The 70,539-nt window shown below is 51.8% G+C and overlaps 3 protein-coding genes across 3 annotated transcripts; 1 reads left to right on the top strand and 2 right to left on the bottom strand.

Moving 5' to 3' along the window:
- Window positions 1-9,008: 9,008 nt before the first annotated feature.
- On the top strand, window positions 9,009-16,176 carry LOC136996046 (olfactory receptor 14A16-like; the record flags this gene model as incomplete). The annotated part of the gene is made up of 2 exons (XM_067317042.1): window positions 9,009-9,536; window positions 16,099-16,176. Coding segments are annotated over 2 exons (606 nt in total), but the record flags the coding sequence as incomplete, so codon positions are not given.
- A 13,925-nt stretch (window positions 16,177-30,101) lies between these two features.
- On the bottom strand, window positions 30,102-50,901 carry LOC136996045 (olfactory receptor 14J1-like; the record flags this gene model as incomplete). Its single annotated transcript, XM_067317041.1, has 3 exons — window positions 30,102-30,226; window positions 36,468-36,606; window positions 50,374-50,901. Coding segments are annotated over 3 exons (792 nt in total), but the record flags the coding sequence as incomplete, so codon positions are not given.
- Window positions 50,902-62,949: 12,048 nt separating this feature from the next.
- On the bottom strand, window positions 62,950-63,909 carry LOC136996044 (olfactory receptor 14A16-like). The gene has a single exon (XM_067317040.1). The coding sequence runs from the start codon at window positions 63,907-63,909 to the stop codon at window positions 62,950-62,952; it is 960 nt and encodes a 319-aa protein (XP_067173141.1).
- Between the last annotated feature and the right edge of the window lie 6,630 nt (window positions 63,910-70,539).

Here is a 70,539-nt window from a genome sequence, read left to right as displayed (position 1 = left end):
GCAGGTCGCTCAGACACATGGGGGCCTCTCCAAGTGCCCCTGGGTGCTTGTGGTTGGACACGTGATCTCTGCCTGGAAAGGTGAAGAGCTGTTTTCAACGTTTCAAAAATATGAGCACACTTTCCTCAGCTCCAATGATTGGCTAATTTTAATGTCAATGTTTTGCTATGATGAAAGAGTGGAAATCTCCAGGAAGGGTATTAATCTCGAGAGAAGAAATATTGATCTGCCCTTGACCTTGTGTTTCCACTGCTCTATTAGGCTATGGATGCAATCTCAGTAACCTTTCAAGCATTTCCACATGTCCTGATTAAATTAATCATTTCTAAAGTCATCTTTGCATCAGACTCTGTGGACATTTGCATTTTTCCCATAGTCTCCCAGTCTTCCTCCTCCCCTTACTCTTTATCATTCAGGTACATCTCAGCTCTCCAGTTGCTGCTCTGAGGTGCTGGCAGTCTGAAGCTTGCCTCGTCTTTCAGCAGTCTCCTTGTCTCTTTAGCCAGCTCCTTTGTTCTGTTTCTTGTCTATCCTTTCCTATCTATCTGTCAAGAACATTGCAAGGAAGGTTACGTCTTGTGGGCAGTGGACCTCACTGGAGGCAGCTTGGACTAAACATACAGTTGAGGAGTGTCTTGTATCTTTTATTCAACTGTTCCAAATTTTATTGTTGATTGTTTGCAATTAAAACAAGATCTTCTGTGTCTGTTTGCAGCTAGTTCTCAAAGGAAAACAGGTGGGAATTGGTGCACATGAGCTGTAACATTCAGCTCCAGCCCTGAGTGGCAGAAGGTTAGATTTGAACAAGAGTGATCTAAGTCCCCAGTGGCTGATGAGAGAAGTGGCAGGGCTGGGGAGCTGGGGAGGAAGGTTGTCCATACATGTCTCCTATCAAAAATACTGCTTTTCTGACATGTCCAGACTTCATTAGGAGACACTGTGGGTCAGTATGAATTGGAGAATGCGGGTATCACATATCCTGAAAACTGAAGAATCAAGAAAGCTTAAGAAGCAGACATCTTTCTTTTTCAGGTGCTCATAGAAGTCTTCCTAATGTAAATACACTCCTGCAAACTTTCCAATTAACCACAGAAAAACTGATGAACTGAAGAAAATTATGGGGAGAGGCATGGCTCCTTAGGGGCTTTTGCATTTTAATGTCCCCTCGGTTGTATTTGGTGCTGAGTCCATGAACCTCCCCACCTCTCCTGATGTCTTCCTGTCCTCACTTGCTTTTCCTTGAAACACCAAGCCAAGGGCTGAACGCAGACTCCCTCTGGGTGGCCTCTGGCACCACAGCACTACCCTGCAAGTGACATTTGCTTTCCCTAATGTCACAGCTAAGGCCAACAAGCTGCTCTTTGTGGCTTTTCCTCCTTCTCATGCTCTTTCCCACTACCAAGAGAAGCTCCATCATCTCTGAAACCCCCCTTCAAGCAGTCACAGGCTCCTTCCCTACTGCCCTTTGTCTCCACTTCAGCAGCATAAAGAAGCCCGGGTCCATCAACCTCTCCTCATGGACGGGATTATTGGCACCTAGGCACAGGACTCGACACGTCTCTTGTGAATCTTCATAAGGTATCTGTTGTGTGAATCACCCGAGTTTCTCAAGATCCTTCTGGACCAAAGCTCCTCTGTGTCAAAACAAGACAAGAGAAAAAAAGAAAAACAGCACCAATGGGTTAAGAGTTGGCAGTGGTGGGCTGTATAAGAAGGGATCAGGATGGTAAAAGAGACAGACTTAAAAGGGGAGAAAGAAAAAAGAAAAAAGTGATTAAAAGCGAAGCAAAGGATTAATCAGGGCTGTTTGGGGGATTCCTGCCAAGAAGGCCTGCATCTGAATAATTCTGGCTGGAGGAGGACAAGAAAGCTGGCCTGTTTCCACTGTCACAGGGCACCTGCGTGCTTTCCCTGACATCCACAAGAGAAGATTGAGAGTGGGAAGAATCACGGACTCCTTCAGGGTGGAAGGGACCTCAGGAGGTCTCTAGCCCAATCTGCTTGCTCACAGCAGGGTCAGCTCTGGGGTCAGAGCAGGTTGCTCTGGGCCTCTTCCAGTGTGGTCTTGGATACCTCCAAGGGAGGAGACTGCACAGCCTCTCTGGGCAACCACTTCCAATGCTTGACCATCCTCATAGTGGAAAAGCTTTTCCTTATGTCTCCTGCACGAACATCTCTTCTTCCACCTTATGCCCATTGTCTCTTGTCCTCCCACCATGCACCCTGGTGGAGAGCCTCGCTCCATCTTCTTGATGACCTCCTTGTAGCCATTGGAAGGCTGCTATGAGATCCCTCCAAAGCCATCTCTTCCACAACTTGAACAAGCCCCATTTCCTCACAGAGCAAGTGTTCCAGCTCCCCAACTGTTGTGAGGACCCTTGGCCAAATTTGCTCCCAGTTATCAACCCCTGTCTTGTTCTGGGAACCCAAACCTGGATGCAGCGTTCTAGGTGTGGTCTAATGAATACTGACTAGAAGGTGAACACCATTTCCCTTGACCTCCTGGCTGTGCTCCTGCTCATACAGCCCACGAGGTTTCTGGCCTTCTTTGCTGCCAGGGAACGCTGCTGGCTCATGGTTTGCCTCCTGTTCACCAGGACCCTCAGGTCCTTTTCAGGAGAGCCGCTGCCCAGGCACTCAGGCCCCAGCGTGCAGCACAGTGGAGTGTTGGTTTATCGCAGGTGCAAGACCTGGCATTTGTCCTTGTTGCATTTCATGAGGTTCCTGACAGCCCATTCCTCCTGCCTGTCTAGGTCCCTCTCAATGGCAGCCCTCAAGCATAGGACTGGGCCCCCCTGCAGTTTTGGGTCCTCAACAAGCATCTTGAGCATTACCCTTTCCATGTCACCAATAAAGCTGTTGAACAGGACAGGTTCCTGGAGAGTGCCGTGGTGTTCTACTTCTCTCTGGCCTCCAAGAAGAATACGATGCCTTCACCACTGTCCTCTGAACCTGATCATCCAACAAGTTCTTTGGCCATATCGTTGTCTACCCATCTAGGCGGTACATTTCTAAATTGTATTCCACAAGAATATTGTGGGAGACAGTGTCAAACACCTTGCTCAAATCAAGTTGAAGGACATCTTCTGCTCTCCAACCACAAATAGAGCTATTTAATCATGGGAGGCAATCAGGTGGGTGAGGCACAATTTACCCTGGGTAAATCCATGCTGCCTCTTCCCTATAACCTTCTTCTCCCTCATGTGCCCAGAAGTGAGTGGACTCACTCCATGACACACTCCTCAACAAAATTGAGGCTGAATGGCCTGTAGTTCCCTGGGTTGCCCTCTGGGCCTTTTTTGGAAGATGGATGTAACGTTTGCCTTTCTGCAGTTATTGGGACCTCACTCCATCTCCACGACCTTTGGAAGATGACAGAGGGCGGCCCTGCTATGACAGCGGCCAGCTCTCTCAATGTCCTTGCATGCAGCTGTTCCAATCCCACTGACTTGTAGGGGTTGAGTTCTTGCAAGTCATCCTTCACTCAACCCTCATCCCCTGCTGGCTCTTTTTCTCCTCTGGAGCCCTGACTCTACACAGAACAGCCCAGGAGATCATGCTGGTGAAGAATGAAGCCAAGAAGAAGGCCCTGAGCTCCTCAGACCTATCTGCATCTGCCATTACTAGAGCCCCTGCCCCCTTCAGCAGCGAGCCCAGGTGTTCCTTGCTTATTCTTTCTCTGTTAGAAGAGTAGTAGCAGCTCTTCCTTGTGCCCTTGACATCCCCTGCAAGCGTCTACCCTCTGGGAGCTTTGGTTTCACCATCCCTACTTTGGTGGACAAGAGTGTCCTGTTTAGCCAAGCCCATCTCCCCAGATGTCTCCTAGTTTTAATGAGTATCAGTATGGACCATCCTTGTGCTTGGTGGCTGCTGCCCTTAAAGACCTGCTGGCTTTCCTAAGCTCCATTGCCCTTCAGAGCTGCCTCCAATGGGATCCCCCGCCAGTCCCCTGAGGAGGACAAAGTTTCCTCCTTTGAAGGCTGAAGTCTGTACACTACCATTGTCCTTCCTCACTGCCCTCACGATCTAGGACTCCACTGTTCCATAGTCACTGCAGCCAAGGTTTCCACAGATGATCACAGCCCTCATCAGAGCTTCCTGGTGTGTGAGTATCAGATCCAGGTGAGCGTCACCCTTACTGGCCCATCAGGGAGCTGTGCTTAGAAGCTGTCCCTGACAGCCTCCAGAGATCTCCCGGACTGCTTGCACCCTGCTGTCTGCCCTTCCAATGAATATCGGAGAGATTAAATCCCCCCATCAGAAAGAGGCCCTGTGACCCACTGACTTCCTCAGGTTGCTTCAAGGAGACTGCATCCACCTCCTCACCCTCATTGGGTGCTTTAAAACTCCCATCACAACGTCACCTTTACTCTGATGTCCACACACAAGCTCTCACCCAAACCCTGGTCCATCCCCTGCAAGAGCTCCATACATCTGAGCTGTCCCTTCACACAAAGGGCATCCCCCCTGCCCATCTTCCCTAATGGTCTTGCCTGCAGAGCTTGTACTCTGCCATCACAGCCCTCCAGTCATGCTAACAGTCCCACCGCATGTCAGTTATTCCAACCATGTTTCAGTCCTGTGACAGCTTGTGCATCTCCATCTGCTCCTCTCTGTGCCCCAGGCTGCAGGCACTTGTGTATATTGGGGTTGCAGAGCCTCAGCTGTGGCATAGAGAACAGATTTGCAGTGATGCAACCTGTTACCAAGGGCCAAGGACACTGTGTGTGCTTTGGCCCCACTTCAGAGCAGAGCCATGCTGGCATAGATAGCAGGTGGCAATGTAATGGTGAAAGGAGGTTCCCACTAAGAGAGCAAAGCCTGCAGTGCCCAAGGCCAGGGAGAAACAGAGCTGGGCTGCGCCAAAATGGCAGGAGAGGGGCTGGCTGCCCGAGCTGATTTGTTGCACCTTGGGGCCTGTGACAGAGGTGAATTGATCTCCAGGCAGGACAAGTGCCACTGAAGAAGTGCCTGGCCCTGACTAGCCTGTGATTTGGCAGCCTGAGGTCATCATTAGCCCAGTTCCTGTTCATATCACGTGGGGGTGAAAAGAGGTTCAGGAGGAGGAAAGCTAGAAGGTTTTAAGGGTGCAGAGACTAGAGCAGAGACCTTGCTGTGATGTGCCTCTCCCATTTGTGAAGCATGCTTGGCTGTAGATCGGAAGGGCTTGGCCTAAAGGCAGTGGTGGGATCCAGTTGTTTGGGCACTGGTAGGAAACCTGAGTTGTCCTAGGGCACTTGCCCAGCAACCACTCCAAAGGGGCATGGTTTTCCTAGAGGTCCCATGGTGTATCTGCTAGAGACATGTGCTTGTGCTGGGCAACCCAGGCATCCGACATGGCCCTGCAGGCCTATTTCTATGTCACTGAATCAAGTGCCTGCACTGGATGACATCAACTGTTTGCAATGTCAGGATCTGCATGTGTCTCAGCTTCCTGGTGAGTGGAGCTCTGGTAGCAGTGGGCATCTAGTATCCTTTCAGGTGGCCAAGGCAATTCCCTGCCTGGCCCCCATCTCATGCTCTAGAAGGACGTAGGTGTCACACTTGCTCCATCAGAGCAAACACACACTGGCACATGCCTTTGAGCACCTCTGTCTCTTCAACTGTCACCAGGTCTTTGTGTGTGACCAGCTGACTCCCACCCTCCATCTCCAGTGATTGCAATGGGAACACAGACCTCGATCGTGCATGCAGACATCCATGCTGTGCTCACTTCTGCCTGGGCAAGGGGACTCCCAACCCCTTCATGTTTTTTATGAAGCTCACGATAAGGATCTGAATCCCAGTCTTGCCCAGGACCTTCTAAACCAGCCTGAGAAGCCAGAACTGACTCATCTGAAGCAATATTTGAACCATGTGTCCATGAACTCCCTTCTTGTTCCTGTCTAGGTGTCCTGTCTAGTTAAGAGATGCCAATCGGGGCTTCCAGAGTGGCACATTTCCACCTATCATAGATAGCCATCCTCTGATGAAATAAATTGTAATTTTGGAATCAGTCTCTCTGCACTCTTTAGAAAAGGACAAGAGGTGATTATTTTAGTCTACTTCAGGGAACATTTCCCAGGAGGAGGGAGCGCAAGGGACATAGAAATTCATGCCTTCAGCTGGGTTTCTGCTCCTGAGAGGGTCCAGGCTTCAGGAGAGTGGAAGCTCATGGCAACCACCTAACACCACTGCCCAGAAGAAGCTGTGTGCAGGAGCAGCTCCTCTGCAAAGAACAGCAGAGCTCTGGGCACTGCCTGCAATTGCTGCCAGAAGATGAGAGACGACAGCGAGAAGTGAAAGGCAGTGTGGAGTGGGAGGAGAGAGGAGAGCTCACTGTGGGAGAAATCTTCACAGCCCTTGACATGGTAAGTCTCTGGCTGCAGGGCAATGCTACTGAGGTTCCTGCAGGGGTCTTCTAAACCCATCCAGTCACACTATTGGATTTTTAAGGATCTCTCTCCTGGCTTCTCCTTTGCAGAGGAGGGGGAGATGCTTCAGAGCAGGGATTCCCTGCCACACCACCACGGGGACAGGGCATGCTGCTACCCTCTCCCAGGGACCCTGCAAGGGTGTGAATCTGGGATGTGCACACAGGTGGGTCCAGGGCTGTAATTCAGAGCAGTGTCCCTGCACCCCAGGGTGCTGTGTGCCCAGGGCAGTGACTCTGCCGCCTGTGAGGGTCAGCACTCAGCCTGCCCTGGGAACTTACTAAGGCACTGCAGGGAGAAGCTCTGGGTGAGAGGAGTGACCCCTGGCTGGGCAGGTTCGTTATCCTGCTGAGAGGGTGCTGCATGGGTCAAGGCTGCTCACAGGAGCTGTCCAAACAGCCTTTCAAGAGGAATATCAAGAGAAGGGCTACTTGCAAGATAAGGAGCTGTCCTTCTGCTATCTGTGCTTTCGGTTCCCTAATTTTGGCAGGGAGAAAAAAGGAAAGAGTTTCGTGGTTTGGCAAGGAACTGGGACTCCAAAACCTTCACTCTGAGAGATTAACAGGTCTGTGAGGACCCTCAGCAAGCTGCTTCATCCTCACCTTAGCCTACTGACAGCATTAGCATCACCTTTGGGACCTCATACAAAGTTATCTGACCTGCAGGACCTGCATGAACAGAGATGGCCCTGGACAGTGCCCCGTCCCGGGAGGTTTCCTCGGGGTAGAACTGAGCACACACAGGGTGGGATGGGGGCTGTGAACACTGACTGGGAAAAGATGTTGTGACAGAGAAAGAGCTCCCAGCAAGGATAGCTCCAGGCAGCAGAGATGGGCAGGGAATGAGAGGGAAATCCAGAGTATGAGCCTCCTCCTCCGCAGCCAGAACTCCGGCAGAGGAGAGAGGCCTCTCTCCTGCCACGGACCCATTTCATGCTGCCTGACAAAGGGGCTGAGAGTGACTACCCTGCAATGTCACCGTCTGCGAGGTGGCATGCCCAGCTGGGTAAGGGGAAGGCTTTGCAAAATGCCTCTCTGTCTCTCTCCTTGCCTCCCTTGGCAGCAGGATCATGGTGTTGCTCCTTCTTTCCCCTCCTCTTCATGCTGCTCCTGTTCTTCTCTCGGGCTCCCTGGGGTTGGGGGATTTTCAGCTTCAGTTCAGACATGGATGCTGCAAGTTGTGCAACAGAGGGGTCTGCACAGGGATGAGGTTGCCCCAGCCCCCTCTAACATGTGGAGCTCCAGAAAACGCAGTCTGTGCAGCTGGGAAATGAGCTGACTCTCCCTTAGGGAGAGCCCATCTTCAGTCCTAACTGTCCTTTGACTGTTTCCCAGTGGTGTCCTGCCAGGCTGTGAGCTGCCCTCCAGAAATGCGCTGCTGTCTCATAGCACCTCTGTGATATCTGAGAGACAAATGAGGAAGGTGCAGAGATGCTGAGAGTATGGAGCTGGTGGTGGGAGGCTGTATATGGGCAGCTGAAAAGAGCCCTGTGTGTCCTTGGCTAGAAGGGGAGTGTGGAGACCTCCCTCAGGTGCCTGGAGAAAGGGTGAGAAGTTTGGAGATGTGCACTTTGAGCTGGAGGATGATTGCACTCATATGTTGCCCTAAAAAGAAACCAACCCCTGCTGAGAGCAGACGGGTCCAGTTTCAAAGAGTTGCAAGCACAGGACAGCAAGGAACAAGGCTAATAGACAAACTAGCTGTCCTCACTCTGCAACAAGGGACAGTGAATCCATTTTTCTCAGGATTCACAGCAGAAATGCTGAGAATTGCTGCCTTTGAGGAACATTCCCCAGTGGTGACAGGGGCATCTCAAAGAAAATTAAAAAATCCCCCAAACTCTGTTCCTCAAACCTCATTCTTTAGAATTGGGAGTGAAGATGCTGGAAAGCCCTTCCAAAAGGCGAGTGGATTTCACCTGACAGAAATTGAGAATGTCAGAGCTAGTCACCCCCATTCCCCTGTGCCCACTGCTTTACAGCAGGACTGACTCCTCTGGAGGTCATGGGTGGAGGTCCCTGCTCCTCACAGCACACTCAGCCAGTGCAAAGATGAGCTCAAGCAAGGGAGCTGCACAAAGATCCTCTCCGTAAAGAGAGAGGCAGTGTGGGGGGTTGCATGAGAACTGCAACATATGGGGGATTTTTGCTTGAAAAGTCTCTCCTAACTTCTCAATGTCTTTTCTTCTTTCGACAGTTCCCCATGCCTGGAGATAGCAAAATGTCCAACAGCAGCTCCCTCAACGAGTTTCTCCTCCTGGCATTTTCAGATACACGGGAGCTGCAGCTCTTGCACTTCTCGCTCTTCCTGGGCATCTACCTGGCTGCCCTCCTGGGCAACGGCCTCATCATCACAGCTGTAGCCTGTGACCACCACCTCCACACCCCCATGTACTTCTTCCTCCTCAACCTCTCCCTCCTCGACCTTGGAGCCATCTCCACCACTCTCCCCAAATCCATGGCCAATTCTCTGTGGAACACCAGGGCCATTTCCTACTCAGGATGTGCTGTGCAAATGTTTCTGGCTTTCTTCTTGTTTGGAGGAGAGTATTCTCTTCTCACTGTTATGTCCTATGACCGCTACGTGGCCATCTGCAGACCCCTGCACTATGGCATGCTCATGGGCAGCAGAGCTTGTGTCAAAATGGCAGCAGCTGCCTGGGCCAGTGGTTTTCTCAATGCTCTCCTGCACACTGCTAACACATTTTCAATACCACTCTGCAAAGGCAACACGGTGGACCAGTTCTTCTGTGAAATCCCCCAGATCCTCAAGCTCTCCTGCTCGGACTCCTACCTCAGGGAAGCTGGGCTTATTGTGGTTAGCGCCTGTTTATCTTTGGGGTGTTTCATTTTTATTGTGCTGTCCTATGTGCAGATCTTCACTGCTGTGCTGAGGATCCCTTCTGAGCAGGGCCGGCACAAAGCCTTTTCCATGTGCCTGCCTCACCTGGCCGTGGTCTCCCTGTTTGTCACCACTGCAATGTTTGCCTACCTGAAGCCCCCCTCCATCTCCTCCCCAGCTCTGGATCTGGTGGTGACTGTTTTGTACGCAGTGATGCCTCCAACAGTGAACCCTCTCATCTACAGCATGAGGAACAAGGAGCTCAAAGATGCACTGAGGAAAGTGATCTCATGGACATTTTACAGCAGTGGGAACATTGCCTTTGCTCTCCACAATTGAATTCCAGTGTATCCCAACCAGTCCTGAGCTTTGTTTGTTCACTTTATTTTTAGTTTTATTATTATTACAATTATTAAGATTATTATTATTATTATTTGTTATCATGTTCCTACACAAATGCTTGGATTCCATCCACTTTTACTGAGACTGCTCTGTCTCACCTGATACCCACGTAAAATTGTCTCTAACGCTGTGTCATAGCTGACTCCCTCACAGTATCTCTGTAATAAAGTAGCTTCTACCCAGTGCAGTGCCTGAAAGCTGGGCTTTTCTTCCCAAGCTGGTGTCAAGAAGAGGCCTAAGGAATTGCATGTCAAAAGGGCCTGCTGGGCAGAGCTGTCCATGGGTTTAGAAGCAAAAAGCTCATAATCATGTCATGATCTCTTAGAGACCAACGGCTGGATTTCGGACTTGCCCATCAGTGTCAAGTGACAATGGAGATGAATTGTCAATGATGATGTACACACCCAGGGCCGTTCCACATGTTAAAGCACAGTGTCAGATGCCCATCCTCCTGGAGGGGAAGCTGGGGGTGCCAGGAGAGCTCCGGGAATCTCCTGGGACAGTGTGTGCCTGGGGTGGGTAGTGAGTGGAGCCTCACAAAGGAAGAGGTCCTCCAAGGTGCAGTCACCTAGGGGTAAAGTGCTAAACCCAGGTATCCGTGGGCAAAGGAGGACTCTGCCATCCCAGCAGAGGCAGTGGGGACCCATCTGGCATGGGGAAGGGAGACTGGAGAGCGATTCATGTCATCAGTGTGATACCAGGGGCAAGATGTAGAGACGCACCTGGACTCAACTAGTACCCTTGGAAATGCTCCCTAGTCCCTCCAAGCACCTGCCACATCCACAGTCCCTGGAGGGATTAGAGGCCGTGATCCCCATTTGGCTGGGTCTGCTTTCCACCCTGACCAGCATGGCCAGTGCAGAGTGACCCCGTGGCCCTGTGGCCCCACAGCCCACTCCCTCTTCAAAGCAGCACCATCAGCTCGTGGAACTGGGCTGAAATTGCCGACCTTTAATGCAAGACAATGTTCCGAGTGTGGGCACACTGAAGTGAGCTCCCAGTGCAGAGCCAGAAGTCCTTGCTCTGCTGGACCTCCACATGGCCTGGGAAGTGCCTGAAGAAGGATTAACGCTCCCCACCCTCCCAGCTCCTTGTGCCATCATCCCTCCTGACGGGTGGCACCAAAAAGAAGGCTGGGAGCCCTTGTGGGAGCTTGCACTGAAGGAAGCAGCACCCAGGAGCCATATGAGTTTGCTGCTGTCCCTCAGGCCCTGTCCCCAGCACATCTCCTTCAGACAAAATGTGTGTCTTCCAACACCCTGTGTGCTGGTCCATACCCCAAATGTCACCCCCAGACAAGGCTCCATGCCCAGCTGGAGGACTGGGCATCGAACTGTGAGTCCTGACAGGATGAGCCATCTCCTGGTCCTCTGCAGGGCTGGCAGGGAGCATGCAGAGGAGGTCCTGGGGCTGTCTACTGCGACTGTAGACTATCCTCCTCCCATGGGTCCCCTCAAGCAGGGTCTGTCAGAATAAAGATGCAACCCAGCTTGTTGCATGAACAGAGAGGAGAAACTGCCCCACGAAACTCCTCCCAGACACAACCCCTCATACCAGCCATTTCCAGCACTGGCCATTATCCCTGGTCCTGGTTAGGGATGATCTTGGAATGTGACCAGCTCCGTCTGCCTGCTGGGCTCAGCACCTGTATGGGGAGATGGCCATCCTGCCTGGCCTCTCTCCCTGGGCCCAGACCCCAGCAGACCCCAGAGCATGGCCTTCTGCTAACCCCGGGGGGGCAGGATGAGGGCTGGACAGCGCTGGGGACTGGTGGGAGGCTGCTGAACAGGAGGGCCATAGTGGCCAGGGCACCAAGGGCTGGGCCAGCACAGGGATGAGGTGCAGATGGGAGCCACGACACTCCAGAAGCTCCCAACAGTCATGGAGGGGACTCACTGCTGCTAGCAGGGCTGGGGGTCTCTCGGGGGCTGCAGCCATCAGCACCACCTGCCAGGACTCCCAGACCCAGCACAGATGCTCAGTGCTCAGTACCATAGTTTACGGTGCTCCCTGTCTCTTGTGTCACCATCCTCTCTCAGGAGCACTGCTGGGTGCATCACTCCCTGCCCGCGTGTGGAAAGGAGGTGCTGGAGCTTCTCTTCTCAGCCCTGCTGACTCCAGCTCTGCCTTGGTGTCAGCCCACAGGCTCTGCCCTGGGTCATGCTTGGTCTCCATACGCTCTCCTCTCAGACCATGTGGGGACCTGCAGCATGTATGTCTGCTTAGAGCTGGCCACCACGGCCCACCTGCATGGTCCCAGGAGATCCCAGCAAGGCTGTGCTTGGAGGTGAGGCTGTGATTGTCCTCGGTCAACGTAGATGGGATGGTGTGGCTGGGGGCCAAGGGGAGGAAAGCACAAGAGACAAATTTAAGAAAAAAAAAATAGTCACCATGATAGTGGAGCAGCAGTGGGTCAGGGGTCAGGAGATCTTTAAAAACCCTCCTGGAGAAAGCACTTTCCAACCTCATCTAACTGTAAAGTTAGACCATCTCAAAGCAGATCATGGTGCTGGAGATCTTCAGCAGGAATCTCCAGGGCTGGAATTCAGAGCAGTATCCCTGCACCCTGGGGTGCTGTGTGCCCGGGGCAGTGACTCTGCCACCTGCAAGGGTCAGCACTCAGCCTGCCCACGGAGCTCCCCACAGCACTGCAGGGCGAAGCTCTGGGTGGAAGGAGTCACCCCTGGCAAGGCAGGTTCATTCTCCTGCTGAGATGGTGCTGCGTGGGTCAGGGCTGCTCTCAGCTCCAGCTCAGCCCCACGATATTTCCAACAGGCCTTTTCTAGAGGACAGTCAAGGCAGGGACAGGGGTTACCTTAAACAGAAGGGCTCTCCTGAGTCGGTGCTTTCATTTTCCTCCTGTTTGCAGAGTGCTGGCAGGGAAAAGCCATGGGAGAGAGAAACAGCTCCCAGGAGGAAAAGCTCCGAGCAGTGGAGAAATGATCCGTGAATGAGAGGAAACTAGAACCATAAATGCTGTGGGAGGGGGAATTTGGATACCTCCCGGTCATCCCCTTCAATGCCATGCTGTGCTACACACTGGGAAGACATTTTCAATACTATTCTGCCAAGGCAACACAGTGGACCAGTTCTTCTGTGAAATCCCCCAGATCCTCAAGCTCTCCTGCTCAAACTCCTTCCTCGGGGTGGTTTGGGCAGTTGTGTTTAATGTTTGTTTAGGCTTGGGGTGTTTTGTTTTCATTGTGCTGTCCTATGTGCAGATCTTCACTGCTGTGCTGAGGATCCCCTCTGAGCAGGGACGACACAAATCCTTTTCCATGTGCCTGCCTCACCTGGCCGTGGTCTCCCTGTTTATCTGCACTGTCATGTTTGCCTACCTGAAGCCCCCCTCCCTCTCCTCCCCAGCTCTGGATCTGGTGGTGCCTGTTCTGTATGCAGTGGTGCCTCCAACACTGAACCCCCTCATCTACAGCATGAGGAACAAGGACCTCAAAGATGCACTGAAGAAACTGATTCAGCTGGTACTAGTTCAGCAGAAATAACCTGCCCATCCCTCTTCACAAGGGATTTCTAATTTCTCTCAGACAACTCTTGTGTTTTGGGCATTCTCTCTGTGATAATCATGTTAGTCCATAAAGGTCTGAATTCCTTCCACTTCTCTAGGAGCACAAACCCAGTCTCTCTGATCCGGAGGCCTTCTGTGAACTTGTCTATCACTGTGGCAGACGTGGTCTCTTTAATAAAAGAGGATTTCCTCAATTCAGTGCTTGAAGGCTGGGCTCTTCTTCCAAAGCTGGAGTCAAAAATGTACTCAGGGACTTTTACCCTGAGAGGGCCTGTTGCTTTTCAGGGGATCTCCTGGGCTCGAGGCGATGAACTCAAGGGGTGATTTGTCAGGGAAGGAAGGCTGGATTCAGTTGTCACTTGTGGATGCCCAGTGCTCCTGGAGGTGGTGAATGGTCAAACAGTATCTCGCATATGACAGGGCTGGAGACTGATGCCTGTCCTACTCAAAGGGAGTATGGATTTCCCCAGGAGAGCACAGGGCATCTCCAAGGGCACCATGTGCCTCAGGGTGGGCAGTGAATGGAGTGTCTCAAGATCAAGTGGAGTCACCCAAAGGTAAAGCGATAAACCATTGAATGTCCGGGCTAGTGAGAGCTCTGCAATCCCACGGGAGGCAATGTGGACCCTGCAGGCACAGGGAAGGGAGCCTGGAGAGTTGTTCATGCCTCCTTCAATCAGAAACCATGAGCTATATGAAATGACACCCCTGAACACAGCCTGAGACCTTTGAAATGCCCTGTGATTGCTCAGAGCATCGTCCATGGCCATAGACCCTTTGGTAGGGGTTGTCAGGTGCAATGATGCCCATCCGGCTGAATCTGCTTCCCACCCTGACCACCATGGCCAGTATGGAGTCGCCCCAAATCCCATTGCCCAATAGCCACTCGCTCTGCAGAGCAGCACCACCAGCTCGGTGCCTCATGGGGAGCACAGGGGAGTGTTCAGGACTGGCCGAGCAGGCCAGCACTGATGCACAAACACACTGACCTGGGGAAATGCTCTCCGGAGAGCAGGGATATGGCAGAGCGCCCTCCTCGCATGTCCCTGTCCTGCTGGGAGGGTGGAAGGGTCGCCTGGGAAATGGCCTGTTTCTGCCTGGGGTCAGTGCAGGACTTTTGCATGTGAGATGAATGTGAGAGCTGCTGCACTGCAGAAATACCAGCCTTGCTGCAGCCCCCACTGCCCCCTGCCCTGCTGACCTGCTGCCACCCCTGTGCTGCCCCGTCTCCCATCCCCTTTCCTGGCACCACAGGGACCAGCGGTGCAGCAGGAGCTGACACAGCCCCGCAGCCACTGCCTGGCCCCCAGCCCTCCCCAACTTTCCCCCCAAACATGACATCCATCTTCAAGAAGGACAAGAAAGAGGATCTGGGGAAGGACCTGGGGGTTGTGGTGGGCAACAAGTTGACAGGATGTCAGCAGGGTGCTCTTGTAGCAAAGACAGCCACCCTTACCCTGGGTTGCATTAGCAAGAGTGCGGGCAGCAGGGTGAGTGCAGTGGGACACACTAAATATGCTGGCAGTCTCAACTAAAGAGGAGCAAAATAAAGGGCAGAATTGGAAGATTACTAGTCTTGGAGAGAGCGGTATGGTCAACAGAGTGCCCGGGTCCTGGAAACATTTTAAAACAGCCCCCCCCAAAAAAAGCATTTCTGCCATTGGCCAAGTGGCTGGAGGCAGATGTGCCCAGGCTTGCTCATGTGGCAGAGCACCAGGGGGACTTCTCCTTGACTCTACTTCTAATAGCATGTCCAGGATTATGATTTTAGAACATGTCTTTGCTAATCTAACTTAACCCAAGATTAAAGCAGTAGGACTCATGCTCAAGCACACCAATGGGGGGGAAAGAAGCCAAAACACCCCTTTCCATCGCCTTCAGTGGCTGCGGGATGAAGCCTGAGTTTGGTCTGAAAGAGAAAAGATTAGGACTGAATGTCCTGAGGGTGATTCTAAACTGCTTGATGCCTTCTATGCTTTTCAGCAATACTTCCTCTGGTCACACCTCAGTCTACACTGTACTGTATTTTTCCCCTTGTGTAATAGGTCAGGACTGTGAAGCTAGAGCTGAGTCCAGGGCAATGCCACGCTGACAATCTGGGCAGCCTGGGGGGGGGGGGGGACACTGAAAAAGCAAGTGTATGCATGAGACCTCACAGCAAAGGCCTGGGAAAACCAAGTGACCGTGACCCTCCCGAGGTGCCAAGGATCCCAAGCCCTGAGCCATGGGGCAGGATACAGCCTCCTCTGATCGCTCAGGCCATGGGCTCATGACACACCTCACAGTCAGAGGGGTGGAGGAAGAAAGTAGAAATGAGTGAAAAGAGGGAGAATTCAGGCCTGGATTCCCACCAGTAAACATCTCCAAATACGGGTGGATTTACCCCCTCTCTGGCAAGGCTGTTTCTCCCATGACCAGCAGTACCTGGGGGAAGGAGGGTTTTTTTCCTGACACCCCTTGTGGGATGGAGGGCAGCAGGATTTGGGAGACCCCTTCCATCCAAGGGGGATTTTCTGGGCACTCAAAGAAAGATTTCAGCCTGGGACCTTCAAGTCCAGGGTGGCTGAAGACTACGGGGTGCCTCCAATGTGTGGCTCACAAAGGACCTGAGTCACATCACAGCCACCCTTGAAACAAGCTCAGAAGCAGATCCCGTAACATCTGGCCTCAACGAGACCTGCAGTATTTCTCTGCTTTTCTCCCTAAACCTGAAACTTTCTTTTTAGCTCCTCAGCACTGGGGAGTGCACCTAGGTGTAGGAGCACCCTACACCCAGACTTTCATTGTGTTGAACTAAACCAAGTCCCCAAGGTACTCGCTGCAGCTGTCTGGATGGGCACAGGTGGGGCCTGGCCATTCCTGTTCCTCCCAAGTATGTTGCTGTGATAACACCCCTGCACACACTTCCTGGGCCAGGCACTTGGGGACAAGCAGCCAGAAGTGCTTATGGGAGTCCATCAGGACCATGCCTTCAGGATCGGCAAGGAGACCTGAGGCTCTTGTCACCCTGTTGGAAAGCAGCTGGCTGGTCAGAGGGCTGGAGGGAGGAGGGACAGGTCCCATGAATCTCAAGGGGAAGGTGCTGACGGTGCCTGGGGCCAGGGCACTGTTACCTCCTCGGCCCTCCCCCAGCTCCTGGGATGCCACTGCAGAAGCAAGCAAATCTTGGGGAAAAACCCTTCCCCACCTTCCAGAGAGTCAATGACAGGGTCACTTCTGCGTGAGACCATGACAGGCCAGCAGCAGGGACATGGCTGGGGATTGTGCTTGTGGGGTCACATTTGCCTGAGGAAATGATAGGCCCAGGCACATGACTCAGATGTGGGCCTGTAAGGTCAGTGCTACTTCAGTACCTGATAGACAAGAACCAGGCACATGGCTTCGATGCTGACTGTGAGGTCACTTCTTTCTCTGCAGCTGATGATAGGCCATCAGCAGGCTCTTGGCTGGGGTAGGTTCCTGTGAAGTCACCCCTGCCTGTGCTGCTGTTAGGCCAGAAGCAGTTAATGGCTTCACTGTTGTCTGTGAGGTCACTGATGCCTGAAGAAATGACAGGCCACTGGCAGGCACAGGGTCAGCAAAGTGGCTGTGATGTCATTCCAATGTGAGAAGCTTATAGACCAACAGCAGGAAGATGGCTGTGAAATGTATTGTGAGGCCACTTCTGCCTGAGCACCTGATAGGCAAGTAGCAGGAAGGTGCTTGGGACGTTGACTGTGAGGTCACTGCTGCCTCAGTACCTGATCTGCCAAAAGTGGGACATGGTTGTGATGCTGAGAGTGAGCTCACGTCCTTCTCTATAGATCGTATGCCATCAGCAGGCCCTTGCTGTCGGTTCATGTGAAGTCACCTCTGTCTGCTGCTGGTAGGCCAGAAGCAGGTTCATGGCTTGAGTGTAGGCTGTGAGGTCACTTCTGCCTGAGTCCCGGACAGGCCAGCAGCAGGAAGGGCATCAGCAAAGCAGCTGTGAGGTCACGTCAGCCTGAGCAGCTGAGCAGCAGCAACAGGGCTGTGAAAAGGCTGGTGAGGCCACTTCTGTCTCTGGAGACGACAGGCCAGAAATGCTCTGGCCTTGCAGGGCTGTTCCCTGCTGGGCTGGGGCTCTCCAGGGAGGCCTGAGCTGCCCCCAGGCTGTGCTTGCCAGGGGGGCTTGTGCTGGGATCCCACTGCCATGGATCCAGCAGGGTGCCTGGAGTGCGTTGAACAGACTCATCACTGAGTTCATGCAAGCAGGGATTTGGTTGGCTTCTTTGGGACTTTTTGGACACTGGAAGAAAGAGTCTGCTGTTGCATTTAGAAAGAAACACTTATCAGCTGGTAGAAATGAAGCGCACACAGCACAGAGCTATGAAACCACAGTTCCTGTGGTTGTGTGGGGAGTCTGTCGTTCTACGCAAGTGCTCTGTCATGAAATATATATATATACACATATAAGCAATACACACACTTAAATTTGGATATACGTACATACATTCTAGATATCGTTTAGGTGTCTAGGAACTACAGAAGGCATTCTTGATCATCATCTTTTTTTTTTTTTTTTTTCCTTGGGAGAATAGGTGTTTTCACCACTGGAGAAAGACATTTAGCCAAACCTGGGTATTCAGAAAAGCTTTGCAGAGACTTGTACAGTCTCCTGTGCTGTGTGGTAGGAGGCAGACTTAAGAATATAGCGTGTTCCCATTAAATCAAAAAATACAAATGAATATATTTCAGCTCTAATTTGGAAGCTGGACTAGTGCAGGTGAGGCATATGGACTATTCAGGGAAGTTAACCAACATCTCTTGTCTTTCAGGTGGTATTAATCACATTTTAAAAGAAGGTGCAATTTACAGTGATAAGGAATCACCTTCAGGGTTCTGAAGACTAATTGTCTCATCAAATGCCTACTAGACAAGAGGAAACATTTCTTAACTGTAACAGGTAAATGTCTGTGTCCCTTGGATTCAAACTGTTGGGTCCTTGTAAACAATCTTGGCTGTTTTAAGAGTGAGGGGTGGGAGAATAAAGAGTAGAGAAAAGCTGGCCGGGAAGGGAAGGTTATATCAATACATGGAAGAAGTAAGCATGAAGCTGAAACTCAGTACTGGAGTTTCAATAAAGTACGTTGTTATTACTGACCAAAAGGAAGGGCCGAGCCTCCACCAGAAAGATCCACAGACTCTTAGTCATGTTGACTTAAAACACAGTATTCCTTAAGTGACTCAAAATCAAGGAAATATGTTGTCCATCCTTTTAGGTAATACGTAAATAAATAAATAAATAATGGGTTTGTGTAGCCAAAGAGCTGGAGAGCCAGGCTACAGGCAAAGGTCTCCCCTGGAGCCTGCAGGAATAGGTGCTCTGGAGAAGTTGGCAGCTCCTATCCTGGACCTGTCCACTCTGTTTGCTAGCACCACCTCCCCTGAAGAAAGATGCACACAGGCACCTTTTCACTTCTTTAATCGCCTAGGATTCATTGATTCAAGTGTGTGTGTGTGGAGGGGGACCAGAACTGCCTGAGCGTTGCTCATCTGATCAGACTCACAGAGAAATGCATCCTGGGAAAGGATGCTTGGAACTCCTGGTAAGCAGGTGGCCTGGTTTTAATGTGCTTCCTGTTCTTTCTGCCTGAAAATCCACATTTCTTTTAGATTGAAGGACTTCTAATGAAGATGTTGTGCATGACCATGGTTTCCATTCCAAATTGAACAGTCAGGAGGTTGTTGGCAGCTCAGGGAGCTGGAAGATGCTGCTCCTAATCCTCTCTCCATGGCAAGAGCTCCTGCTGGTCTCATTCAGACAGTGGTTTTCGTCTCCTCGTAAGACTCTGTAGCTCCCAGGAGATGGCTCTGCATCAGCCTGACTGCAGCTCATGCTCTCCTTCTAGCCTCCTTTTTTTGTGACGCAGCCAATTTTTTTATTTTTGTTTGTTTTTTGGTGGAAAGAAATGTGTTTCCTTTCCTTCATTGTACTTAAGAGGAACAGTTATTGTACACTTGTTGATTCATATAAACATTTCCTTTATTTGGGTACAGTTACCAAATATAAAAAAATGCAACAGCCTGCAATGCCCCATTGGAGGCACTAAAAGCATTTCAACACTTCTATTTGTACATCTGTGCCTTTTTCTTAAGGAGAAAGTTAAAGCATGAATAGACTTGATGCTGTTCTGTTCCTTCTTACTTTTAGGCAGGAAATCTGTTCTGTTGTTTGGCATCGCTCTATTACAGCATCATTATACCTTTAGGAGAAGCACCTGAGAGCCATTAAAGCATGGACAGACATGTTAGGTGGTTGGATGCTCATCTGCTACATAAGACAATTATCTCCCTTTGGGTTATGTGATGGCTGCCTCTGTGGTCATCTACCAGTAATGTCCAGTCAGTGCCCACATCTACTGGTAGCACTTTCCCCCTGGGGACCAGAACTGCCTGAGCGTTGCTCATCTGATCAGACTCACAGAGAAATGCATCCTGGGAAAGGATGCTTGGAACTCCTGGTAAGCAGGTGGCCTGGTTTTAATGTGCTTCCTGTTCTTTCTGCCTGAAAACCCACATTTCTTTTAGATTGAAGGACATCTAATGAAGATGTTGTGCATGACCATGGTTTCCATTCCAAATTCAACAGGCAGGAGGTTGCTGTCAGCTCAGGGAGCTGGAAGAAGCTGCTCCTAATCCTCTCTCCATGGCAAGAGTTCCTGCTGACCTCAGTGGGATTCAGACTGCGTTTTTCATCTCCTCGTAAGACTCTTTAGCTTCCAGGACATGGCTCCGCATCAGCCTGACTGCAGCTCATGCTCTTCTTCTAACCTCCTTTTTTTTCGATAATAGTGTAATGAAGCCCTTTTTTTTTTTTTTTGTAGAAAGAAATGGGTTTCCTTTCTTTCATTGTACTTAAGAGGAATGGTTATAGTACACTTGATTATTATAAACATTTTCTTTAGTTGGATACATTTACCAAATATAAACAATGCCACAGCCACAGCCTGTAATGCCGCACTGCAGGCACTAAAAGCATTTCAACACTTCTATTTGTACATCTGTGCCTTTTTCTTAAGAAGAAAGTTACAGCATAAATAGACTTGGTGCTGTTCTGTTCCTTCTTAATTTTAGGCAGGAAATGTATTCTGTTGTTTGGCATGCCTCTATTACAGCATCTGGACCTTTAGGAGAAGCACTTGAGAGCCGTTAAAGTATGGAGAGACATGTTACATGGTTGGATGCTCATCTGCCACATAAGACGATTATCTCCCTTTGGGTTATGTGATGGCTGCCTCTGTGGTCATCTACCAGTAACGTCTAGTCAGTGCCCACATCTACTGTTAGCACTTTCCTCCTGGGGACCAGAACTGCCTGAGTGTTGGTCATCTGATCAGACGCCAAGTGAAATGCATCCTGGGAAAGGATGCTTGCTGCTTTGGTCATGGGGTAGAGGCTTGTCTGCTTGTGTGCTTGAGGTACCACCTGCAGGCAATGGCCTTTGATCTTCCTGAGCAAGGAACCTGGTCAGAAGGAGCTTCTGGAAATGAGACAGCAGGCTGTGAGCTGTGGAGCTCTTCAGACAGGCGGAAGGTTATCACCTCTTATAAAATGAACTTGGAAATTATGACTCATAGCCAGGCTCCTTTGACAGTGCCTGCCCTCAGCTTTCCTGCCTGCGCTGTGCTGCTTGTGCTCGACGCTGACTTGGACACCAGCATCCCGGAAGCCCAAAGGACAGCACCAACTATCATTTACATTCCACATGTCCATGTACAGTGGGAGGCTCTTGGACTCTCATTGAAAGCTACATGTACTACACTGTTACAGAAGGGTCCAGCATAGGCACCAGTTTGGTAGCTTGCAACACCAGCTGGATGCCACGCAAATGTCCCCAAAGATCTATTCCTATCAGTAGCTTTCCTTTTTCAGTTTCCTGTTCAGTTATGTACCCTTGAAGCACCTGAATGAGGTGCTTTCCCAAGCAAATGGATACCATCATCACGAGGGCACCCTACCTGAATCTTCTAGAATTTGCTGTGGCAGAAAACAGCACTGAAAACATTTGTCCAAAAGTGTTTTCTGAGTGAAGAGATTCACTCAGACCCAGCCTTCCCCCCATTCCCACACACACAGGCTTCTTAGACAGATGTTTAATTTTGCCTGGGAGAATAATTATGGCAATTTCAAGATAGTTATTTATATCCTGAATCAAATGTATGCAATGTTTGCACAGTGCAGGCAATCAAGATCTGTTGACCAATAGCATGTCTTCTGACAGTCTGCCATTGCAAAAGATAGGTGTCACAGTGTTCGTAGTAGAAATGGCTTTAGCATTTGAATGCCTTAACTACAATATCGGTTCTTTCTTCATAAGGGCCAAATCTTTACAAATTAGGAATCTGAATTACATCTTGTGTTTCAGCAGCTTTGGGAAGACAACCATACTGATTTCCATCAGCAGACTTCAGAAGGAGTACATCCTCCACTTTCTAGACATCTGGGAGTTGCCATTAACAGGTTACACTTCTGGTGATGATGTTTTCCTGAATACAGAAACACAAATCTTAACCGGATGTGTTTATTCTGCATCCTTTTCTGCAGAGATGCTGCCCAGCCAGGCACTGCCTGGCCTGTATCACTGCAGGGTGTTGGTCTGCCCCAGGGGCAGGCCCTGCTGTTTGTTTAGTTTTGAATTACACAAAGGTACTGGCCACCCATTCCTCCCACCTGCTGAGGTCCATCTGGATGGCAGCCCTTGAGTTTATGACTGTTTTTCTGATGAGGTGCCATCTGCAAATGTGATGAGAGTTGTGTTCTCCAGGTCACTGATGAACGTGTTAGTCAGGACAGGTCCCAGTATAGACCCCTGCGTACTCCACCTGTCACTGGCTTCCAGGTAAAGCACCACTCATTCACAAAAGCCCTCTGAGCTCGATCATCCAATCTGCTTTTAACCCACCCGGTTGTCTGCCCAGCCTATCATAATGCCCTATTTGTATAAAAGAATATTCTTGGAGACAGTGTCAAACTCCTTGCTAAAATCATCGTAAATGCAACCCACTACTCTCCTCTCCTCACCAAGTACAGATCTTTTATCACAGAAGGCAATCAGGTGGGTCAGGAATCATTTCTCTGCAGTAAATCCATGCTGGCAGTTCCCAGGCACCTTCTTCTCCTTCAGGTGCCCAGAAATGTGATGCAAGACGATTCACTCCATGAAACTGAACAGCCTGCAGCCCCCTGGGTTGTCCTTGTGGCCTTTTCTGATGATGGGCACAACATACTCCTTCTCCTGGTCATTGGGGCCTCCCCTGATCTCCACAACCTTTCCAAGAGGATAGAGACTGGCCTTGTTGTGAGAGCGGCCAGCCCTCTCAATGTCCTCAGGTGCAGCCCATCCAGTCCCAGAGACTTGTATGGGTTGAGTTCTTGCAAGTCATCCCTCACTCAGTCATCACCCAGCATTGGTTGCTTCTTTTTTCCCCCTCTGGACTCCTGACCAGGAACAACAGCCTAGGAGACCTTCTTGGTGAAGACTGAAGCCAAGAAGGCCTTGAGCTCCTCACACCTGTTTGTATCTGCTGTTAATAGATTCCTTGCCGGATCCAGCAGTGAGCCAACATTTTCCTTTTTACTCTTTTCCTGAAACTGAAGCTGTAGCAGTTCTTCTTCCTGCTCTTGATGTTCCCTGCAATGGGCAATCCTAGGGGAGCTTTGGCTTCCCTAACACCATCCCTTCTCACTGGACAATATTTCTAGATACCATCTTGCAGCCCCTCCTTCCTTCTGCTTCCTTATTGCCCTGGAGCTCAGTCCTGAGTTCCCAGTGTAGCCAAGGCGATCTCCCAAGATGTCTACTAGTTTTACTGAGTACCACTATGGACTATTTCTGTGCTTGCTGGGTGCTGTCCTTAAAGACCTGCTGGCTTTCCTGAGCTGCTGGGCCCTTCAGAACTGCCTCCCATGGGATCCTCCACCAGTCCCCTCAACAGGCCCAAGTCTGCCCCTCTGAAGTCCAGGGTCTGTGCTCCTCTACTATCCTTCCTCACTCCACTCAGGATCTGGAACTCTACTTTTTCTTCGTCACTGGAGGCAAGGCAGACACTGACTGTACCATCCCTGATCAGTTCCTCCCTGTTTGAAATTTTCAGATACAAAGAAGCATCACAAATCGTGCATTTGTGCTAAGAAGCTGTCCCTGATGTCCTCCAGAAACCTCCTGGCCTGCTTGCACTCTGCTGTTTGGCCTTCCAGTTCATGTCAGGGGGATTAAAGGCCCCCCGATAAGAACCAGGGTCTGTTATCCACAGACTTATTCACACTGCTTAAAAGAAACTGCATCCACCTCCTCTGTACCTCCCATTGCGATGTCACCTTTGTCACCCACAAGCTCTCACCCAAATCCTTGCCTTAATGTGTTAGGAGCTCCACATGTCTGAGCTGTCCCTTCACACAAAGAGCATCCCCTTTCCTCATCTTCCCCGTTGGTCTCTCCTGAAGAGTTTGTACCCTACCATGAGAGCTCTCCTATCGTGCAAGTGATCCACCACATCTCAGTACTCTAGCAATGTTTCAGTCAGATTGGTCATGGTGCAACCTGTTACCAGGAGCCAAGGACACTGTGCGTGTGATGGCCCCACTTCAGAGCAGAGCCATGCTGGCATAGATAGCAGGTGGCAATGTCATGGTGAAGGGAGGTTGCCACTAGGAGAGCAAAGCCTGCAGTGCCCAAGGCCAGGCAGAAACACAGCTGGGCTGTGCAGGAATGGTAGGAGAGGGGTTTGCTGCCTGAGTTGACTCTGCAGCACCTTGGGGCCTGTGACAGAGGTGAACCAATGTCCCGGCAGGATGGGGTGCCAGTGAAGAAGTCCCTGGCCTGGACAGCCTGCGATCCAGTGACCCTGTGGACCTCATTAGCACAGTCCCTGTTTATGTCATCTGGGGGTGAGAAGAGGTTCAGGGGGAGGAGAGCAAGAAGGATTTCAGAGTGCAGGGACATGAGTGGAGACCTTGGTGTGATGTGCCTCCTGTTTATGCAGCACGCTTGGATGTGGGCAGTACAGACTGTGCCCGAAGGCAGAGGTAGGATTCATTTGTTTTGGCACAGGGAGGAAACGCAAGATGCCCTGGGGCACTTGCCCAGCACCACTCCAAACAGGCAGGGCTTTCCTGTAGGGGCCATACTGTATCTGCAAGAAACATGCAGTTGTGCTGGACACCCCAGACATCTGACATGGCCCTGCCAGTCTATTTTTATGCCATTACATGCAGTGTCTGCACTGGATTACATCAGGATTTTGCACTGTAGGGATCTGCTTGTATCACAGCTTCTTAGTGAGTGGGGCTCTAGCAGTATTAGGCATCTGGGGTCATTTGAGATGGCCAAGGAAATTGCCCACCTGGCCCCCACCTCATGCTCCAGAAGGATGTGGGTCTCGTAGTTGCTCCATAAGAGCAAGCAGACACTGACACATGACTTGGACCACCTCTCTCTCCTCAACTGTCACCAGGTGTTTGTGTGTGAGCAACTGAATCCCACCCTCCATCTCAGGTGATTATAACGTGAGCTTAGACAGGGATCTCACACGCAGACATCTATTTTGTGCACACTTTGACTTAGGCAAGGAGAATCCCACCTCCTGCTCTTTTTTGTGGAATTCGTGGGAGAGAGCTGAATCCCACTGCATGCCAGGGGCTTCTAAATGGGCATGAGATGCCCAGATTGACTCATCTGAATTAAAACCTGAACCATGGGTCGGGTAGCTTCCTGCCTAGTTAGGAGTGAGACATTTCCACTTCTTGCAGCTAACCATCCTGTGATGAGACTAATTGTAATGCTGGAATCAGTTTCCCTTCAGTGTTGAGAAAGAGACCAATGGTGATGATTTTAGTCTACTTCAGGGAACATTTCCCAGGAGGAGGGAGCACAAGGGACAGAGGAAGTCAGGACTTCAGCTGGGCCCCTGCTCCTGGGCAGGGCCAGGCTCCTGCAATGGAAGGAGCTGATGGCAACCTGACAGCACTGCTGAGAGACAGCTGTGTCCAGAGGCAGCTCCTCTGCAAAGAGCAGCAGGGCTGCAGGCACTGCCTGCTGCTGCTGCCATGAGATGAGACAAGGCAGCGAGAAGTGAAAGGCAGTGTGGAGTGGGAGGAGAGAGGAGAGCTCATTGTGGGAGGAATCTTCACAGCTCCTGACACAGTAAGTCTCTGGCTGCAGGGCAATGCTATTGAGGTTCCTGGAGGGATCTTCTAAACCCATCCCATCCTATGACTGATAGATTCAGTCATGAATTCAGTGACCTCTGGTCTGTGAGAATCTTCATCAAACCCCTTCAACCCCACCTCAGCCTACAAACAGCACCAGCAGCACCTTGACTGCTTTATAAGAGTTTTCCTGACCTGCTCCTTAGGACCTGTGAGAACAGAGACACCTGTGCCCAGTGCCCTGTCCTGGGTGGTTTCTGTAGGGCAGAATGGAGCCCACAGAGGGTGGGAGAGGGTCTGTGAGCAGCGGCAAGGAAAAGATGTTGGGAGAGAGAAAGAGCTGGCAGCAGGGACAGTGGCAGGCAGGAGAGGTGGGCAGGGAATGAGAGGGAACTGCGAACAGAATCGTCCTGGGAGAATGGATCTGAGCAAGTCTTACTCAGTCTCTCCAATGCAGAAAGCTTCTTCCGAGCAAGCCCCCCATGTCTCCTCTCTGTCCCAGCAGAGCCTCTGCCTTGACAGCCATGGAGTCCAGGGGCTGAGAGCAACTTCCCTGTGTTGTCACCGTCTGTGAGGCAGCATGCCCATGTGGGTGAGGTGAGGGCTTTCCTGAGTGCCCATCTGCCCCTCTCTCCTTGCCTCCCTTGGCAGCAGGATCATGGGGTTGCTCCTTGTTTCCCCTCCTCTCCATGCTGCTCCTGGTCTTCTCTCGGGCTCCCTTGGATTGGGGGGTTTTCAGCTGCAGTTCAGACACCTGCCCTGTGAGTTGTGCAAGAGAGGGGTCTGCTTGGGAATGAGGTGTCTGCAGCCCCCTTCTAGCCTCGGTGGCTGCAGGAAATGCAGTCTGTGGTGTTGGGAATTGAGCTGACTCTGCCTTAAGGAGAGGCCATCTTCAGTCCTTAATGTCCTTTGACCATTTCCCTGTCATGTCCTGCCAGACTTTGAGCTGCCCTCCAGAAGGGCACCGCTGCCTCATAGCATCTCTGTGATGTCCAAGAGACCTGTGAAGAATCTGCAGAGATGCTGAGAGTATGGAAATGGTGTTGGGAAATTGTATATGGGCATCTGAAAAGAGCCCTGTGTGTCCTTGGCTAGAAGGGGAGTGTGGAGACCTCCCTCTGGTGCCCTGAGAAAGGGAGAGATGGTTGGAGATCTGCGGTTTTGAAACTGGACTCGTCTGCTCTCAGCAGGGGCTGGTTTCTTTTTAGGGCAACATATGGGAGTGATCATCCCCCAGCTCCAAGAGGTGCGAGCAAAGGACAGCTGGGAACAAGGCTAATAGACAGACAAGCTGTCCTCACTCTGCACCAAGCGACAGGGAATCCATTTTTCTCAGGATTCACCACAGAAATGCTGAGAATTGCTGCCTTTGAGGATCACTCCGCAGGGGTGACAGGGGCATCTCAAGGAAAATGAACACTTTTAAAAAATCCCATGAACTCTGTTCCTCAACCCTCATTCTTTAGAAGTGGTGGTGCAGATTCTGAAAAGCCCTTCCACATGCCCAGTGGATTTCACCTGACAGGAACTGTGACTGTCAGAGCTAGTCACCGCCATTCCTATGTATCCCACACTGTACAGCTGGACTGACTCCTCTGGAGCTCATGGGCAGAAGTCCCTGCTCCTCATAAAACACTCTGCCAGTGCAAAGTGGAGCTCAAAGAAGGGAGCTGCGCACAGATCCTCCCCATAAAGACAGAGGCAAAGTGGGGGGGTTGCATGAGAACTGGAACATTTTGGGGATTTTTTACTTGAAAAGTCTCTTCTAACCTCTCAATGTCTTTTCTTCTTTGGACAGCCCCCCATGCCTGGAGAGAGCGAAATGTCCAACGGCAGCTCCCTCAACGAGTTCCTCCTCCTGGCATTTGCAGACACATGGGATCTGCAGCTCTTGCATTTCTCGCTCTTCCTGGGCATCTACCTGGCTGCCCTCATGGGCAACGGCCTCATCATCACAGCCGTAGCCTGCGACCACCACCTCCACACCCCCATGTACTTCTTCCTCCTCAACCTCTCCCTCCTCGACCTTGGCTCCATCTCCACCACTGTCCCCAAATCTATGGCCAATTCCCTGTGGGACACTAGGGCCATTTCCTATCTGGGGTGTGCCACCCAGTTCTTTTTCTTCCTTTTTTTATTAGCAGCAGAGTTTTATCTCCTCACTGTCATGTCGTATGACCGCTACGTTGCCATCTGCAGACCCCTGCACTATGGGACCCTCACGGGCAGCAGAGCTTGTGTCAAAATGGCAGCAGCTGCCTGGGCCAGTGGTTTTTTCATTGCTCTTTTGCACACTGCTAACACATTTTCAATACCACTCTGCCAAGGCAACACAGTGGACCAGTTCTTCTGTGAGATTCCCCAGATCCTCAAGCTCTCCTGTGCAGACTCCTACCTCAGGGAAGTTTGGGCACTTGTGCTTAGTGTCTGTTTAGGCTTTGGGTGTTTTGTTTTCATTCTGCTGTCCTATGTGCAGATCTTCACAGCTGTGCTGAGGATCCCCTCTGAGCAGGGACGACACAAAGCCTTTTCCACGTGCCTCCCTCACCTGGCCGTGGTCTCCCTGTGTGTCAGCACTGGCATGTTTTCCTACGTGAAGCCCCCCTCCATCTCCTCCCCAGCTCTGAATCTGGTAGTGGCTGTTCTATACTCAGTGGTGCCTCCAGCAGTGAACCCTCTCATCTACAGCATGAGGAACAAGGAGCTCCAGGACGCACTGAGGAAACTGGTTCAGTTGGTACTGTTTCAGCAGCAATAAGCTGCCCATCTCTCCTCACAAGTGATTTCCAAGCGATCTCAGGCAACATTTGTGGTTTGGACATTCTGTCTGTGATAAGCATGTTTGTACACAATATCTGAATTCATCTCCCTTCTCCAGAGGCACAAAACCCATCTCTCTGACTCAGAGGCTTTCTGTAAATCTGCTGAGCATTGTGTCAGAGCTGGCCTCCCTTGCAGCACCTCTGTAATAAAAGGGGATTTCCTCAGTACACTGCCTGAGGACTGGGCTCTTCTTCCAAAGCTGGAGCCAAGAATGCACTCAGGGAATTGCACCCGAAAGGGCCCTGTTGCCATGCCTGGGTTTTCCATGGGCTAAGGGGGATGTGCTCATAGGGTGATGTGTGAGGGAATGAGGGCTGGATTCAGCCCTCACTTGTGGGTGTCCAGTGCACCTGGAGAGGGTGAGTGCTCAAGAGGTATCTGCTGTTGGCTGTCTCAAATATTAGAGGCCTGGTGAAAGATGCCCATCCTTCTGGAAGGGAATATGGAGCCACCCAGAGAGCACAGGGGATCTGCAGGGATAGCATTTGCCTGGGATGGGCACTGAGTGGAGACTCCCAAAACCAAGTGGAGCCACCCACAGTAAAGGGCTAAACTGAAGAATGCACTGAATGAGAGCTCAGCAATCTCAGGAGAGGCAGTGGGGACTCATCAGGCACAGGGAAGGCAGCCTCAAGAGCGGTTCATGTCACCTACAGTGAAAAGAATGACTGAATCTAATGACACACCTGACCCCATCCTGAGCCTTTGGAAATGCCTTCTGATTGCTCTGAGCGTCTTCCACAGCCACAGACGCCTGGGGAGGGCGTTGTCAGGTGCAGTGATGCTGCGCCAGCCGGGTCTACCCTGACCAGCACGGCCAGTGTGGAGTCACCCCGGGGCCCCACAGCCTGCTGGCCCTGCAGAGCAGCACCACAAATCCAGGGAGTACAGCAGAGGGGTGCAGGAGAGGCTGGGCAGGCCAGCATGGACACACTGACTGGGGAAAGGCTCTCTGGGGAGCAGGGACGCCTCTGGAGAAGAGCAAAGGAACAATTGTGTGCCTGAAGGGAGGAATAAAAGAAAACCTGTTTCTCTGTGTGTCAACTCAGGGCAGGCTGCTCTGTTGCTGGACACTTTCACCAACTGAATCCATTCATTGTATTATATATCATCGTTCCTTCCCTTTCCTCTAAGCGTTTTCCAGTTTCCAACCAATGTTGAGGAACCTCGGTGTTCTGTTGAGAAAGCTGTCGAGCTGATGGAAGGTTACTCCAAGTGTTACTGATGGATTAAATGGTGCAAAAAAAGGCATTGTTTGTTCAGTTATATGAGAAGTTAACCAGAAGTCTGTGTGGTGATTTGGTCAAAAACATAGGTCACGTTACAATGGTTGTTGCCTTCCATGTCTGGAGTACCCATCTCACTCTATTGTCAGAACCATGTGCAGCTTCCCAGCCAGCGTGTTCTTCCATATAGCGACATTTAGACTAACTCTAGATCTTAGGATTAGTGTAACATTATTGCCTACTGTCAGTCCTTGACCTCATGCTATTACAGATGATATTTCTCTTGTAACTATAGTTTTGAAGATGGGTTGTGACTGATCTTCAATACCCGAGTTGTCCCATGGGCAACGTGAAAAGGCAGAACCTGTTAGAGACACGTTTCAGGTGGTTTTTTTTTTCCAGTTACCAGTGTTCCCACAGTTAGTAGGTAACAACCCATCTCCCTGCAAGAGAAGACACCTAGGTCTTGGACATAATCCAAGCCTCACTTATGGTTAACTTACTCCTTTCAGTGTCTACAACATCCCATACTCCTTTTCCATGGTGAAAGAGCAGAGTCACCCAGATTGATCCCTGAGCTGATGCTTAACCACAGCCTCACCTCCAGGACTTTGATAGGGTTTTATTTCTGTTTTAACAGGAATTCATGCAGCTAGGGACACAAACCCCTTATCTATGGGACTTCCCATGGGAGTTTGTCGTTTATTTAGCCGCCTTACAACTTCCCACAAATGGGATCCCCACTTCGAAGTATTCTATGAGAGAAGAGTCACTCTTGTGCAGCTGTTGATTCTGTCGTCCACTCCATCCTTCTACTATCCCATTACCTGGAGGGTGATACCATAGGTGAAAAGTCTGCTGACCTCTGTTTGAAGCACATTGCGTTTGCAGTTCTTTATTCTTCAGATGTGTTCCATTATCAGATTGCATCTCTCTGGGAAAGGGGAAAGTAGCAAACCAGTGGTTCAAACCAGCAAGGCTTGCTAGTCCAGTTGCAGCTCAGGTGGGGTGCACGTTCCCTCTACTGATAATTATTTCTGCTCCGGCAAGGATTTATTTCCAGCCTTCAGGTGTTTGCATGAGTCTGGAGGGTGGCCTAAAACAAAGGCCACCCTCTGGTTCCCTTTGTGCTGAGACAAATTCTGCTTGCTTTGCAGCAGCTGTGGTCCATCACACCCTACGTTCTTCCCTGAACCTTCTTCCAAGGTAGGAATTGATTGCTTGGTCACAACACAAGATGCAAGTATAGTTCAATTTCTTGGAAGATGTTCTAGGCTACCAGACTAGAATGCACATAGGTGCCTTTGTCAAAATAAACACCTGTAGGTATGAAAAGAGGCTTCTTGCCTTAAATAGGGTCAAGTATGAAATTCAAAGAACACAGAACTCAAGGGTTTGAAAAAGAATGATTGGTTTTATCCTCAGAAGAAATTCTCTCCAGAGGGAGAGGGAGACAGAGCCCAGGGAAGCTTGCCCTGCTGTTGCCGACAGCCCTCATTCTTCAGGCTGCCTCCACAGAGGCTTGTACCCCAGCTCTGACCTCCGGCCAGGGTGGGGGACAGTTGCGCCTGGAGAGGGTGAGGCCTCACAGTGGCAAACCCTCCTCTCATGTCCAGGCTGCCTCTGCCTTCAGTGAGGGACAGACCCAAGCTGCATCTTCCCATTCTGGGCTGGGAAAGGCTTGGAGCCTTGCCAAGATGAGGGGGACACAGGGTGTCCTGCCCCAGATCTGGTGGCATCTCCCAATCTATCTCTGCTGTTCTGCAGGCCTCTCAGGAAACCCACAGTCTGTCCTCTGCTCCCTCTGAACCTCGGTACCACATAGCTTCTAGCTGGGAGTCATGAACAGGAAGGAAGAGGAGGCCGGTCCTGTGAGGAGGGACAGGCCTGGCCTTCTGGGGAGGCTCAGTAGCAACCCCCTGGCCTTGTGCTGTCTCCAGCTGGCTGAGAAAGAGGAGCAGAGTGGAGCAGTACCTGCACCAGAGCCTGCTGCACTTGGAGAACCTTGAGGCATCCTTGCAGGAGGCAGCTGTGAGGTTCATTGATGAGCCACAAACCCAGTCCCATCCCTGCCCACACAGACTGGCTGACAGGAGGTTCTTCAGTCCCTCACACCATCTCTGGATCCTGCACCCTGGGGACTGTGCTTGGCCTCATAGGCAAGCTCAGGTAGTGCGGGATAGATGAGTGGACAGGGAGGTGGATTGAGAACTGGCTGAATGGCAGAGCTCAGAGCATTGTGATCACTGGCGCAAAGTCTCGTTGGAGGCCTGTAGCTAGCGGTGTCCCCCAGGGGTCAGGACTGGGCCCAGCCCTGTTCAACTTCTTCATCAAAGACCTGGATGAAGGCACAGAGTGCACCCTCAGCAAGTTGGCTGATGACACAAAACTGGGAGGAGTGGCGGATACGCCAGAGGGCTGTGCTGCCATTGAGAGAGACCTGGAGAGGCTGGAGAGGTGGGCAGAGAGGAACCTCATGAAGTTCAACAAAGGCAAGTGCAGGGTCCTGCACCTGGGGAGGAATAACCCCATGCAGCAGTACAGGTTGGGGGTTGACCTGCTGGAAAGCAGCTCTGCGGAGAAGGACCTGGGAGTGTTGGTGGACACCAAGTTAAGCATGAGCCAGCAATGTCCCCTGTGAGAGCTGCCAGGCCCAGGCAGGTACCTCAGAGACACAGGGACCTCTCCAAGTGCCGCTGGATGTTTATGCTTCACACAGCTGTGTGTCAATCCCTGGGACAGCCAGCGAGGCCATCCAGAGCCAGGATGTCCACGCACAGCTCTCAGTTTGGCATTCTACAGAGGCCAGGGAGGTGCTGCTGCACATAATGCCACAGCAGATGAGTTGAGACTCATGTCACTGTTGCTCTGGAGGTGCCTGGGCAGCTAACCAGCCTGGGTAGAAACCCCACGTGGGTGCAGGGCACTGTCAGAGGAAGCTCCCAGCAGTGGGTGGGGGTAGGACACTTTTGGGGGAAGCTCAAAGTGGGCAGGGGGAGCAGGGCACTCTCAGGGATGGTCACAACAGTGGCGGGTATCCAGGGCTGTTCTTCAGAGGGAACTTGACAGGACACTGGACGAGGGGCTCAGAGTCGTAGGGTATCCATCCTTGGAGACAGACACACCTTGACGGCACCAGGCCCAGGGAAACCTGCTCTGTCAGCTCCACTTGCAGCAGGGGCTGGAGCAGAGACCTCCAGAAGCCCCTTGCCACCCCAGCGGCTCTGTGACTCTGGGAACGGTTGAACGGGTTTCTCTGCGGCTCTCTCTGGCTTCACTGGCATTGCCCGCACTAGTCTTTCTCTTGAGATGGACCTGACCCAGTGAAACCCTGGGGGGAAAAGCTGTCCACACCCACCATGCTCACCCCAGACAGAGCTCACATGTCCAGCTCCCTTTGATGGTCAGTCCCACCCTGCACTCCTTGCTCACCCAGTTTGGAAGGCCCCTGGCCAAGGGAGAAGCTGCTGGTTTTGCTGGGCGAGCAGGGCTCATTCTGGTGCCATGTGTGTGTCTGGGGCAACGTTCAGGAGGCTGGTCTGACCCAGCTCGTGTGGATGGAGGTGTCTTTCTCCAACTCCTCCCATTGTAAAAGGTCTTGGTCAGCATCCTCCTGCCCCTCTTCCTTTCTGGTCAAGTCCACTTGCTCATCCTGCAGCGCTCCCAGGACGCTGCCCTGCTCCCACCTCCAACTCCTTCTCGGGGCAGGGCTTGAGAGCTCTGCAGCATGTCCTCACGTACTTGAAGAGCTCCACTTGCATGAGCTCAGGTTTCCACCAGTTGGGGAACTGGTGTCTGCTGAAGACCTGAAAGGACTGTGGGAGATTGGTGATGGGAGCTTTGCTTCCAGCTGGGAAACACCTCCTGGGAAGCTGATGTGGTGGCCCTGCTGTCAGAACTGTGTCCCCACGAGTGTGGGGATCAGGTCCTGGCTGAGCTGCGGGGACTGTGTTTTTGCCCCGCTCTGTGGTCTGGTCTCCCATGGTGGGGAGAGGCAGAAAGTCTGGCCGATGTCTCTGTCTCTGCTCTTCTACAAGTCTGACCGAGAAGTGTCTCCCTGTGCTTAATGCAGGGCAGGGTCAGGGCACTGCTGGGGGAAGCTCACAGCATTTGGGGGTCAGGGCATTGCTAAGGGAAGATCACAGCTATGGGGTGGTGTTGAGGTGTCCTTGGGCTTGCAGGGTTTCTGGGGGACACCAAGGGCATGAAGGTGCCAGGGAGTTTAGTGGTGTCACTGAAGTCCATGGGGAGGAGGCAGGCAGGTGTGTGGGTTTGTTAGGACCTGCAGTAAACAACAAAGCCCAGCCAGGAGTAGTGAGAGCCTGGATGGATGAAAGAGGGCGTGGAGGTCAAGGCGACTTGTCTGAGATCGTGATTGTGAGAGCATTTCTGTCACAGTGGGAAGGCCTGTCAGTGAAGAGGAACGAGGTTTGTCTGCCCTTTACCCTATCATCCTGTGCTGCTCATCCATGTGGGCACCAAAGGCACTGCCCGGGGAGACCTGCAAAGCATCAAGCACAACTGCCTGGCTCTGGGGGCGATGACTGGTGGATCTGGGAACCAGGTGGTTTTCTTTTCAATCTTGCTGGTGAGGGCAAAGGGCTTGAGGAGGTCGGGACAGATCCTGTGGGTGAACAACTAGTTGCACAGCTGGTGTCAGCAAAAGGGTTTTGGTTTTATGACCATGGAGCCCTCTTTGCTTGGAAGACATTGGGTCAGGCTGACCAAGCAGGGCAAGAGCATCTTTGCTGACAGCTTGGCAAACCTGGTAAGGGGAGCGTTACACTGGGAACGAGAGGAGGAAGAGGATGACCAAGAGTCAAGCGAGGAAGTGGTGGAGCAGGTTGGCAAGGAAAGGGTGCAGGTCAGTGTGTCCGTGCTGGCCTGGCCATTCCTGCACCCCTGCCCTCTGCTCCCCACAGGACCCTGGGCTGGCGGTGCTGCTCTGCAAAGTAAGTGGCTGTGGGGTCATGAGGCCATGGGGTGATTCCTGACTCAACTCTGGCCATGCTGGTCAGGAAGGGAAGCAGGCCCAGCCAGACAGGGATCACCACCACTAATACTGCTGGGACATGTCTGTGCTCATGGACAGTTCTCAGCGTGACCCCAGGGCATTTGCAATGGCAGGAGATGTGTTTGGGTGGGTGTCGTAGCATGACAGTGGGGACTAGCTCCAGCCTGTGGTGTTTCACTGAGGGTGCAGGAATCACTCTCCAGTGCCCCTTCCCTGCACCTCCTGGGTCCCCACTGCCTCTCTGGGGATTGCAGAGCCCTCATTTTCCCATGAATACCTGCATTTAGTGCTCTACCTTCTGGTCACTCCTCTGTGGACCATCCCTCACTTTGTGAGGCTTCACTCACTGATTCACCACAAAATCCCCCTTTATTATGGAAAGGTTATTCTGGAGGCCAGGTCTCTCATAAATGCGCCCAATGCCTGGTCCTGCCTGAGCTCACAGGAACGCACAGGGAAGCACAAACCTACCACCACCACGTTACAAGAGCACTGGGTCCATATACACATATCAGACCACAGAGGACAGTGTGGAAATGAGGAGAAAATCCCTGGAAAAAAAAGTCCTGCTGCTGTTGGTGGATGTGTCTCCAAGAAAGCTGCAGTCCCCAAGTGAAGGCTGCAGTGAGGAAATGCCTGCTGTGGCAGTGGGGAAACGGTCCTGAGGAGCAGAGGGTCTGTCCCCACAGACTTCGTACAGACTCTCCTCCTTTCCACTCCCACTCTGCTTTGACTGTTGGAGCTCTGTAGAGGGAAGGGACCAGCCCATGGTGACAGCCAGCTGCCATCCTCACAGGAGAGGGGTGTGAGATCATGCCTTGACTGTGGCCACAGGAGCTGAGCTCTCCTAACAGACACAGGACCCATGGTCTCACGCCACCTGTGCTCGTCTGAGCCTGACTCTGTGCCCCTGAGCTCCCTTGGTGTCAGCACCAAAAGACACACTGCAAAGGGAAACTCTCCTCATTGCACTGAAGACATCCAAGGAGCTCAGACTAGTGGGCTCGGAGGTTCCTCCGACTGCTGATGAAGGGAGAAGCCTGGCTTCCTGCTTCAACACAGTCTCTCAATCAATTCAAATGAGAAATTCCTGAGGACAAGTGGCACAAAGCAAAATATGTTTTCTTTCAGGAGAATGTAAGAGTGAAAAGTAAGTGAGAAAAAAAGACATGAGCAACACCTAGCTATGTTGCCAAATACCCTGGGAATGAGGAGCAGATGCGCATGGGAGAGTTATTGGTGCTGACATTGTACCTACTGAACCAGTTTCCTCAGTGCGTCTTTGAGCTCCTTGTTCCTCATGCTGTAGATGAGGGGATTCAGAGTTGGAGGCACCACTGCGTACAGAACAGCCAGAACCAGATCCAGAGCTGGGGAGGAGAGGGAGGGGGGCTTCATTCAGGCAAATATTACAGTGCTGACAAACAGGGAGACCACAGCCAGGTGAGGCAGGCACATGGAAAAGGCTTTGTGTTGTCCCTGCTCAGAGGGGATCCTCAGCACGGCAGTGAAGATCTGCACATAGGACAGCACAATGAAAATGAAACACCCAAAGCCTAAACAAACACTAATCACAACTGCCCAAACCAACCTGAAGTAGGAGTCTGAGCAGGAGAGCTTTAGCATCTGGGGAACTTCACAGAAGAACTGGTCCACTGTGTTGCCTTGGCAGAATGGTATTGAAAATGTTTTAGCAGTGTGCATCACAGCATTGAGAAAACCACTGGCCCAGGAAGCTGCTGCCATTTTGACACAAGCTCTGCTGCCCATGATGGTCCCGTAGTGCAGGGGTTTGCAGATGGCAATGTAGCGGTCATAGGCCATGACAGTGAGAAGAGAATACTCAGCCAAAAGGAAAAAGACATAGAAAAAGACCTGGGCAGCACATCCTGAGTAGGAAATGGCCCTGGTGTCCCACAGGGAATTGGCCATGGATTTGGGAACTGTGGCGGAGATGGTGCCAAGGTCGAGGAGGGAGAGGTTGAGGAGGAAGAAGTACATGGGGGTGTGGAGGTGGTGGTCGCAGGCTATGGCTGTGATGATGAGGCCGTTGCCCAGGAGGGCAGCCAGGTAGATGCCCAGGAAGAGTGAGAAGTGCAAGATCTGCAGATCCCGTCTATCCACGAATGCCAGGAGGAGGAACTCGTTGAGGGAGCTGCCGTTGGACATTTGCTCCTTTCGGGCACAGAGCAACTGTCCAAGGAAGAAGAGACATTGACAAGTTAGGGCAGACTTCGCTGAGCAAAAATTTCTCATAACCTCCCACAAACACACACACATTACTTCTCCCGATCTCAGCAGCACTGTCATGGAGCTCCGTTGCTTGAGCTCTGGTTTGTGCTGGCTGAGTTTGCCATGAGGAGCTGGGATTTCTGCCCACGGGGCTCCAGAGGAGTCAGCCCTGACCTACAGCACTGCTGACATGGGAACAGGGCTGACTGAACTGTGATATTCCAAGTTCCAGTCAGATTTCATCCACTCATAATGCTGAAGGCATTTGCAGCATTTCACTCCCACTTCTAAATAATGTGGGTTCATTAATAGTTTTAAGATTTCTTTGCTTTTCTTTAGCTGACCCAGTCACACCTGAGGAGGATTCCTGGAGGTAGAAATCCTCCAGGATTAGGAGGTAGTTCAGAGGGAGGAGAGCTGGCCTGTCCATCTGCCTTGGTCCCAGCTGCCCTGTGCTCGCACCTCGGAGGTGGAGGACACTTGCACTCATGTTAGGAATGCACTTGCAAAGTGCCCATCAGCACTCTTTCTGAGGGGATGGGAGGGAGGTCTCAGCCCTCCCCTTCTAGCCAGCAACACATCAGGCTCCTTCCAGCTGCCCACATCCAGCCACCCAGCAGCATGTCTCAGCGTGGCCTCAGGATCTAGGTGGCTTCTGCCTGGGGCACCTAGATAACACGCAGCTGCAATGGGAGAGCTGTGTCCTTGTGGAGGGCAGCTTGCAGCCCAGCCAGACACCCCAGGGAAATGGCGGAATGTCCTAAGGATGGGGAGTCCTGATGAGACAGTTGGCTCTTTCCTGGTCCCCCATACTGCATTGCCTGGAGACCCACAGCTTAGAGGGGCACTTGGGCACCTCACTGTCAGGGACACGTCTGCATGGCAGGACCCGCAGGATCAGTGTCTGAACTGCATCAGAAAGCCCCCTGCCCAGAGAGTCCAAGAGGAAGCACAAGGGCAGCATGGACAGATGGGAAAAATGGAGCAATACCATGATATTTGTGGAGAGGGAGGAAGGGACAGGGAGGGACAGAGGGGCACTCAGGAGTGTCTCCTCTCCTGCATGTCTGGCTGCTGAGGAAATGACTCCTGCCCTGCACCCCACAGCCTTGAGAGCAGAGGGCTGTGCTGGCTGGGAGAGGAAAGGAGGTGTTGCAGTAGATAATTTCCTCTCACACTTTGAACATGACTCTGCTGCCTGGAGCCGTCCAAGTGGGGAGCTGTTTCTCTCTCCCCACGTCTCTCCCCTCTCAGTGCTCACAGACCCCATCCCACCCGCTGGGTGCTCAGCTCTGCCCTGCAGAAACCTCCTGGATGAAGGGCTCTGCCCAGGGGCACCTTCTTTTTTGCAGGTGCTTTGGAGCAGGTGAGACAAACCTTGCTGAGGCTGGAAAGGTGATGCTGGCTCTGTCCTTAGGCTGAGGGGTGGATGAAGGCATTTGCTGAGTCCTTCCCAGAACTGATCCTGTCTCAATGTCACTGTTTTGGTGCCTCCATTCCCTGTCTGAACCTGACAGATCCAATCCCATTTCACTCCACCCAAACAGAAAATAACTCAAAGCACAGGCTCATGACAGCTCCTTCCCTTTCATGTATCCCCTTTTAATTTATCCCCTGCCTTGGCATTCCTTTTGGAAAGGCCCCTCCAGAAATGTCCTGGGAGTGAGCTGGAGCTGTGGGCAGCCCTGACCCATGCAGCATTCTCTTGAGAAGAGGCTCAACCTGCCCTGACGGGGGTCTCTCCTCCCACCCAGAGCTTCTCCCCACAGCGCTGTAGGGAATTTCCCAGACAGGCTGAGTGCTGACCCTTGCAGGCAGCAGAGTTACTACTCTGGGCACACAGCACCCTGGGGCACAGCGACACTGCTCTGAATTACGTTCCTGGTCAGACCTGTGTGCACACCCAGGCTTCACACACCTGCAGCGTCCCTGGGAGTAGGTAGCAGGATGCCCTGTCCCTGTGGCAGGGAATCCCTGCTCTAAAGCATCTCCCCCTGCTCTGCACAGGAGAAGCTGGGAGATGGATCCTTAAAAATCCAATTATGTGACTGGATGGGTTTCAGGACCTTTCCAGGAGCCTCCGCAGCACTGCCCTGCAGCCAGAGACTTACTGTGTCAAGAGCTGTGAAGATTTCTCCCACAATGAGCTCTCCTCTCTCCTCCCACTCCACAGTGTAGTTCACATCTCTCTGTCTCATCTCATGTCAGCAGCAGCAGGCAGAGCGCAGAACCCTGCTGCTCTTTGCAGAGGAGCTGCTGCTGGACGCGGCTGTCTCTGGACAGTGCTGCCAGGTTGCCATGAGCTCCCTCCATCCCCAAGGCCTGGCCCCTCTCAGGAGCAGAGGCCCAGCTGAAGACATTAATTTCCCTGTCCCTTCTGCTCCCTCCTCCTGGGAAACGTTCGCTGAAGTAGACTAAAATAATCACCTATTGTCCCTTTCTGAAGAGTGCAGAGAGACTGATTCCAGCATTGCACTTTATTTCATCATAGGATGACTATCTATGAAAGGTGGAAATTTTCCACTCTGGAAGCCCCGATTCCCCTCTCTTGACTAGGCAGAACACCTTGGCAGGGACAAGAAGGGAGCTCATTGACACATTATTCAGATGTTGATTCAGATGAGTCAATCTGGGCATCTCATGCCTATATAGAAGCCCTTGGGATGCAGTGGGATTCAGATCCCTCCCGTGAACTCCACACACTCACAGGAGGTGGGATTCTCCTTCCCAAAACTGAAGTGAGCACAACATAGAGGTCTGCACGGAAGCTCTTTGTCTAAGCTGCCATTGTAATCACTGGAGATGGAGGATGAGAGTCAGTTGCTCACACACAAACACCTGGGGACGCTGAAGAGACAGAGGTGGTCCCAGGTATGTGCCAGTGTTTGCTTGCTCTGATGGAGCAACTGGGAGACCTGCATTCTCCTAGAGCATGAGGTGGGGGGAGGTGGGGAATTTTCTTGGCCATCTGAAATGACACTAGATGCCTGCTACAACTAGAGCCCCACTCACTAGGAAGCTGAGACAGATGAAGATCCCAATGTTACAAACAGCTATAGTAATTCAGTGCAGACACTTGATTTCATGACACAGAAATAGGCTGGTAGGGCCATTTCAGATGCCTGGGGTGTCCAGCACAACCACATGTCTCTCGCAGATACATTATGAGACCTAAAATAAAACCATGCCCCTTTGGATTGGTTGCTGGGCAAGTGCCCCACGGCATCTTGGCTTTCCTACATGTGCCCAGACAAATGACAACCTGCCTTTAGGGAAAGTCCATCCCGTCTACATCCATGTGTGCTGCATAAATGGGAGGCACATCACACCAATGTCTCTGCTCTAGTCCCTGCACTCTCAAACCCTTCTAGATCTTCTCCTCCTCCCAAACCTCTTCTCACCCCGCCAGAGGATATGAACAGGGACTAGGCTAATGATGACCTCAGGGTGGCTGGATCACAGGCTGCCCAGGGCCAGGGACTTCTTCAGTGCAACCTTGTCCTGCCTGGAGATGGATTCACTTCTGTCACAGGCCCCATGGTGCTATAAATCAGCTCAGGCAGCAATCCCCTCTCCTGCCATTTTGACACAGCTCAGCTGTTTCTCCCTGGCCTTGGGCACTGCAGGCTTTGATCTCCTAGTGGGAACCTCCTTTCACCATTACAGAAGAGCACAATGCCTAATGCAGGACAACAATACAGTTAGGTAAATCATTCCTGACCCACCTGATTGCCTTCTGTGATAAAAGGCCTGCACTTGTGGAGGAGAGGAGAGTAGTGGATGTCCAATGGACATCCAGATGGGCAGAAAGCTGGGTGGATGATGGAGCTCAGAGGGTTTTCATGAATGGGTCATGCTTGACCAGGAAGCCAGGGAAAGGTGGGGTATGCAGGGGTCTACCCTACATCCTGTCCTCTTTGAAAGGCTCCTCAGTGGGACAGAACAACATGTGCATCAGGACAGGCAGGAACCTGACCAGCAGAGGAGTGACCCTGAGGAGAAGGCCCTGGACATTACGAGGGGTGCCATATGAGCCAGTGGTGCATGCTCACCACAAATGAGGCCAGCTGCATACAGGACTGCATTAGGAAGAGTATGGCCACCCAGGCAAGGACAGTTCTTATCCCCCTACACTCAGCACTGATGTGGCCACATCTCTGGAACAGTGTGCCCCATTGTGGTACGCCCAGTGCTGGAGGAATGGGGAGCGACTGGGAGGGTCCAGAGGAGGTCTGCCAAGGTGGGGTTGGGGGCCTGAAGCACATGGCCTGTATGGAGAGGCTGAGGGACCTGGGCTGCTTTAGCCTGCTGAAGTGGAGGCTAAGGCCAGTGCAGTAGTCACCTGTGACTGCCTGTGACAGGGTGGTTTCAGAGATGATGGAGCTTTTCTTGGTAGTGGGAAGCAGCATGAGAAGGGGAAAGAGCCACAAAGTGCATCTTGAGAGGTTCAGACTGCACTTCAGATAACAAGAATGTCACTCGTAGGGTAGTGCTGTGGTGCAGCCGGCCACCCAGAGGGACTCCATGATCAGCCCCTAGCTTTGTGTTTCAAGGAGCAGCCAGCAAGGACAGTGGGATGTCAGTAAAGGTGGGGAGATCCTGCAGTGAGAGCAAGGTCATTTCTTTTCCTCCTCTAGCCAGAATTGTTCAGATGCAGGACTTCTTGGCAGGAATCCCCAAAACAGCCATGATCAGTCCTTTGCTTCACTTTTAATTACCTTTATCTTTTTTCTTGCTCCCCTTTTAAGTCTGTCTCTTTTACCATCCTGATCCCTTCTCCTACAGCCCACCGCTGCTTACCCTTAATCCATTGGCGCTGGTTTTTTTTTGTTGGTTTTTGTCTTGTTTTGACACAGAGGATCTTCAGTGCTGAAGGATCTTGAGAAACTCGGGTGATTCACACAACAGAACCTTATGAAGATTCACAAAAGAAGTGTCAAGTCTTGTGCCTAGGCAGGAATAATCCTGTCCATGAGGAGAGGTTCAGGGACCTGGCCTTCTTTATGCTGCTGAAGTGGAGGCAAATGGCCGTAGAGTAGGAGCCTGTGACTGCTTGAAGGGTGGTTTCAGAGACGATGGAGCTTCTCTTGGTAGTGGGAAACAGCATGAGAAGGAGAAAAAGCCACCAAGAGCAGCTTGTGGGGTTTAGCTGTGACATTAGGAAAAGCAAATGTCACTCGAAGGGTAGTGCTGTGGTGCTAGAGGCCACCCAGAGGGAGTCTGTGTTCAGCCCCTGGCTTTGTATTTCAAGGAAAAACAGGTGAGGACAGGAAGATGACAGGAGAGGTAGGGATATCGCAGGGTGAGAGCAAGGTGGGGAAGCAGGCTGGGTGTGTACAGGCTGCAGGGAAACAGGTGCAGCTTTGGGACAGCTCCAGACAGTCTGTGGTGGAGATGACCGAGGGCAATGCCAAGGCTGAAAGCCTCTAACGGAACTGAGGTCTTTGTCCCATTTGCTATGGCTGGTCTCTCTGCCACCAAGGCCCATGAGAAGACATTGTTTCCATAAAGCACTGTGGCCTTGCTGCCTCCTCACCTCCACAGAGCCCAGGAGGTGCCATATTTGTCCTTCACTCAGCACCCCCACACACACCCACACACTGCCCCTAGGAAGAGACCTCACCAACATGTGAGGGAAAGCATCACCCTATCCAGGGGCTGGCTGTCACTGCCAGGTCACTCTGCTTGATAACACACATCAAGGTTGACTTGGCATCACAGTCACCTGCACACTGCCTTTGCCTACCTGCAATCAGGGCCTCCAACTTTCTGCTCTAATCAGCCACCAGGGAGCTCTTGTTGATAATGACCCTCAGTGGGACCCATTAACACTCCAAGAAACTTGGGGATTTGCTTCTGACATAAACTTCTTGAGAGGTTTCTTCAGTCTCCTCTCAGCATCGGAGGTTCATGGGCTCAGCACCAAAGACACCCGAGGGGTCATTAAGATGCCAAAACCCCTATGGAGCCATGCTTCTTCCCATAATTTTCTTCAGTTTCCCAGTTCTTGTGTGGCTAATTGGAGAGGTTTCAGGAGTGTTTTGAAAGAAGGCAGATTTCAATGAGCACCTGAAAAAGAAAGATGTCTGCTTTTAAGCTTTCTTTCTTCTTCAGCTTTCAGAATAAGTCATACTCACATTCTCCAATTCATACTGACCCACAGTGTCTCCTAATGAAGTCTGGACATATAGGAAAAGCAGTACTTTTGATGGGAGACATGTATGGACAACCTGCCCCCCCACCTCCCCAGCCCTGACAGTTCCCTCATCAGCCACTGGGGACTTCGATCACTCTTGTTCAAATCGAACCTTTTTCCACTCAAGGCTGGAGCTGAATGTTACAGCTCATGTGCACCAATTCCCACCTGCTTTCCTTAGACAACTAGCTGCAAACAGCACAGAAGGATTTGTCTTAATTGCGATCAAACACAAATAAACTTGATCCAGTGTCACAAGAAATAAAATAAACTCCTCAACTGTATGTCAAGTCCAAGTTGCCTCCAGTGAGGTCCACAGTCTACAAGGAAAAACCTTCCTTGAAATGTTCTTCACAAAGAGATAGGAAAGACTGAATAGATATACAATGAAGGAGTTGATTGAAGAGACAATTAGACTCCTGAAAGACACGGCAAGCTTCAGACTCCCTGAAGCTTAAAGCAGCAACTGGAGAGTTGGGAGGTATCTGAACAATAAAGAGTAAGGGGAGGAGGAAGACTGGAAACTATGGAAAGTGCATATGCCCAGATAATGTGACAAACAGTTGACTTTAGAAATGATCAGTTTAATCAGGGATGTGGGAATATGTGAGAGATCACTGAGACTACATCCACAGCATAACAGACAGAGCAGTGGTAACGCATGTTAACGGGCAGATCAACATTTCTTCCCCTGAGATTCATGCCCTTCCTCAAAATTTCCATTATGTCATCATGGGAAAACACTGACATTTTTTTAAAATCATTCAATCCTTTCAGATGATGAAAATGTTCTCATTTATTTATTTTTTTAATGTTGAAAACAGCTCTTCACCTTTCCAGGCAGAGCTCAGGTGTCCAACCACAAGCACCCAGTGGCACTTGGAGAGGCTCCGGTGTCTCTGAGGCACCTGCCTGGGCCTGGCAGCTCTCCCAGGGGACCTGCGGGAGACCAGAGCTCCTCAGAGCCGCAGATGGAGGTTGGGCAGAGGGGACCAGGGCACCTGCAATGGCACCAGCCGTCCATGACCCTGTGACTGCATCCCACCACAGTTCTCAAAATCATTGTCCTTTTCAGACAGAAAGATAATGCATAATCTCCCCAGAACACTAGTGTACTGAAACAGAACAAATCAAGAAAGACAATAAGAGCACAAAAAAATGAAAAGCTGGAAAGTATAAGAAAACATTTCTTTGCTTTCCATCTTTGTCTTAATTCCTTTCTTGTTTCATTGTTAATGTCATTTTCTAAACTTTTCTGTTATAATCAGGCCTACACCACTAAACAGGATATTGCTGTGTCTCACACAGAGCCCGGTGCTCAGAAGACCACCCCCTGCCCAGGGCTGTCCATGCCACCCCTCACTCTTCGCACAGAGCACGTCACACTCTGAGGTGTCAGGCTCTCTCAACTGCTGAGGAAAACAGGGTGACCAGCTTCATCTATTTTTGGATGAACAAATTTGCACAAATCTCAACATACCCGTTTTAAGGCAGTGTTTCAAAGGACTCTCTAAAATATCTTCAATGCAATAATTGACAAAAAAAAATCCTCATTTCCAAAACTTCACACACTTTTTATCATTGCCAAATATTTTTTTCTTTCTTATTCATTGGCAGCACCATGTTCATGCACTACAGGAATTAGTCTGTCTATGCGAGCGTATACATATATAGACAGAGATACATTATTCATCAAAACACATTTCCTGGCAATCCTCTGCATGGAGAAACTTTGTTTGGAGGAACTACTTTATTTAAATGGACATGTTTCAGATCTCTTCTTCTGCCTCTCTCTCCTTTCTTCTTCCTCGGCCTCTTCTCTCTTTACAGAGCTCTCCAGGGAACAGTTCAGTGAATCACAGCACTTAGGGTGGAGGAGACCTCTGGACGTCATCTAGTCCCAACCCCCCTGGTCAATGCAGAGGGAACTAGATGAGGTTGCCCAGGGGCTCCCCCCAGTCATGCATTGGCCACAAAGGTGCTGAGAGTGCGCTCCATCCACTGTGCAGGCCATTCATCAAGATGTTAAACAGTCCTGCCCCACATGGTGATCACTGAGGGATGCCGCTAGAAACCAGCTGCCACTTGGAACTTGTACCACTGATGACAGTGTTTCAGCCTGATGCTCCAGCCAGTCCTCCACCTGCCTTATGGTCCATTGATCCAGTGCAGATCTGGACAATTTACCCCTAAGGAGACTATGGGGTACTGTGCCAAAGGCCTTGCTAAAGGGAAGCTTCACAAAATGCCCTGCTTTCCCCTTGTGCACAAAGCCATTCATCTGATGGCAGAAGGCAATCGGGTTGGTCAGGCATGGTTTCCATTTCCCCTTGGTCAACGCATGCTGCCTCTTCCAGGCCTTGTCCTTCATAGGCTTGGAGATGGTTTCCAGGAGGATTTCCTCCATCACCTTCCCAGGGCCTGAGATGAAGAGGACCAGCCTGTCGTTGCCCAGATCCTCCCTCTTGCCCTTCTGGAAAATGCATGCGATGTCTGCCTTTTCCGAGTCATCAGGAACCTCCCTGATTACCCTGACCTTTAAAAGATGAACAAGAGCAATGACTCCAGACACCTCTCCCTGCACCCTGGGGTGCTTCCTGTCTGGTCCCATGGACTTGTGTGTGCCCACTGGGCAAAAGTCCTCTCCAGCTGCATCTTCCTCTGCCATGGGTGAGGCTTTGCTAACACAGATGCTGCCAAGGGCCTCGTGGGCCAGGGAGGCCTGTCAGTAGACAAGACCAGTAAAAGACAAGGTAAGAGAGGCAGTGAGCTCCTCAGCCTTTCCCCTGTCTTTCTTACTCTGTCCCCTGCCCCACCGTACAGGGAGACCACCCTTTCCTTGGCTGCCTTCCTCGTGCTGCTCATATACTTACAAAAGCCCTTCTGGTTGCCCTCCCCATCCATTGCTAGTTCCAGCTCCAGCTCCAGCTCCAGCTGAGCTTTGGCTTGCCAACTCCATCCCTCCCACCACACGCAATGGCTGTGTCTTCTTCCTGGGTAGCCCATTCCCCTTCCAACCCTCTGTGCACTTCCTTCTGCCTTTTCAAGTTCTAAATTGCAAAGTCCCTGCTCATCCATGCCAGCCTCAGGCCAGGCCCTGATGGACTTTCCTGAAGACTAGAGTGTTCCTGTGCTTTGAGGACTTTGTCCCTGAAGATCCAAGAGCGTTCCATGGCTCCTCTACCCTCCAGGGCAGTCACCCATGGGATCCTGACAAGCAGATCCTGAACAAGATGAAATCCTCTCTGCTGCAGTGCAGGACAGTGATTCTGTCATTCCTCCTACCTCTCCACCATCTCAAGGTCACTGCAGTGACAGCCAACCTCCACATTCACATCCCCTTCCAGCCTGAGCTTCAGGCAAGAAAGAAAGGGCAGGATGGCACCATCTACGGAGAAGTGCAAAATACAGAGGTAGAGAACTCACCCTGCAGAAAAGCCTGCATTTCTCCCCTCACCACTGAGGGGATCCAGGCAATGGACTTCCATGTGGTTAAAGGTGGATGCAAAGAACTTCAGGGATAATGTAGATATGCCTGAGGCAGCGCCTCCCAGGCTGCTCTTACAGTCAACAAGGAAGAAGGAGGAGGTGTTCACCTGCCTTCTTTTGAATGGTCCAGAAAGCACAGGTGACTCCTGTCCCAGAAACATTTACTCTGTGCTTGAAATAGGGCCTGAAATCATAGGCTATTAGGATAATTCAGGTTGAAGGGACCACAGGAGGCCTGTAGCCCAATCTGCTGCCCAAAGCAGGGTCAGATGGAGGGTCAGAAAACAAAAATGCCCCTGCCAAAGGACTTCTGGGGTGATACAGCAGGAGAAGGCAGTAGAGAATTGAAAGCATAGTATAAGTCCCATGTAAAAAAGTGGTTTCCTTTTTCCCTTTCTCCAGAGAGTTAAATCCTCAGCTCTCCAGAGAGAACAATCTGGTACATTAACTTTGCCACTAACATGGAGGTGGAGAAGCTCCATGTCCCTTACAGAGAGAGGCTGGTCCAAAGGACACCACCCCAATGGCACCAGACCCCCAGGCATGCCTGCCTTGTTGGGCACCCCCCAGCCCCAGACAGGAGGTGTGCGGGCAACAGAGTGGGGTCTGCAGCCTGCAGCCCTGGCCACCCAGCAGGTGTGGTGGGACCCTGCTCCTCTAGATGAGACTGGGCTCTTCTGCATTTCCCCAGTGGGAAGCCTGCATCCCCTCCACCTGGGAATACAGCCCGGCAGGGAGGGCCAACATGGGAAACACGATCTCTGTTCTGGGTTGTGAAGAGAGAGGGGAGGGCAGAGGGGGATCTGCTCATGCCCTGGGCAGTGATTCCCTCCCTGCAGCCACTACAGCTCTGCTGTTGCCCTGTGACCCATGAGCCCAGGAGGTGGGACAACCATCTGCTCTGGCTCTAAAGATTTCTCAGCCCTTCAGACCCAGGAGGCAAAGCACCTGTCTGGGGACACCTCAGCGGTCGAAGGGCCTGAATGCCTGGTGTGTTCCTGAGAACTTTTCTGCAGTCTCCCTGCACTGGTTTGACTCCTGTTGCCCATGGAGCAGAGACTCCTTTGGAGGATGAACTCACTCATTGTGTGACTCTGAGGACAGGCTTGACCAGGCAGTACAAATGCCAGCAAGGCCTCAGCCCCACAACAGTGATCTGCAGGACCACAGTGTTCTCTGAGCCAGGCTAACTTTACAGTTAGATCAGGTTGGTAGGTGCTTTCTCTAGGCGTGTTTTTAAAGGTCTCCTGGCCCCTGCCCCAGTGCTGCTTAAATATCATGGTTATTTATTTTTTTCCTTAAACTCCTTCAAAATTTGCTTTGCTGCAACTTCTGCTTGTTGTCTCTTGCCCTTTCCTCCCCTTGGCCCCCAGCCAGACCATCCCATCTATGTTGACCAAGCGCAATCACAACCTTGCCTTCAAGCAAAGCCTAGCTGGGATCTCCTGGGACCATGCAGGCAGGCCGTGGTGGCCAGCTCCAAGCGGAACTATGTGCTGCAGGTCCCTACGTGGTCTCAGAGGAGACATAACATGGAGACATAACATGACCCAGGGCAGAGCCTGTGGGCTGACACCAGGGCAGAGCTGGGACCCGCAACTGTGAGAATAGAAGACCTCCGGCAGCCCCTCTCCATACCTGGGCAGGGAGTGACACACTCGGTGGTGCTCCTGAGAGAGGATGGTGAAACATGAGCAGGGGCACTGTGAGCTGCAGTGTTTGGCACCAACCATCTGTGCTGGGTCTGCGAGTCCTGGCCAACAGTGCTGGTGACTGCAGCCCCTAAGAGACCTCCAACTCTGCTAGCAGCAGTGAGTCCCCTCCACGACTGTCGGGAGCTTCCCAGAGTGTTGCGGCTCCCATCTGTGCCTCATCCTTGCACTGGCTCAACTCTGCTGCCCTGCATGCGGCCCCACGGCCCCACTGTGCAGGCATGGCACAGCACAGTGTGGGTTCAGGGGTGGGGAAACATCCCCCCAGCATGGTCCCCATGACAGTCCTCGGTGACCCGTTCCCCCATGGCCCTCCAGCCTGGCAGCTTCCCACCACTCCCCAGCCCCTGCCCAGCCCTGATTCTGTCCTCGCGGGGTGAGTGGAAGGCCATGTGCTGGGGTCTGCTGGTGCCTGGGCCCAGGGAGAGAGGCCAGGCAGGGCTGGCCATTCCCCCCATACAGGTGCTGAGCCCAGCAGGCAGACCGAGATGGTCACATTCCAAGATCACCCCTCACCAGCACCATGGGGAATGGCCAGTGCTGGAAATGGCTGGTATGAGGGGCTGGGTCTGGGAGGAGTTTCCTGGGGCAGTTTCTCCTCTCTGCTCATGCAACAACAAGCTGGGCTGCATCTTTGTTCTGACAGACCCTGCCTGAGGCCCCCCGTAAGAGGAGGATGGTCGACAGGCCCAGTAGATGGCCCCAGGGTTTCCTCTGCCTGCTCCCTGCCAGCCCTGCAGAGCACCCAGGAGAGGGCTTGTCCTCCCAGGGCTCACAGCTGCATGCTCAGTTCTCCAACTGGGCATGGAGCCTTGTCTGGGGGTGACTTTTGGGGTGAGGACCAACACACAGGGTGGGGGAGATTGTCTGAAGGAGATGTGCTGGGGACAGGGCCTGAGGGACAGCAGCAAACTCATATGGCTCCTGGGTGCTGCTTCCTTCAATGCAGGATCCCACAAGGGCTCCCAGGCTTACTTTTGGTGGAACCCTTCAGGAGGGAGGATGACTCTATGAGGTCGGAGCGTGGGGAGCATTAATCCTTCTTCAGGTACTTCCCAGGCCATGTGGAGGGCCAGCAGAGCAAGGACTTCTGGCTCTGCACCATGAGCTTGCTTTAGTGTGCCCACACTCTGAACACTGTCTTGGATTAAAAGTTGGCATTTTTCTCTCCAAGACAATTTCAAGCCCAGTTCCACTTCCTTCTCATCTCTCCCAATCCCTCCTCTGATCTCACTGGCCATTCCCACACCCCCTCCCTTGTTCCCTGCACAGCTGGTGGTGTTGCTCTGCAGAGTGAGCAGGCTGTGGGGCCACAGGGCCACAGGGTCACTCTGCACTAGCCGTGCTGGTCAGGGTGAGAAGCAGACCCAACCAAATGGGAATCAGGGCCTCTAATCCCTCCAGGGACTGTGGATGTGGCAGGTGCTTGGAGGGACTAGGGAGCATTTCCAAGGGTACTAGCTGTGACCAGGTGCGCCTCTACATCTTGCCCCTGGTGTCACATTGATGACATGAATCACTCTCCAGTCTCCCTTCACCATGACACATGGGTCCCCACTGCCTCTGCTGGGATGGCAGAGTCCTCCTTTGCCCATAGATATTTGGGTTTAGTGTTTTACCTTTAGGGAACTCCACCTTGGAGGACCTCTCCCTTTGTGAGGCTCCACTCACTGCCCACCCCAGGCACACACTGTCCCAGGAGATTCCCGGAGCTCTCCTGGCACCTCCAGATTCCCCTCCAGAAGGACGGGCATCTGACACTGTGCTTTAACATGTGGAATGGCCCTGGGTGTGTACATCATCATTCACAATTCATTATCTCCGCTGCTACTGGACAGTGATGGCCAAGTCCTAAATCCAGCCCTTGCTCTCTAAGACATCAGAACATGATTATGAGCTTTTTGCTTCTAAACCCATGGACAACTCTGCCCAGCAGGTCCTTTTGACATGCAATTCCTTGGGCCTATTCCTGACACCAGCTTTGGAAGAAAAGCCCAGCCTTCAGCCACTGCACTGGGTAGAAGCTACTTTATTACAAAGATACTGTGCGGGAGTCAGCTCTGATGCAGCGTTAGACACAATTTTATGTGGGTACCAGGTGAGAAAGAGCAGTCCCAGTAAAAGTGGAATGAATCCAAGCATTTGTGCAGCAACATGATAACAAATATTAATAACAACAGTAATAACAGTAATAATAGTAATAATAGTAGTAATAGTGACAATAAAAACAAAGAGAACAAACAAAGCTCAGGGCTGGTTGGCATACACTGGAAATCACTTGTGGAGAGCAAAGGCAATGTTAGCACTGCTGAAAAATGTCCATGAAATCACTTTCCTCAGGGCGTCTTTGAGCTCCTTGTTCCTCATGCTGTAGATGAGGGGGTTCACTGTTGGGGGCACCACCGCGTAAAGAACAGCTACCACCAGATCCAGAGCTGGGGAGGAGAGGGTGGGGGGCTTCAGGTAGGCAAACCCTGCAGTGCTGACAAATAGGGAGACCACGGCCAGGTGAGGCAGGCACATGGAAAAGGCTTTGTGTCGTCCCTGCTCAGAGGGGATCCTCAGCACAGCACTGAAGATCTGCACGTAGGACAGCACAATGAAAATGAAACACCCAAAGACTAAACAGGCACTAAGCACAAGAAGCCCAACTTCCCTGAGGTAGGAGTCTGAGCAGGAGAGCTTGAGGATCTGGGGAACTTCACAGAAGAACTGGTCCACAGCATTGCCTTCACAGAGTGGTATTGAAAATGTATTAGCAGTGTGCAGAAGAGCAATGAAAAAACCACTGCCCCAAGCAGCTGCTGCCATTTTGACACAGGCTCTGCTGCCCATGACGGTACCATAGTGCAGGGGTCTGCAGATGGCAACAAAGCGGTCATAGGCCATGACTGTGAGAAGATAATACTCTCCTCCAAAGAAGAAGAAAGCCAGGAAGACCTGGGTAGCACATCCTGAATAGGAAATGGCCCTGGTGTCCCACAGGGAATTGGCCATGGATTTGGGGACAGTGGTGGAGATGTTGGCAAGGTCAAGGAGGGAGAGGTTGAGGAGGAAGAAGTACATGGGGGTGTGGAGGTGGTGGTCGCAGGCTACGGCTGTGATGATGAGGCCGTTGCCCAGGAGGGCAGCCAGGTAGACGCCCAGGAAGAGCAAGAAGTGCAAGAGCTGCAGCTCCCGTGTGTCTGAAAATGCCAGGAGGAGGAACTCATTGAGTGAGCTGCCGTTGGACATTTTGCTATTTCTGGACATGAAGGACTGTCGAAAGAAGAAAAGACATTGAGAAGTTAGGAGAGTCTTTTCAGGCAGAACCCTGCAAATCTTCCAATTCTCATGCAACCCCCCACACTGCCTCTCTATTTACTGAGAGGATCTGTGTGCAGCTCCCTTGCTTGAGCTCCACTTTGTGCTCACTAAGTGTGCTGCTGTGAGGGGCAGGGAGCTCTGCCCATGGGCTCCAGAGGAGCCTGTTCTGCTGTACAGTAGTGGGAATGGGGCAAAAGGGGTGCGTTGACTAGCTCTGACATTCACAATTTCTGTCAGGTGAAACCCACCCATCATGTAGAAAGGCTTTTCAGCATCTTCACTCTGATTTGTAAAGAATGAAGGTTGAGAAACAGAGTTTTAGGGATTTTTTAATATTGTTTATTTTCTTTCAGATGTCCTTGTCACCCCTGAGGACTGTTCCTTGAGAGTAGAAATCCTTGGCAGGAAAAATGGATTCCCTGTCCCTTGCTGCAGAGTGAGGACAGCTACTTTGTCTATTATTCTTGTTCCCAACTGTCCTGTGCTTGCAACTCTTTGAGCTGGAGGACGATCACACTCATAGGTTGCCCCAGAAAGAAATGACCCCCTGCTGAGAGCAGATGAATCCAGTTTGAAAGTGCAGATCTCCAACCTTCTCTGCCTTTCTCAGGGCACCAGAGGGAGGTCTCCACACTCCCCTTCTAGCCAAGGACACATAGGGCTCTTTTCAGAAGCCCATATACTGCCTCCCACCACCATCTCCATACTCTCAGCAGCTCTGCACCTTCTTCATTTGTCTCTCAGATATCACAGGCATGCTATGAAACAACTGTGCCTTTCTAGAGGGCAGGTTGCAGCCCAGCAGGACACCACAGGGAAATGGTCAAAGGACCATTAGGACTGAACATAGTGTCTCCTTAAGGGAGAGTCAGCTCACTTCCCAACCCTGGAACTCCACAGATCAGAAGGGGGCTGGGGCAACCTCGTTCCCATGAAGACCCCTCTGTCACGCAGCTTGCAGCATCAGTGTCTGAACCCCACCCCTGAGAGCCTGAGAGCAAGAAGAGGAGCAGCATGGACAGGAGGAGAAACAAGGAGCAACCCCATGATCCTGCTGCCAAGGGAGGCAACAGAAAAGAGACACAGATAGGAACTCAGGAAAGCCTTACCCAGCTGGGCATGCCACCTCACAGATGGTGACATCGCAGGGCAGTCGCTCTCAGTCCCCTTGTCAGGCAGCATGAAGTGGATCCGTGGCAAGAGAGAGGCCCCTCTCCTATGCCAGAGGTCTGGCTGCAGAGGAGATGGCTCATGCCCTGGACTCCATAACTTTCAGGGCAGAGGCTCTGCTGGGTGGGAGAGGAGACACAGAGGGCTTGCTCAGAGGAAGATGTTGGCATCAAAAGTACTGACCATGACTTACCTAAATCCATTCTCCCACAATGTTTCTGCTGGCAGCTCCCTCTCATTCCCTGCCTATCTCTGCTGCCTGGAGCTGTCCCTGCTGGCAGCTCTTTCTTTGTCACAGCATTTTTTCCTAGTCAGTGCTCCCAGGCCCCTTCTCACCCTCTGTGTGCTCAGTTCTGCCCTACAGAAACCTCCCAGGATGGAGCACTGTCCAGGGGCATCTCTGTTCATGCAGGTCCTAAGGAGCAGGTCACATAAACTCCTATAAGGCCATAAAGGTGATGCTAATGCTGTCTGTCGGCTAAGGTGAGGATAAAGCGGCTTGATGAGGGTTCTCACAGACCTATTAATCTTTGAGAGTGGAGGTTTAGGAGTCCCAGTTCCTTGCCAAAACAGAAATCTCTCCCTGCTAAAATTAGGGAGAAAACTGAAAGCACTGACACATAAAGCTCCTTCCCTTTGAAGTAGCCCTTCTCTTGATATTCCTCATGAAAAGACTCCTCAGACATCTCCTGTGCATGAGCTAGAGCTGTGAGCAGCCCTGATCCATGCAGCACCCTCTCGATGGGTGAATGAACCTGCCCTGCTGGGGGGTCGCTCCTCTCACCCTGAGCTTTGTCCTGCAGCGCCGTAGGGAGTTCCCCAGGCAGGCTGAGTGCTGACCCTCACGGGTGGCAGAGTCACTGCTCTGAACTTCTCTGAATTGCAGCCCTGCGCAGACCTGAGTGCACACCCAGGCTTCACCCCCATGCAGCTGCCCCTGGGAGAAGGTAGCAGCATGCCCTGTCCCTCTGATGGTGTGACAGAGCAGGGAATCCCTGCTCTAAAGCATCTCTTCCTCCTATGCACTAGAAGAACAGGGAGAGCAATTCTTAAAAAGCCTATCAGTCATGGGATGGGCTGGCCTCAGAAGTCCCCTCCAGGCACCTTAGCAGAATTACCCTGCAGCCAGAGACTTACTGTGTAAAGGGCTGTGAAGATTTCTCCCACAAGGAGCTCTCCTCTGTCCCACTCCACACTGCCTTTCACTTCTCTCTGCCTTCCCTCATCTTATATCAGCAAGAGCAGGCAGTGCCTGGAGCCCTGCTGCTCTTTGCAGAGGAGCTTCTCCTGCACACAGCTGTCTCTGGGCAGTGCTGACAGGTTGCCATGAGCTCCTACCATCCCAGAAGCCTGGTCCCACTAGGCAACAGTGGCCCAGCTGAAGACATGAATTTCTCTGTCTCTTGTGCTCCCCCCTCCTGCGAAATGTTCCCTGAAGTAAACTAAAATAATCACCGATGGTCCCTCCCTAAGCACTAAAGGAAGACTGATTCTGGCATTAAAATTCTCATCAGAGGATGGTTATCTGAAAGAGGTGGAAAGGTCCCACTCTGGAGCTCCCTATTCCCATCTCTGAACTAGGCAGGACACCTAGACAGGGACAAGAAGGGAGGTCATTCACCCATGGTTCAGGTATTGATTCTGATGAGTCCATTGAAGCATCTTACACCAGGTTAGAAGCTCCTGGGCTGGAGTGGGATTCAGATCCCTCCCGTGAACTCCACAAAAACACAGGAGCTGAGATTCCCCTTGTCCAAGCCAAAGTGAGCACAACATTGGTGTCTGCATGGGAGCTCCTTGTCTAAGCTCCCATTGTAATCACTGGAGATGGAGGGTGGAATTATTATCCCCCTCAACTTAGCACTGGTGTGGTCACATCCAGAAGAGTGTGTTCTAGTGTGGGCTGTCCAGTGCTGGAGCAATGGGGAGAAACTGGAGAGGGTCCAGAGGAGTCTGCCGATATGGGATGCTGGGTCTAAAGTGTATGGAGAGGCTGAGGGACCTGGGCTGCTTTAGCCTGGTGAAGTGGAGGCTAAGGCCAGTGCAGTAGCAGCATGTGACTGCTTGGAGGGCGGCTTCAGAGCTGATGGAGCTTTTCTTGTTAGCGGGAAAGAGCACAAAAAAGGGGAAATAAACTGCAGCTTGAAAGGTACAGACTGGACTTCAGGAAAAAGAAATGTCACTTCTGCTGTGGTGCAGCACATCACCCAGAGGGAGTCTGTGACCAGCCCCTGGCTTGTGTTTCAACAAAAAGCAAGTGAGGGAAAAAGAGACGTCAGTAAAGGCGGGGAGATCCCACAGTGAGAGCAAGGTGCAGAAGCAGATTGGGTGTCTACAGGCTGCAGGGAAAGAGGCACAGGAATGGCACACTGTAGGACAGTTTGTGGTGGAGGCAACCAAGGGCAATGCCACAGCTGAAAGCCTCCAAAAGAACTGAGGTCTTTGTCCTCTTAGCTATGGCTGGTGTTTCTGCCACAAAGCCCTACGAGAAAATGACATTTCTTTATTGCACCGGGTCTCGTTGCCTCCTCACCTCCAAGGAGACCAGGAGGTGCTGTAACTTTGTCCTGCACATGGCATTGTGCACTCCTACCTCCAAACAGCCCCCAGGAAGAGCCCTGAGCAACATGTGAGGGAAAGGATCACCCTACCCAGGGGCTGGTTGTCAGTGCCTGGTCACTCTGCTTGATAACACACATCAAGGTTGACTTGGCATCACAGTCACCCTCACATTGCCTCTGCCTACCTGCAATCAGGGCCTCCAACTTTCCGCTCTAATCAGCCCCTGGGGAGCCTTTCTGTGTAATGGCCCTCAGCGGGACCTGTTAATGCTCCCGGAAACTTGGAATTTGCTTCTGACGTAAACTTCTTGAGAGGTTGCTTCAGTCTCCTCTCAGCATCTGAGGTTCATGGGCTCAGCACCAAAGACACCCAAGGGGTCATTAAGATGCAAAAACCCCTAAGGAGCCATGCCTCTCCCCATAATTTTCTTCAGCTCTTCAATTCTTGTGCTGTGGCTAATTGGAGAGGTTTCAGCAGTGTATTTACAAGAGGAAGATTTCAATGAGCATCAAAAAAAAAAAAAGAGAAGGATTTCTGCTTTCAAAGTTTTCCTTATTTTTCAGCTTACAACCTAGAGTGATATCCACTTTCTCCAACTGATAGTGTCTCCTAATGAAGAGTGTCTCCTAATGAAGTCTGGACATGTAGGAAAAGCAGCATCCTGGAGGTCAGACACTGTATGGAAAACCTTCCTCTCCACTTCCCCAGCACTGACAGTTCTCTCATCAGCCACTGGGGACTTCGATCACTCTTGTTCAAATCGAACCTTTTGCCACTCAAGACTGGAGCTAAATGTTACAGCTCATGTGCACCACTTCCCCTGCTTTCTGTAGAGTACTAGCTGCAAAAAGGCACAGAAGGATTTGTCTTAATTGCCATTAAACAAATAAACTTGATCCAGTGTCATAAGAAATTAAAGACACTCCTCAACTGTATGTCAAGTCCAAGTTGCCTCCAGTGAGGTCCACAGTCTACAAGGAAAAACCTTCCTTGAAATGTTCTTCACAAACAGATAGGAAAGGCTGGATAGACACACAGTGAAGGAACTGGTTGAAGAGACAATTAGACTGCTGAAAGACAAGGCAAGCTTCAGACTCCCTGAAGCTTAAAGCAGCAACTAGAGAGTTGAGAAGTATCTAAATTGTAAAGAGTAAGGGGAGAAGAAAGACTGGAAAACTATGGAAAGTGCATATGTCCAGATCGTCTGATGCAAAGTTGACTTTAGAAATGATCAGTTTAATCAGGGCATGTGGAACCATGTGAAAGATTAGTGAGGTTAAAACCACAGCATAACAGACAGAGCAGTGGTAACACAAGTTAAGGGGCAAATCAACATTTCTTCTCCTGCGATTCATGCCCTTCCTCAAAATTTCCATTACATCATCATAGGAAAACACTGACATTTTATTAACATTATTCAGTCCTTTCGGCTGATGAAAGTGGGCTCATATATTTCTTTTTTTTAATGTAGAAAACAGCTCTTCACCTTTCCAGGCAGAGCTCAGGTGTCCAACCACAAGCACCCAGTGGCACTTGGAGAGGCCCAGGTATCTCTGAGGTACCTGTCTGGGCCTGGCAGCTCTCACAGGGGACCTGCGGGAGACTGGAGCCCCTCGGAGCTGCAGATGGAGGTTGGGCAGAGGGGACCAGGGCACCTGCAATGGCACTAGCCCTCCATGACCCTGTGACTGCATCCCATCTCAGCTCTGAAAATCTCTTTCCTTTTCAGACAGAAAGATAATGCATAATCTCCCCAGAACACTAGTATGCTAAAACAGAACAAATCAAGAAAGACAATAAGAGCACAAAAAAATTAAAAGCTGGAAAATATAACAAAGCATTTCTTTGCTTTCAATCTTTGTCTTAATTTCTTTCTTGTGTCATTTTTAATGTTCTTTCCTAAACTTTTCTGTTATAATCAGGCCTACACCACTAAACAGGATATTGCTGTGTCTCACACAGAGCCCGGTGCTCAGAAGACCACCCCTGCCCATGGCTGTCCATGCCACCCCTCACTCTTTGCACAGAGCATGTCGCACTGTGAGGTGTCGGGCTCTCTCGACTGGTGAGGAAAGCAGGGTGACCAGCTTTAAGGAAATGCTCTATTTTTCAGTGGCCAAATTTGCACAAATCTCAACAAACCCGTGTTAAAGCAATGTTTTAAAGGAGTCTCTTTTTTTTTGACAAAAAAAATCTTCATTTCCAAAACTTCACACAGTTTTTACAATTGCCAAATATTTTTTTCTTCCTTATTCATTGGCAGCACCATGTTCATGCACTACAGGAATTAGTCTGTCTATGCGAGCGTAAACATATATAGAGAGAGATACATTATTCATCAAAATACATTTGCTGGCAATCATCTGCATGGAGAAACTTTGTTCTGAGGAACTACTTTACTTAAATGGACATGTTTCAGGTCTCTTCTTTTGCCTCTCTGTCCTTTCTTCTTCCTCTGCCTCTGCCGTCTTTACAGAGCTCTCCAGGGAACTTGTACCACTGATCACAGCGTTTCAGCCTGATGGTCCAGACAATCTTCCACCTGCCTTATGGTCCATTGATCCAGGGCAGATCTCAACAATTTGCCTCTAAGGAGACTCTGGGGGACTGTGTGAAAGGCCTTGCTAAAGGGAAGGTTCACAATATCTCCTGTTTTCCCCTTGTGCACAAAGCCATTCATCTGATGGTAGAAGGCAATCAGGTTGGTCAGGCATGCTTTCCATTTCCCCTTGGTCAACCCATGCTGCCTCTTCCAGGCCTTGTCCTTCATAGGCTTGGAGATGGTTTCCAGGAGGATTTGCTCCATCACCTTCCCAGGCACTGAGATGAAGAGGACCAGCCTGTCGTTGCCCATCTCCTCCCTCTTGCCCTTCTGGAAAATGGGTGCAATGTCTGCCTTTTCCCAGTCATCAGGAACCTCCCTGATTACCCTGACTTTTAAAAGATGATTAACAGCAGTGTTGCAATGAATCCAGGCACCTCTCCGTGCACCCTGGGGTGCTTCCCGTTTGGTCCCATGGACTTGTGTGTGCCCACTGGGCAAAAGTCCTCCCCAGCTGCATCTTCCTCTGCCATGGGTGAGGCTTTGCTAACACAGATGCTGCCAAAGGACTCGGGGGCCAGGGAGGCCTGGCAGTAGACAATACCAGTAAAAGACAAGGTAATAGAGGCAATGAGCCACTCAGCCTTTCCCCTGTCTTTGTCACTACGTCCCCTGTCCCACCGTGCAGGGAAACCACATTTTCCTTGGCTGCCTTCCTTCCTTGTACTGCCCATGTACTTACAGAAGCCCTTCTGGTTGCCCTCCCCGTATCTTCCTAGTTCCTGCTCCAGCTGCAGCTGATCTTTGGCTTGCCTAACTCCATCCCTTCCACCACACACAATGGCTGTGTCTTCTTCCTGGGTAGCCCATTGCCCTTCCAACCCTCTGTGCACTTCCTTCTGCCTTTTCAAGTCTTAAATCACAAAGTCCCTGCTCATCTCTGCCAGCCTCACCTCAGGCCCTGATGGACTCTCCGGCCTCTTCCATCGCTCTTCTGCCCTCCAGGGCAGTCACCTGTGGGATCCTGACAAGCACATCCTGAACAAGAGGAAATCCTCTCTGCTGCACTCCAGGGCAGTGACTCTGTTATTCCTCCTACCTCTCCACCATCACAAGGTCACTGCAGTAACAGGCAACCTCCACATTCACATCCCCATCCAGACTGAGCTTCAGGCAAGAAAGAAAGGGCAGCATGGCACCATCTACCTAGAGGTGCAACTACAGAGGTAGAGAACTCACCCTGCAGAAAAGCCTGCATTTCTCCCCTCTCCACTGAGAGGATCCAGGCAATGGACTTGTATGTGGTTAAAGGTGAATGCAAAGAACTTCCAGGGTAATGTAGCTATGCCTGAGGCAGTGCCTCCCAGGCTGCCCTTACAGTCAACAAGGAAGGAGGAGGAGGTGTTCACCTGCCTTCTTTTAGATGGTCCATAAAGCACAAGTGACTCCTGTCCCAAAGACATTTGTTCTGTGCTTGAAATGGGGCTTGAGATCATAGGCTTTTAGGATAATTTGGGATAATTTTAGGATTATTTAGGCTGAAGGGACCACAGGAGGCCTGTAGTGCAACCTGCTGCTCAAAACAGGGTCAGAAACCAAAAAATGTCCCTGCCAAAGAATGTCTGGGATGATAGAGCAGGAGAAGACAGTAGAGGGTTTACAGGGTGGTATAAGTCCCATGTAAAAAAGCGTTTCTTTTTTGCTTTCTCCAGAGAATTAAATCCTCAGCTCCCCAGAGAGAACAAGCTGGGACACTAACTTTGCCACTAACATGGAGGCAGAGAAGCTCCTGAGTCCCTTACAGACAGAGGCTGGTCCAAAGGCCACCACCCCAATGGCACCAGACCCACAGGCATGCCTGCTTTGCTGCTGGGCACCCTCCAGCCCTTGGCAGGAGGTGTGCGGGGAACAGAGTGGGGTCTGCAGCCTGCAGCCCTGGCCACCCAGCAGGTGTGGTGGGACCCTGCTCCTCTAGATGAGACTGGGCTCTCCTGCATTTCCCCAGGGTGAAGCCTGCATCCCCTCTAACTGGGAATATAGCCCAGCAGGAAGGGCCAATATGGGAAACATGATCTCTGTTCCGGGGTGTGAAGAGAGAGGGGAGGGCAGAGGGGGATCTGCTCATGCCCTGGGCAGTGATTCCCTCCCTGCAGCCGGTACAGCCCTGCTGATGCCCTGTAACCCATGAGTCCAGGAGGTGGGACTCCAATCTGCTCTGGCTCCAAAGATTTCTCAGCCCTTCAGACCCAGGATGCAAAGCACCAGTCTGGGGACACCTCAGCAGTCGAAGGGGCTGAATGCCTGGCATGTTCCTGAGAACTTTTCTGCAGTCTCCCTGCACTGCTTTGACTCCTGTTGCCCATGGAGCAGAGACTCCTTTTGAGGATGAACTCTCTCACTGTGTAACTCTGAGGACAGGCTTGACCAGGCAGTACAAATGCCAGCAAGGCCTCAGCCCCACAGCAGTGTCCCCTGCCCAGGACTCCGCTTTCCCGTCTCTTCCTCCTAGAGGATTTGGGTTGGGAAATCTCCAGGACCATGATCTGCTCTGAGCTAGGCTAACTTTACAGTTAGATCAGGTTGGTAAGTGCTTTCTCCAGGAGAGTTTTTTTTAAGATCTCCTGTCCCCTACCCCAGTGCTGCTCAGCTATTGTGGTCATTTCTTTATTTTTTCATTAAACTCATTTGAAAGTTCCCTTCCTTCTCCTTGTTCTCTGTTGTGCTTTCCTCCCTTTGGCCCCCTTGGCCCCCAGCCAGACCAATCCCACCATTTTTGACTGAGGACAATCACAACCTCACCTCCAAGCATAGCCTTGCTGGGATCTCCTGGGACTACGCAGGCAGACCATGGTGGCCAGCTCCAAACAGAACTATGTGCTTCAGGCCCCTACGTGGTCTCAGGGGAGAGCATATGGAGACATAAAATGACCCAGGGCAGAGCCTGTGGGCAGAGCCGGGGTCAGCAGGGCTTAGAAGAGAAGCTCCAGCAGCTATCCTCCACACCTGCACAGGGAGTAACACACCTGACAGTACTCCTGAGAGAGGATAGTGACCCAGGACGAGGGGCATCTTGAGCTGTGGTGCTTGACACCGACCATCTGTGCTGGGTCTGGGAGTCCTAGCAGGCGGTGCCAGTGGCTGCAGCCCCCGAAAGACCCTTGAACTCACAAGCAGCAGTGAGTCCCCTCCATGACTGTGGGGAGCTTCTGGAATGTTGTGACTCCCGTCTGCACCCCATCCCTGCGCTGACCCAACCCTGCTGCCCTGCATGTGGCCCCACGGCCCCACTGTGCAGGCACCACACAGGACAGGGTGCATTCTGGGATGGGGAAGCACCCCCCCCATCCCCAGCATGGTCACCATGACAGTCCTCAGTGCCCCATTCCCCAAGGCCTTCCTGCCTAGCAGCCTCCCACCAGCCCCTGCCCAGGCCTCATCCTGTCCCCCTGGGGTTAGCAGAAGGCCATGTGCTGGGGTCTGGGCCTAGGGAGAGAGGCCAGGCAGGATGGCCATTCCCCCCATACAGGTGCTGAGCCCAGCAGGCAGACGGAGCTGGTCACATTCCAAGATCACCCCTCACCAGCACCATGGAGAATGGCCAGTGCTGGAAATGGCTGGTAAGAGGGGCTAGGTCTAGGAGGAGTTTCCTGGGGCAGTTTCTCCTCTCTGTTCATGCAACAACAAGCTGGGTTGCATCTTTGTTCTGACAGACCCTGTATGAGGCCCCCCCCCGGGAGGAGGATGGTCTACAGGTCCAGTAGACAGCCTCAAGGACCTCCTCTGCATGCTCGCTGCCAGCCCTGCAGAGGACCCAGGAGAGGGCTCATCCTCCCTGGGCTCACAGCTGGACGCTCAGTTCTCCAGCTGGGCATGGAGCCTTCTCTGGGGTGACTTCTGGGGTAGGGACCAGCATACAGGGTGTGGGAGATTATCTGAAGGAGATGTGCTGGGGACAGGACCTGAGGGACTGCAGCAAACTGATATGGCTCCTGGGTGCTGCTTCCTTCAACACAAGCTCCCACAAGGGCTCCCAGCTTTTCTTTTGGTGCCACCCGTTGGGAGGGATGATGGCCCAAGGAGCTGGGAGGTTGGGGAGCATTAATCCTTCTTCAGGCACTTCCCAGGCCATGTGGAGGGCCAGGACAGTAAAGTCTTCTGGCTCTGCACCATGGACTTGCTTTAGTGTACCCACACTCTGAACATTGTCTTGGATTAAAGGTCGGCATTTTTCTCTCCAAGCCCAGTTCCACTTCCTTCTGATGTCTCCCAATCCCTCCTCTGCTCTTGCTGGCCACTCCCACACCCTCACCCTGTTCTCCCACAGGGCCCCGAGTTGATGGTGCTGCTCCGAAGAACGAGCAGGCTGTGGGGCCACAGGGCCACCGGTAACTCTGCACTGGCCACGCTGGTGCGAGAGAGGAGCAGATCCAACCAAATGGGGGTCACAGCCTCTAATCCCTCCAGGGGTCTGCAGATGTGGCAGGTGCTTGGAGGGACTACGGAGCATTTCCAAGGGTACTAGCTGTGACCAGGTGTGCCTCTAGATCCTGCCCCTGGTATTTCACAGACGATGACGTAAATCACTGTCCAGTCTCCCTTCCCCATGACAGATATGTCCCTGCTGCCTCTGCAGGGATTGCAGAGCCCTGCTTTGCCCATGGATACCTGCGTTTAGCATTTTATCTTTAGGGAACTCCACCTTGGAGGACCTCTCCCTTTGTGAGGCTCCTCTCACTGCCCACCCCAAGCACACGCAATCCTAGGAGATCCCCTGTACTCTCCTGGCACCTCCAGCTTCGCCTCCAGAAGGATGGACACCTGACACTGTGCCTTAACATATGGGAAAGCCCTGCGTATGTACATCAGTGACAATTGGTCATCTCCACTCTCACTGGACACCAATGGGTGAGTCCTAAATCCAGCCCTTGGTCTCTACAAAATCACAACATGATTATGAGCTTTGTGCCTCTAAACCCATGCTGAACCCTGTGCAGCAAGCCCCTCTGGGGTGCAATTTCTTGGTACCAGCTTTAGAAGAAAAGCCCAGTCTTCAGGTACTACACTGGGTAGAAGCTACTTTATTACAGAGATACTGTGAGGGAGGCAGCTCTGACCGAGTTATTATTAATCAGACACAATTTTATATAGGCACCAGGTGAGACAGAGCAGCCCCAGTAAAGGTGGAATGAACCCAAGCATTTGTGCAACAACATGACAACAACAACAACAACAACAACAACAACAAATAATAATAATAATAATAATGAGTAATAATAAAAATACAGTGAACAAACAATGCACAGTCCTGGTATGAGATACAGTGGGAGTCATTTGTGGAGAGCAAAGGCAATGTTACCACTGCAGAAAAATGTCCATGAAATCACTCTCTTCAGTGCATCTTTGAGCTCCTTGTTCCTCATGCTGTAGATGAGGGGGTTCACTGTTGGAGGAACCAAGGCATACAGAACAGCCACCACCAGATCCAGAGCTGGGGAGGAGAGGGAGGGGGGCTTCAGGTAGGCAAACACAGCAGTGCTGACAAACAGGGAGACCACGGCCAGGTGAGGCAGGCACATGGAAAAGGCTTTGTGTCGTCCCTGCTCAGAGGGGATCCTCAGCACAGCAGTGAAGATCTGCACATAGGACACCACAATGAAGACGAAACACCCAAAGACTAAACAGGCACTAAGCACAAGAAGCCCAACTTCCCTGAGGTAGGAGTCTGAGCAGGAGAGCTTGAGGATCTGGGGGATTTCACAGAAGAACTGGTCCACGACATTGCCTTTGCAGAGTGGTATTGAAAAGGTATTCCCAGTGTGCAGGAGAGCATTGAGAAAACCACTGCCCCAGGCAGCTGCTGCCATTTTGACACAAGCTCTGCTGCCCATGATGGTCCCGTAGTGCAGGGGTTTGCAGATGGCAACGTAGCGGTCATAGGACATGACAGTGAGAAGAGAATACTCTCCTCCTAACAAGAAGAAAAATAGGAAGACCTGGGCAGCACAGCCCAAGTAGGAAATGGCCCTGGTGTTCCAGAGGGAATTGGCCACGGATTTGGGGACAGTGGTGGAGATGGTGCCAAGGTCAAGGAGGGAGAGGTTGAGGAGGAAGAAGTACATGGGGGTGTGGAGGCGGTGGTCGCAGGCTATGGCTGTGATGATGAGGCCAATGCCCAGGAGGGCAGCCAGGTAGATGCCCAGGAAGAGCGAGAAGTGCAAGAGCTGCAGCTCCCATGTGTCCGCGAATGCCAGGAGGAGAAACTCAGTGAGGGAGCTGCTGTTGGACATTTTGCTATCTCCATGCATGGGGGACTGTCGAAAGAAGAAAAGACATTGAGAAGTTAGGAGAGACTTTTCAAGTAAAAAAAATCCCCAAATGTTCCAGTTCTCATGCAACCCCCCACTTTGCCTCTCTCTTTACGGAGAGGATCTTTGTGCAGCTCCCTTGCTTGAGCTTCACTTTGCTCTGGCTGAGTGTGCTGTGAGGAGTAGGGACCTCTGCCCATGAGCTCCAGAGGAGTCAGTCCTGCTGTAAAGCAGTGGGTATAGGGGAATGGGAATGACTAGCTCAGACATTCTCAATTTCTGTCAGGTGAAATCCACTCACCTTGTGGAAGGGCTTTTCCCCGTCTTCACTCCCAATTCTAAAGAATGAGGTTTGAGGAGCAGAGTTTGGGGGATTTTTTAATTTTCTTTGAGATGCCCCTGTCACCACTGGGGAATGTTCCTCAAAGGCAGCAATTCTCAGCATTTCTGCTGTGAATCCTGAGAAAAATGGATTCACTGTCCCTTGTTGCAGAGTGAGGAAGCTTGTCTGACTTTTAGTCTCATTCCCAGCTGTCCTGTGCTTGCATCTCTTTGAGCTGGAGTATGATCGCACTCATATGTTGCCCTAAAAAGAAACCAGCCCCTGCTGAGAGCAGACGAGTCCAGTTTCAAAGTGCACATCTCCAAATTTCTCACCCTTTCTCCAGGCACCCGAGAGGCCTCTCCACACTGTCCTTCCAGCCAAGGACACACAGGGCTCTTTTCAGATGCCCATATACAGCCTCCCACCACCAGCTCCATACTCTCAGCATCTCTGCACCTTCTTCATTTATCTCTCAGATATCACAGAGGTGCTATGAGACAGCAGTGCCTTTCTGGAGGGCACTTGCAGCCTGGCAGGACACCACAGGGAAACAGTCAAAGGACCGTTAGGACTGAAGATGGGCTCTCCTTAAGGGAGAGTCAGCTCATTTCCCAGCTGCACAGACTGCATTTCCTGGAGCCACACAGGTTAGAAGGGGGCTGGGGGAACCTCATCACCGTGCAGACCCCTCTGTTCCACAGCTTGCAGCGTCGGTGTCTAAACTGCAGCTGAAAACCCTGAACCCCAGGGAGCCCGAGAGAAGAACAGGAGCATCATGGAGAGGAGGGGAAACAAGGAGCAGCACCACGATCCTGCTGCCAAGGGAGGCAAGGAGAGAGAGAGAGACAGACGGGCATTCTGGAAAGCCCTCACCTTACCCAGTTGGGCATGTCTCCTTGCCGAAGGGGACATTTGCAGGGTAGTTGCTCTCAGCCCCTTTGTCAGGTAGCGCAAACTGGGCCCGAGGCAGGAGAGAGGCCCCTCTCCTCTGCTGGAGGTCTGGCTGCAGAGGAGGCAGCTCATGCCCTGGACCCCAGGGCTGTCAGGGCAGAGGCCCTGCTGGGTGGGAGAGGAGACACAGGGGGAGCTTGCTCAGAGGAAGGTGTCTGCATTGCAGGGACTCACCATGACTTGCCCAAATCCATCCTCCCATGATTTTTCTGTTAGCAATTCCCTCTCCTTCCCTGCCCAGTTTTCCTACCTGGAGCTGTCCCTGCTGCCTGCAGCTTTCTCTGTCCCAACATCGTTTCCCTGTCGGCGCTCACAGACCCTGCCCCACCCTCTGTGTGCTTACTTCTGCCCTACAGAAACCTTCCAGGACTGAGACCTGGGCAGGGGCATCTCTGTGCTTGCAGGTCCTAAGCAGCAGGTCACATAAACCCTGAGCAAGCCATGAAGGTGCTGCTGCTGTTGCTGTAGGTGGAGGTGGGGTTGAAGGGGTTTGCTGAGCTTTCTCACAGACCTATTGAGCTCTGAGACTGAAGGTTTGTGAGTCCCAGGCCCTTGACAAACCAGCAAACTCTTTCCTTTTTCCTCCCTGCCCAAATTAGGAAATTGAAAGCCCTGCAAGGAAAGGTCCTTCCCTTTCAAGTACCCTTTTTTCACCTTCCTCTGTGCTGCAAGGACATGGCTCTGAATCAGAGCCCTGGGCAGACCTGTGTGCACGTCCCAGCTTCACAGCCCTGCAGCTGTCCTTGGGAGAAGGTAGCAGCATGCCCTGTCCCTGTGATGGTGTGGCAGGGAATCCCTGCTCTGAAGCATCTCCTCCTCCTCCACACTGGAGAAGCTGGGAGAGCAATCCGTAGAAAACATATGAGTGATGGGATGGAATAGGTTGAGAAGAGCCCTCCAGGAACCTCAGTAGCACTGCCCTGCAGCCAGAGACTTACCGTGTTCAGGGCTGTGAAAATTTCTTCCACAATGAACTGTCAGCCATCCTCCCACTCCACACTGCCTTTCACTTCTGCTGTCATGCCTCATCTCATGTCAATAGCAGCAGGCAGTGCCCAGAGCCCTGCTGCTCTTTGCAGAGGAGCTGCTCCTGCACACAGCTGTCTCTGGGCAGTGCTGTCAGGTTGCCATGAGCTCCTACCGTCCCAGGAGCCTGGCCCTGCTCGGCAATGCTGGCCCAGCTGAAGTCCTGACTTTCTCTGTCCCTTGTGCTGCCTCCTCCTGGGAAATGTTCACTGCGGTAAACCAAAATAATCACCTTTGGTCCCTCTCTAAACAATGCAGAGACCAGTTACAGCACTGTCACTTGTTTCATCAGAGGATGGTTATCTATGAGAGGTGGAAATGTCCCACCCTGGAAAGCCATATTCCCATGTCTTAACTAGGCAGGACACCTAGAAGAGGACAAGAAGGGAGCTCATTGACACATGGTTCAGGTGTTGATTCAGATGGGTCAATTTGGGCATCTCATGCCCATTCAGAAGGCCCTGGCAGGCAGTGCGATGCTGATCCCTCCCATGAATTCCACAAACACACAACAGGTGGGATTCCCCTTGCCAAAACTGAAGTGAGCACAACATAGGTGTCTGAATGTGAGCTCCTTGTCTAAGCTCCCATTATAATCCCTGGAGATGGAGGATGGGGAGCTGGTTGCTCACACACAAACACCTGGTGACAGTTGAAGGGACAGACGTGGTCCCAGGCATGTGCCAGTGTCTGCTTGCTCTGATGGAGCGACTGTGAGACCTGCATTCTCCTAGAGCATCAGATGGGAGCCAGGTGGGATATTTCCTTGGCCATCTGAAAGGACACTAGATGCCCACTACAAGTAGAGCCCCACTCACTAGGAAGCTGAGACAGATGAAGATCCCAATGTTACAAACAGCTGTTGTAGTTCAGTGCAGACACTTGATTCCATGACATAAAAATAGAAGCTGCTGCTGGCCTATCTGGGACTCAGGCAGACGGGACCTCACAATCTACACTGAAGCCATAAACGCAATTCTTGCCTATCAGCAGCAGAGACAGAGGTGACTTTACATGAAACTACAGCAACCGAGAACCTGCTGATGACACATAATTTATGGAGAAGGAAGTGACCTCACAATCAGCATCAGAGCCTTGTCCCCACTTTTGGCCTATCAGGTACTCAGGCAGCAGTGACCTCACAATGAACATACCAGCCATGTGCCTGTTTCTGGTCTATCACCACCAGAGACTCTGGTGGCATCACAAGAACCTACATGAGCCAAGATCCTCCTGTTGGCCTGTCAGCTCCAGAGGAATAAGTGACCTCAAAACCAGAATCGAAGCCATGTGCCTGCTGCTGGCCTGTCAAGTACACAGGCAGAAGGGATCTCAAAAGCACCTACCCCACTCATATGCCTGCTGCTGGCCTATCAGGTACTCAGGCAGAAGTGACCTGACAAGCACAAACCCCAGCCATGGCCCTGCTCCTGGTCATGTTCTCACACAGAAGTGACCCTGTCATTGGCTCCCAGGAACATGGGGAAGGTCGTTCTCTGGGAATGGCTTGCTTCTGCAGTGGCTTCCCAGGAGCTGGCAGAGGGCCTAGGAGGTAGCAGTGCCCTGGCCCCAGGCACACCTCAGCACCTTCACCTTGTGAGCCATGGGGCCTGTCCCTCCTCCCCCCAGTCCACTGAGTGACCAGCTGCTCTCCTTCAGGGTGACAAGAGCCTGAGGTCTCCCTGCCCAACCAGAGGGCATGATCCTGATGGACTCCCATAAGCACTGCTGCCTGCTTGTCCCAAGTGCCTGGCCTAGGAACTGCAAGGCATTATCACTGCCCCAGGCAGTGCAGTGCCATGAGGATCCCACCAAGCTTCTTCTTCCAGCACTTCCTCAAGCAACATGCTTTGGAGGAACAGGAAGGGCCAGGCCCCATCTGTGCCTATCCAGTCGGCCGCAGGCAGCACCCTGGGGACTTGGTTTGGTTCAACACAATGAAATTCTGGGCGTAGTGGCAGGGCTGGCAGTCACTGGTGCCTTCCCCACCACTCCAGGAGCTGAGCCTGCTCCCCAGGGCTGAGGAGCTAAAAAGGAAGTTTTAGGTGCACAGAGAAAGGTAGGGAAATACTGCAGGTCTCATTCAGATGAGATGTTACGGGATCTGCTTCTGAGGGTGCTTCAATGGTGGCTGTGATGTGACTCAGGTCCTTTGCGAGCCACACATTGGAGGCATCCTGTAGTCTTCAGCCACTCAGGACTTGAAGGTCCCAGACTGAAATCTTTGCCTGAGTGCCCAGAAACTCCCCCTTGGATGGAAGGGGTCTCCCAAATCATGCTGCCCTCCATCCCATGAAGGGATGTCAGGAAAAAACCCTCCTTCCCCCAGGTACTGCTGGTCATGGAAGAAACGGCCTTGCCAAAGAGGGAGTAAATCCACCCGTATTTGGAGATGTTTACTGGTGGGAATCCAGGCCTGAATTCTCCCTCTTTTGATTCCTTTCTGCTTTCTTTCTCCATCTCTCCCACACACATTTATCTTACTCTGTGAGGTGCGTCATGAGCCCCTGGCATGAGCAGAGGAGGCTGTATGAAGCCCTGTGGCTCAGGGCTTGGGATCCTTGGCACCTCAGGAGGATCACTGTCACTTGGTTTATCCAGGCCTTTGCTGTGAGGTCTCGTGCACACATTTCCTTTCTCAGGGGCCTTTCCAGGCTGCCCAGATTATCAGCGTGGCATTGCCCTGAATTCAACTCTTTCTCCACAGTTCTAATCTATTATGCAAGGGGAAAAATGGAGTTCAGGGTAGACTGAGGTGTGACCAGAGGAAGTATCACTGAAGAGCAGAGAATCATCAGTTTATAGTCACTCTCAGGACATTCAGTCCCAATCTCTTCTCTTTCAGACCAAATGCAGGCTTCATACTGCAGCCACAGAAGTCAATGGAAAGCCAATGCCCCCCACATTGGTGTGCTTGAGCATGAGCCCTAATGCTTTAATTAAAATGTTAGACTAGCAAAAACTTGTTCTACCCCTGCATAATCCTATTCTTGGCCATGCTATTAGAGGTAGAGTAAATCAGAAGTCCCCCTGGAGCTCTCCCCTGTGACCAAGTCTGGGCACATCTGGCTCTAGTCACTTGGCCACTGGCAGAAATGCCATTTTTGGGGGGTTGTTTTAAAATGTCTGCAGTACCTGAGTTGATCATACTGCTCTCTCCAACGTGGGTAGTCTGCCAGTTCTGCTTTTTGTTTAATTTGTTCCTTTTTGGTCAAGGCCGCCAGGATATTTCCAGTGTCCCACTGCACTTGCCCTGCTGCCTGCACTCTTGCTAATACAAGCCAGGGTAACGGTGGCCATCTTTGCTACAAGAGCACCTTGCCGACTTCTTGTCAACTTGATATCCACCATGACCCCCAGGTCATTTCCCAATTCCTCTTTCTTGTCCTTCTTGAAGATGGATGTAATGTTTGAGGAGGAGCTGGGGAGGGCCGGGGGCCAGGCAGTGGCTGCGGGGCTGTGCCAGGTCCTGCTACATTGCTGGTTACCACAGTGTGGGGAGAGGGGATGGGAGATGGGGCAGCACAGGGGGTGGCAGGAGGTTAGCAGGGCAGGGACAGGGAACAGTGGGGACTTCAGTGAGGGGCTGTGGCCAGTATTTCTACAGGGCAGCGGCTGTCGCGTTCATCTCACATGCAGAAGTCCCGCACTGACCCCAGGCAGAAACAGGCCATTTCCATGGTGCCTGTGGCACCCTTCCAGCAGGATGGGGACATACGAGGAGGGCAGTCTGCCTGTCCTGAGGTGCTCAGGGCCAGCTCCACAAGGCTGGCCCCCATTTTGCCTGAGGGACCTCTTGGTCCTCAACCTCTGCTCTGGCCTGGCTGGAGCAGGCACAAGAGCTCATGGGGCAGGGCTGGGAGAGCTCTCCTGGGAGTTTCTCTTTTGCAGTGGAGCGGTGAGGAGCATCGCAGCTTCCATCTGTGCCCTGTCCCTGCACCCGCACACATCCCCACGGCCCCGCTGTGCAGGCATCACACAGGGCAGGGTGCTTTCAGGGATGGGGAAATGACCCCCAGGCATGGTCCCCATGACGGCCCTCGGTGACCCGTACACCCACAGCCCTCCTGCTTTTCCAGCCTCCCCCAGCACACGGACCCAGCCCTTTCCTAGCTGTGTCCCACACGGGGGTTAGCACACGGCCATCCCCTGGGGTCTGCCGGGCTCTGGACCAGGAAGGAGGCCCAGCAGCGCTGGCCGTTCCCCTCAATACAGGCACTGAGCCCAGCAGGAAGGAGCTGGACATGCAGCAAAACGCAGAAACCTGGGGTGTGTGGCCAGGGCCTTAAACGGTCAATGTGACAGGCTGG

The sequence above is a fragment of the Apteryx mantelli genome, unplaced genomic scaffold (genome assembly GCF_036417845.1).
Source record: "Apteryx mantelli isolate bAptMan1 unplaced genomic scaffold, bAptMan1.hap1 HAP1_SCAFFOLD_20, whole genome shotgun sequence".
Lineage (NCBI taxonomy): Eukaryota > Metazoa > Chordata > Aves > Apterygiformes > Apterygidae > Apteryx > Apteryx mantelli.
The sequence above is the reverse complement of the archived record's forward strand: the minus strand, read 5'-3'. Positions and strand labels throughout refer to the sequence as shown.

Coding starts and splice junctions, on each gene's coding strand:
- LOC136996044 (XM_067317040.1), bottom strand. CDS start 63,909: ATGTCCAACAGCAGCTCCCTCACTGAGTTTCTCCTCCTGGCATTCGCG.